General features: G+C 36.8%; 2 protein-coding genes, 1 long non-coding RNA gene and 3 pseudogenes across 7 annotated transcripts; 4 read left to right on the forward strand and 2 right to left on the reverse strand.

Annotated features, from left to right (window-relative positions):
* The first annotated feature begins 7,211 nt into the window (after positions 1 to 7,211).
* Positions 7,212 to 9,779, forward strand: LOC120180193. 5 transcript variants are annotated; one of them, XM_039185574.1, is made up of 5 exons: positions 7,212 to 7,446; positions 7,612 to 7,703; positions 7,793 to 8,473; positions 8,516 to 9,342; positions 9,480 to 9,779. In XM_039185574.1, the coding sequence occupies exons 1-4, from the start codon at positions 7,287 to 7,289 to the stop codon at positions 8,738 to 8,740; spliced, it is 1,158 nt and encodes a 385-aa protein (XP_039041505.1). In that variant the 5' UTR covers positions 7,212 to 7,286; the 3' UTR covers positions 8,741 to 9,342; positions 9,480 to 9,779. The 5 variants fall into 5 exon arrangements, with proteins under 5 accessions (XP_039041505.1, XP_039041501.1, XP_039041502.1 ...); XM_039185570.1 differs by having other exon boundaries at positions 7,793 to 9,342; XM_039185571.1 differs by having other exon boundaries at positions 7,618 to 7,703; positions 7,793 to 9,342.
* Positions 9,780 to 11,667: 1,888 nt separating this feature from the next.
* On the forward strand, positions 11,668 to 12,140 carry LOC120180196. Its single transcript, XR_005521670.1, has 2 exons — positions 11,668 to 11,801; positions 11,894 to 12,140. It is a non-coding gene; the product is annotated as an uncharacterized LOC120180196 (long non-coding RNA).
* Positions 12,141 to 14,115: 1,975 nt separating this feature from the next.
* Positions 14,116 to 23,775, forward strand: LOC120180194 (triosephosphate isomerase, cytosolic-like). The gene is made up of 9 exons (XM_039185575.1): positions 14,116 to 14,280; positions 14,855 to 14,930; positions 15,035 to 15,158; positions 15,254 to 15,338; positions 15,471 to 15,603; positions 22,653 to 22,748; positions 22,933 to 23,010; positions 23,318 to 23,399; positions 23,506 to 23,775. Exons 1-8 carry the CDS (start codon positions 14,242 to 14,244, stop codon positions 23,395 to 23,397), a joined length of 711 nt encoding a protein of 236 aa, XP_039041506.1. The 5' UTR covers positions 14,116 to 14,241; the 3' UTR covers positions 23,398 to 23,399; positions 23,506 to 23,775.
* A 7,892-nt stretch (positions 23,776 to 31,667) lies between these two features.
* LOC120180265 lies at positions 31,668 to 33,762 on the forward strand (annotated as a pseudogene).
* Positions 33,763 to 41,752: 7,990 nt separating this feature from the next.
* On the reverse strand, positions 41,753 to 43,400 carry LOC120180131 (annotated as a pseudogene).
* A 4,170-nt stretch (positions 43,401 to 47,570) lies between these two features.
* On the reverse strand, positions 47,571 to 56,103 carry LOC120180170 (annotated as a pseudogene).
* Positions 56,104 to 59,839: the final 3,736 nt, after the last annotated feature.

Below are 59,839 nucleotides of genomic sequence, written 5' to 3' on the forward strand. Positions count from 1 at the left end.
TATATAATTATATACAATTATAAAAATCGAATCCTCGTACTTATCACTTCTTAATTGCACATTGATCGATCATGTTATATTTGATAAATTGTTAATTTAAATTCTAAATAATAAGTTATTAGTTGATTTAGTAAGACGAGTAATAAAATTACGTTATAAGTTATATAAAAGTATCAACATTAATTTTTTAACGCAATCTGTTTTATTTATCATGTTAATGAACATGACGAAAAATTTAGTCTCAAATAATATTTAAGGTTTGCATTATGAAATTTTGATTAAAACAAATTGAATTAAAAGAGTTAATCTCGCATTGAATCTTTATAATATTAAAAATTTAAATGAATGGTCAATAAATTAAATATAGATAATTATATTAAAATATGAAAATTCAAATCAGTCCTACGTTTCTTTAAGCTTGGCCTTGGAAAATTTGGACGCGACTGCAATTTCCTTGGGATCTTACGACTTCCAGAAGGCGGCCCGTGACACACTCTCTCCCGCAAAGTCAAAATTTGAAACCTTTGATTGAACCAGTCCAATCCAGGGTTCTCAGAACTTGGACTAAAAAGACAACGTCAACTTTACAGCGAACAGCTTTAGAAATAGTCTACATCAGTATTCCCAGATCAGGAATTTATATATACATCTTCCAAGGTAATGTAATCAAAATAACTATTCTTTTAACATTATAATAAATATTATTTTTTCTACTTTTCATATGTTTAGATGATATATTTTATTATTTTATCCGAATAATTTTTTTGACAAACTCGAGAATGTATAAGTTGAAACCTTGATTTTTCTTCTTCTCTTAAGCCAATTCTAGAGGTTCTACAATCAACGATTCCACGGTGCATTTAATTGTCTAGCAGTTGATTAAGCAGCATATCTGGATGCATTAATTTTTTTCCCTAACATGACTTCTCGTCGAACATTATCTAAAACTTTCATATTTAAGCAACATTTGCACTTGATGATAGGAGAAATCTTAAAGAGGCTAAGAGCTTCTCTGACGCAGGATAAGAGTTTTTCTGGGTGCACGTTAGCAGGGCTAACGGAATTTGGTTTCTCCGTCATGTCCCGACGTTCTTCCCTTCTGTCTTCAGCGTTCTACCTCCGCCCTGTCTGTTCTCGATCCCTCTCTATATTTGAAGCAATTTCTCTATGGATTGGAGGCAGCTATTTGGGTGCACAGCAGGCCACGATCTGGAATTTCACCCTCCTAGGGTTAGCGAAGGAATCATAACGGTCCAACCTCCACAAGAGGTGCTTGATGCTGGAATTAATGAGTGGAATCTTTCGCTTGTGGGACAATTCCTGGGTGTTGCACCGAGCTTTTCCTCAATGCAAAGGTTGGTTGATGGATTATGGAGGAAATCTCTTGCGGGAGCTCGAGTCCAGGTAAGCACTGCTGGAAATAATTTATATGTTTTTTCTTTCCCTTCTGAAAGTGCTAGGAACTAGGTCCTAGAAAACGGCCCCTGGCATGTCTTGAACATGCCTTTAATTCTACGAAAATGGGAACCAAATCTTCAAAAATTAAGCTTTGATCTTTCATTCTTGCCAATCTGGGTTCATCTTTTTAACGTTCCTTCAGAGCTTTACTCTCTCTTAGGCCTTAGCTACATAGCAAGTGCTATTGGTACCCCGCTCTCTATGGATTCTGTAACAGCATCAAAAACTCATCTCTAGCATGCTAAGATATGTATTGAAGTAGGAGCCAAAGATACTATTCCCAAATATGTAGAAGTTGAACTTAAAAAGGGGAAAAAGGTCTCAATTTTGGTGGAAGTGCCTTGGATGCCAGCACGATGTAACTATTGCAAAACCTTTGGCCACAATGAAAAGAGTTGTACTCAGTCTAATAACTCAGTAAATGCCAAACCTCAAGTCCGGAGGTAGAAGAAATCTTTACCTACTGTTCTAGAAATCGATCCATCAATAGGAGGCATAGAGCTACTACAAGAGAAAGATGACATCCTTTCAAAGAAAGTTAATGAAATAAATGTTGTTGTTGAAGTGAGTGAGAACAAAAAAAATGAATCCAAAGAAGATCAAATGCACCTTTCTGTCACTACTGATGAAGAGTCAAGAATTAATGTTGAAAATCAAATAAATGAAACTGCTGATCCTAATGTGGCTCATCTTTACCATTCTGTTATGGAGCATTCCAGTTCAACCTCTAATGAGACACATCTTAAGAACCAAGGTGAACTTTCATCTATCCTTAAAAAGGGGCGTGGAAGACTTGCAAATTAGAAGCAAAAAGTGGATATAGCCGGCTCAACTAACCGATTCCAAATTCTAAATGATGTTGATGATCTTACTGCTGCTCCAGTGGAAAATTACAGAAAACCTCGGGCATCTTCACTAGATGTGGCTGCCATAGTCAAGGAACTTAAGGTGAAGAAGAAAGACATACTTGATAAACCTAAGAGTGCAGAGGTTGCTGGCGGGAGGGGGTAAAACTATTACTCCATCACAATGATTCTTGCCTTTTGGAATGTTAGAGGACTCAACTGTCCTCTTAAACAAGACAGAGCTATTAGGAGAGCTATTCAGAATAATTTGGATTTTTTTGTTTGTTGGAAACTAGAGTGAAAGTAGAAAAGTCTGCTACTATTATCAGTAATAAATTTTCTGGCTGGAATGTAATCTCTAACTATGATCATGCCTTAAATGGAAGAATATGGATCATTTGGAGAAAAGAACTCAACTTCTCGGTTATTCATTCTTCTAATCAGTGTTTAACAATTCAAGGACAGTTTCTAAATGCTCCTTTTATCATCACTGTTGTCTATGGAAGCAATGATGGTATTGCTAGAAGGCTTCTCTGGCAACAGTTACGTGATCTGGAAGTTATTGTTGGCCATGTCCCATGGATTATTGGAGGAGACTTCAATATAATCCTTTACTCTCATGAAAGTTCAGATTGCGACCTTATTGGCTCTTTATCCACCTCAGACATGAGAGACTTTCAAGAATTACTTTTTGATCTTGACCTTACTGATCACCCATTTTTTGGCCCTTCCTTCACTTGGAGCAACAAGCAACATAATTCTTATCTTGCTAGGAAACTCGATAGAGCTTTAGTTAATTCTAATTGGGTGACCACCTACAAGGATTCCCATGTTGAATTTCAAGCACTTGGTATCTCTGACCATTGCCTTGCTCAAGTTTGGCTAAAAGAAAGCTCAAGTCAATTGGCCAAAGCCTTTCAAATTCTTCAACTATTGGACCAATCACCCTAGTTTCATGGAGGTGGTGCAACAGTCTTGGCAGAGACCCGCTATTGGAAACCCAATTAAGATTCTTTTCACTAAGTTAAAGAGACTGAAAATCTACCTCAAGAAACTAAACCAGACAGGGTTTAGTGACCTTCCTGCAAGGGTTAAACAAGTGAAATATGTCCTTGAGCAGCAACTAAAAACTCTTAAAGGAGAAGATGACATTGCCAAAGAACTGCTCCTCCAAAATGAGTTAAAAATTCTGGAAGAAGCTGAAACATTGTTTTTCTAACAAAAAAAAAAAAGTTCAATGGTTGAAGGAGGGGGATAAATGCACCAGATTTTTCCACTCAGCCATTGCGCACAAAAATAAAAAAGACACTATTCGTATCCTCATTGATGAGAATGGCAATAGACTGAAATCATTTGAGGAAATGTCTGCTGAGGTGATTCAATTCTTCACCAACTTGATTGACACTGAAGATCCTGCAATCACTAGTGCAAGATGTTACTAAAGAGGAGATAAAAGAGGCTTTCTTCAATCAAGGAAATGAAAAATCTCCAGGCCCAGATGGATTCTCACATTTCTTTTTTTAAAAAAATGGGTTGTTATTGAGAGGGATGATGTTGCTTCTATATCTCAATTTTTTCAAGAATCTTTCCTGCTCCCTACCTTCAACACAACTATAATTGCAATGGTTCCAAAGCTTCCTAACCCTAGTAAGGTAAAGGACTTTAGACCAATTTCATGTTATTCTGTGGTCTACAAAGCTATCTCCAAGATTTTGGTTAAAAGAATGACTTCTTTTATGCCTGACCTGGGTACACTTAATCAGTCTGCTTTTGTTAAAGGGAGAAGTATTACTGATAACACCTTACTGGCTCAAGAACTTGTTAGAGGTTATAGTAGGAAAAACCTCTCCCCTAGATGTTCTCTGAAAATAGACCTGCATAAAGCTTTTGACTCTCTCAATTGGAACTTTATTTTTGTCATATTGAAGTCCATTGGCCTTCCAAGGTCCTTTGTCTCTTGGATTGAAATTTGTTTTTCTACTGCAAGCTACTCAGTTTCTTTTAATGGGAGTTTGACTGATTTATTTAAGGGAGCCAAAGGATTAAGGCAAGCAGACCCCCTTTCTCCTTTACTGTTTATCCTCTCAATGAATGTCCTTTCTCATCTCCTTAATTTGCCAGCTTCAAGAGGATTATTCGGCTACCACCCTAAATGTAAAAAAATAGGTTTGACACACCTATCCTTTGCTGACGACCTTATTATCTTTTGCAAAGGGAATGTTGAGTCTATTATTGGGGTCACTTGTGTTTTAGAAAAAATTTATGAGATGTCAGGCCTTTAACTTAATGCTTCAAAAAGTGAATTATTTGTTGTTGGAATGTCCACTCCTGTAATTGAGGAAATTAAACAAATTACAGGCTTTAAACTTGGGTTTCTGCCAGTTCGTTATTTAGGCATCCCTCTGCTCACTAGGAAAATTTATGAAAAAGATTGTATGATCCTTATTGATTCCATCAAATCAAGATTGCACAACTGGTCCACCAAAACTCTTAGCTATGTAGGAAGGTTGGAACTTATCAAGACTGTACTGTCAAGTATCACCAATTTCTGGTGCCGAAAACTTTTCCTTCCTAACTCTGTTTTAAAGAAGATTGAGCAACTATGCTCTCGGTTTTTCTAGAAGGGGACAGACAAAGCTGCAACTGGAGCAAGAGTGAGCTGGAAAAATATTTGCCACTTGAAATCTGAAGGTGGTATTGGGTTAAAGGACATGAAAACCTGGAATAAAGCTAGCATGATATTATTAATTAAAAAAATCCTTGCAGGAGAAGGATCTCTATAGGTTGCTTGGCTCAAAAATTATGTTTTTAAAGAGAATAATTTCTGGACTGTTGATATAAACTCCACTGCCAGTTGGAGTTTAAAGAAATTGATGAAGCTAAGATCAGAAGCTCATCAAGTTATGTCTTCAAGAGCTTTGAATGCTACTGCAATATGGGATTTTATTCGGGAGAAAAAGCCTAAAGTTCCTTGGCAGAAACTTTTATGGTTCCCCTTGCATATTCCCAAGCACATTGTGATAGCTTGCATGGTTTTCTTTGATAGGCTACCAACAAGGGAAAGGCTTCAAAAAATGGGACTGATCAACGAGAGCCTCTGTGTCCTCTGCAATTCAGAACTGGAAACAAGGGAACATCTGTTTCTTAAATGTTCTACGGTTGTCATCATTTGGAAATCTATTTTTTCTCTTTCTGGTTTGCATTTTGTTGCTTGTTCTTGGGAAACATTTAAAATGTGGACTTGCTCAACATGGAAAAGCAAATCCTTGTTAACAATGGTAATGAAGATTGTTCTCAATGCTGTCATCTACATAATCTGGGAAGAAAGAAACAAAAGGGTGTTCCAAGGTCGTTCCCGGTCTGATGAAGAAATCTTTAAGGCTATTAAGGATATTGTAAGTATACAACTTAGAGGTAGGAATATAAATAGAGTTGATAGTGTTAATATTTCTCTATGTAATCATTGGGGTATTGTTGATCACTAATTCTTTTTGTATGTAGATCATTTTTGTTATGAACCCTTTTGTATTTTGAAGCCGATTCTGCTATTTGGATAATAAAGCTGATTTATCCAACAAAAAAATATATTCTTACTGTCTGACCACGAATGTTGGCACAAGTGATTGAAATTCATGAATTTGAGTTTGTAAGGTCAAGTTCGAATCCCACTACTGTCAATCTTTATGGGTAATCTGTAAAATCCTATTTAAATCTCAATTGGATCTAAGGTATTTCTTGACCTAAACTTTTGTGTAAAAAATATATATAAACTTTCGCCGACTGACCGAACAAAACTTTTGTGTAAAAAATATATATATACTTTCTGTAATAATCATACGGTGATAATAACACCTTATTTTTTCTTGGCATCTTCGAAGATAAATTCATGGAATATCGACAAAAACATTCAAACTTCACAGCAGCATTACATGATACTACCATAATAGTTTATGAAAAACATCTCTTATATATATATATATATTAACAACTGGGGATTTATTAAAAAAACATTATGTTTTAAATTACGGATTAACCACAGCAGGGTAACATATAATCTCAGACCCTTTCTTCTTCCTACTAATAGTTGGTGAAATGTACTAGTTTTTGTTGGCTTGGTAACCTGCAGAAAATGAGAGTTTAACATCTTATCAATGATTTTTTGTTTTAATATTCAATCATATTGTTTGGTCAGGTGGACGTAACCTTTTCTTTTTGTTACGGGCAATGTGTATAATTGGACTTGTTTTTGCCTAACACTATAAATGTGGACCAGTCTTGGCGGGTAAAATGAAGCTTCGTTTTTCCAACTTTGGCGTCAAAACACCATTTCTTCCCCTTTTTGTCTTCTTAGAACTTGTACTACGACTAACGACCTTCTTCGTCTTATTCCTCCTTTTTGTTCCTTGGACAGATTAAAAAAACCCTATTTTCTGCTCTTTATGTAGAAAACCTTTCTTTTTTCTTTTTTGCGTATATTTGGGTTTTTTGTTTTTCGTTTTCTATCTTTGCTTTCAGTGCTTTGAGCTTTCTTATGCTTGAAGAAAATCTCGAGTTCTCTGTTATTTCAGGTAAGCTTTTTAAGTTTCTGATGTTCCTTTCTTCATCCCTTTCTCTCTCTGTTGTTTTGATGCATAATTAATTAATGTTTCAAAATCTATTGAAGGAAGCTGTTTTTTCATTGCTGTATAATTTTTTCTGATGTTTCAACATAAACTTTTCTGTATTTAAGCTCACCTTTAAATTCCTTTAATCAGTTTCACCCTTTCTTGTTGATCTTCTGTTCTAAAATTTGTTGTTAAAAAAATCCATTTTCCCACCCTCTCTGCTGATTAATTCAGGCAGATTAAACGCTCAAGGACATTTGTTTTCTCTTCTTCTGATTTATCAGATTTTGCAGGAAAGTGGACTTGTTGAAATCAAGCATTACTCCAGAGAATAATTCAGAGTTTTAAGGAATCAATTTGTGGTTGTCGTGTGTTCAACATGGGAAGGGAAGTTCATCAACCTTCTGATGATGTTGAATTCGAGAATTATCATCCAGGTTGCATGCGGGGCATATTTAATGTTCTTGACAACCATCATTGGTATAATGTCAAAAAGATGCTCCCACACAGAAAGTTCAACAGAGGAAGACGTTCCAGATGTAAGAAAACCTCACCTTGTCTCATCCCTTTATCAAATTCGGAAAATTTCCTACTACAAACTGCAATTAACAAGTATTTTGATGCATGTTAGAGAGTTTTGTGTTTGTCCAATTTGACAGAAAAAATGCTAGCTTTGTATGATTCAATCTTTTTTCCTTTCTAAATTGCAGGGTGTGCAAATCCGCGAACTTTATCCATGGAACGTGAACCTGTTGAATCCCAAAGATTATTAGATGCCGAGGCTGAACAAATCCAAGTAAGTTGACACAATATTCATTGGTTTTCGCTTATAAATATTGGATACGGCGATGAAAAAAATACCAAATGACTGACCTAATTTAACAGGTTCAGCAGCAAACAAGGCAAACAGGATCGACCAACAAAAGGTCTGGCAACGCGCCCACAAAAGGGTTAACTAGTAAAGAGAAGGCTAAGGAAGAGAACGATAATAAAGATTGGATTTTGGTGCATTCTGCAAAATCACAGTTGCAGCAAACTGATTCAACCCATCACCTGGAACCTTCAGGTTTCGATCTAGGTTGGATGAATCCGATTATTCTTGTCCGCAAGCTAGGCAACACCTCGGATACGACCTCAACGAAGAGTAAAAAGCCGAATATCCGTGAAAGAAAGAATGCAGACCAACACTTTGAACATGAAGGGAATTCTGGAAAGCATGCTAATAATAATAGGGGAACTCGAAATCTGAAGGCAACGTCTATAAAGCTCAACAAACAAGTTCCATACAATCAGGTTGAGGCAGTGGATGTTTTGGAGATATTTAAGGCAAACAAAGATTTATTCCTAGATATTCTTCAGGATCCTGAGGTTGGTATTTCACAGCATTTTCCTGGAAAGCATACTTCCAAGGCGGTAAAATTAACAAAATCAGGGTCATTTTCGATGCCTGATTCACCTCGCAGTGATTATCTTAGGTCTAGTACGCTTGAGCACAAGCAGAAGGAAGTTTGGTCCTTCCGAAGGGGAGAAAAATTCATCGCAGGTGCTCAATTATCCAAGTCAAAGGCCTTGACGAGGACCGATGATCATTTTCGGAGCATCATAAAGGAAGAAGCAAGCTCTTCATTCCAGGCATCTGATTCCCAAAGGTGGAACCATTTAGTTATGAATCGTCTCAAGGATATTAAGCAGAGAATAAAGCAGTCCCTCAAGGACAGGAGAAAGAGTATTAACCATACAAGGGCCAATGAGTTCACCCTTCGGGTTTCTTCAAGTGATACATTGTCCACAAATGAGAGAGGCATTGGAAAGCTCGGAAAAGATGGCCAGTAGTTGTCCTCCGAACAATGCTGATGATCATGATATCGACAATGGTAGACTCAGAATGATGATAAGAACAAAGTCCATAAATGAGTTACTAGATAGATACACTCGGTTGTTTCATCATAGTGCAAGCACATAGGCCAATTTGAATCACTCAAGGAGCTTAAAGTTGAGCAATGAAGATAAAGTTCCATCAAGAGGGAATAATGCTCCCAAGTTTTTCAGGAGGATTTCATCCCTATCTGAACTTGAATCATTTTACTCCTTTCTATATGAAGTGTCTTATGACGCTCTTTCTTCGGATATCCCAATCAGGAGTATCCAAGATAATTATGCAGACAAGGAAACCGATGCTCATATAGAACCGAAACCAGCTAGTTTCCCTGAAGATATTGATGAAGTTGAACTAGTAGAAGCTGTTATAGAGGCTGAATTGCAGGAAAACACACGAGAAGGACTGTATAGTCGTGGCTTAACCAGTTTATCAGTGGATAAAAGCAGTGAACAAATTGCTAAACCATGTGAGTTTAATGAAGATGCAGTTGAGCTGACGCAACCAACTTCAGAATTAAGTGACATAACCAGCACAGCGAAGCTTCCATTGTCAGAAGGTAAATGTCTATAATATGAGCTTGCACATTAATGTAGTTAAGATTAAACCAATAAACAATTAACAAAGCTTTTTTTTTATCTGTTTTTGATTCATTGTTGAAGTGGCTGCTAATTCTTTTAGCTAAACTTTAATCAGGTTTAGGACCGAATCATTCAAACTTTCCCGAGGGTGAAGCAGAGTATTTTACGAAAGAAAGGCCCAGAACAAGCCAGGAAAGTGTTGACAATAAAACCATGGGAAACAGCAGTCGGTTCCTATTCTTTGAACCAGATAGGGAGGCTGATCCTTGGTACAATTATGTCAAAGATATTTTGGAGCTCTTAGGTTTCACACGAGATGAGGGGCGCCAAATATGGTTCTCACCGGACCAACCATTGGACCCATCAATGTTCAAGGAAATGGAAACTCTATTGCACCCTGAACTGGAATTCACCATTGATGAAGTTGGAAGCAACTGTGATCACCAACTAGTTTTCGATCTCGTCGATGAGGAGTTACTTTAGATGGGTGAAAAATCATCTGTATATTTCCCCAAGCCCTTCTCTTTCAACACTGGCATTAGCTTGAAGCTGAAGAGAAACAATGTTGTTGAAGAAGTGTGGAACAAAGTTAGCAAAAACATGGCCTCCCAACCAGAACATGATCGGTCATTGGATGATATTGTTGCTGGAGATTTGGACAAAAATGCCTGGATGAGCCTTCAAGCCGTATCAGAAGTCGTGGCACTTGAGCTAGAAGATTTAGTTTTTGATGAGCTTTTGGATGAAGTTCTTTGTTTTTTACTAGAGTAATTTAGGCCAAATATTACCGTTTCCCTCTCCCCCCCAACAATACATGAATGTTAATCGGTCATTAGATGTGGGTTTTTGATGAAATTCATGTTCATATACTAATAAACGATATTTCCTTGTAGGACATATAGTGCGTTCGAAATTGACTTGGTCAGACTTGTTTTGTATGTTGTACTCCATTAAAATATTTCAATGTGGTATATGTATTTATAAAATATTCAATATATATATTTTTTAATTTATTCTTATAATCTAATTTAACGAGATGTTAAAATATGTGATCATATGTCATGTAATACTTTAATAGAAATTTTTTAATATTCAAAGGACCTAAAGTTAATTAATTCAAAAACCTTTTTATAAAAAATATAATATAAATTAAAATCGATGAACACTCCTTTTTATGTATAAAAGAACTAAAGAAAAAGATACGACGATCAAACAACAACATTCGATTTGATATCTCAAATTTAATAAGCTTTTATTTTTAAGAATTTCCAGGGTCTTCTTGTTTGCAAACAACCAATAACCAATTCTAAATGTATGGTAACAATCAGAGACGATCGTATAATTTTATGTTAGATTTATAAAATTTTAAGAGGTAAAAAATTATTTTTAATAAAAAATATATAAAAATGCAGTGAATATTTAAAAATATATTGAAAATCATAAGAGTTTCTCATAGTAATGTATTAAAAAAGTACACAAATAAATCGAATATTTAAAGAATACATGTACTACATTGAAAATTTTGATAAAATATAGAAATTGTATTTTTTTTCAATAAGTGATGTTAAAATAAAGTTCGAATTCTGAACAAAAAATATTTATATCATTTAATTATTAAGATAATAAAAGATTTATAGAAATTATAATTTAAAAATAAGTTTTCAATTTTAGATATAAAGTATTTAATAGAAAAAAAATCGACATCGAACATTTTTTTTTAAAGTCTGATAATAAATTTCCCGGTTTTGGATTTCCGTAACAAGTTACTTGTATATCATATATGTCTATCTCGTTTGGTGGATTAAGCTATATCCATATTTTGCTGCTTCAAGTGTCGGTCTAGCCATCAAATCGATACATAGAGACTACAGAAAATTAGCGTGTTCTTCGGTTTGCCAAATTTGATTTAAAAAGAAGCTCATCCGTATTGTTCATTGCTTCTGATCACAAGACTAGGCAAACTAAATCATGGATTGGTTGTAAATCGCAATGCATTTCCAGCTTATATACATTTGCTCGGTATCAGAATCACAATAATCCTTATGGTATGGATCCTTTGAACTCTTATTTAGGTAGACATGGACTAGAAGTTAACCTGCATATTGAAAGGCTAAAAGTTGCATAAACACACGTATAATTTTTGTTGTTGTAGTTCTATCACTGAAACAAGGTGCATTGCTAAAACCTGATTAATGAATGTAGCAAAAATACTTTAGAGGGTTGTAGAAAACCATGGAAATGAGGAACATTCATTTCATTTATGGTGTTTTTTGGATTGAGATTAGTTTATTTTGTCTTAGTTCTTGTGCAGTATTATGTTGATCCATCCTCGGGCTGAAAGTTCAGATCGAAGAAAGAAGTGCTTTACTATCTAGAAACTGGAATGCCCCCACCTTAAAAGAAGAAAGGAACAGAGACTTCTAGCGGTGAAGATGTTGTAAGACCGGAATGAAAAGCTTTTTTGTTTTATGATGCCGAACATTTACCCAACTCTTCACTTAGTTCTTAACTCCCGCCTGTGTCATGCAGGGTAAAGGGAACACTGGAGGCAACAAACAGAAGAAACCTGATAAAAAGCCAAAGCCTTTGAACTCTGATTTCGATAACGTGCCGCAGAAAGTTGATTGGTTGTTGACGTTTGGCTCTGAACACTGCTGGACTCCCTTCTTGGGGAGGACCGAGTGGCTGACCCTACTAGACAAGATTGGGCCGCTGCGTTTGCATCCGTAATAGCCAGGAAAAACGGTCAAGCAATGTATTGAAGACATTCGACACCTGATTAATCAGATGGTTTCATACTGACCAGCAGCAGGCCTTTTCTGTTCCATCTCCAATTATTTTTGTTTCAGCTCAAATTGACATATGACATCATCTTTTGATAGGGAAAACAGGCAAGCTCGACAAGAGTTGACAGCGTTCTTGTTCTAGGTTATTTGTTTGTTACACACTAATGCATTCATTTTTTGTCATTTTCCCTCTGTTTATACGTAACCTACACGTTCTTTTCTGATTAGTTTTGTCGTTCGAAAACTAGAACGGATAGTTTTGTCAGTTTTTAGATAATGACAAGCCGAGCTTTGTTTGTTGGGTTTCTCGTGTATTTCATTTGCTATTTTGTTTCAGCAATGCATTCCTCATTACAACTAAACACGTGCATCTACTTTGCTTTCAGTAATGGTGTTTAGAAATCAGACCGAGGAAAACAATTTGATACTGTGAAGCTGTGAGCCGAAGTTGGTTCAAGTTTTTCTTTTAATGATTATTTGATTTTTCCCAACTAAGGTGCAAAAGTTGTTCTTTTTTTTTTGGTAGAAAAAATAAATAAATTTAACTTGTTTGAATCGAGTTTAAATCTTGAACAAATGGAATTGGTGTATCCTCATCATTAATCTCAGTTACCTATTGAAGTCATTCATTATTTCAATCAAACTTAGATCGATGATATAAGGATATTCTGTTTAGAAATTTATTAATCTATTAACAATACATACACATCCTATACCTTTAAAATTCACTTTTATTATTGAGACTATACGATGAGTTTTGCGAGGCAGGTGATTTAGGAAAGACTGCGGAATTTCCTAGGGGTGATGGACTAAATTTTTTCAAAAATTACCATTAGATTCCTTGCATTTTTAAAGAATTTCATTTGGTCACTCAAAATATTTTACAATTTTTATTTGTTTCTTTAAAATGTTAAACATTTTAGCATGAATATGTATTTATATTATATTAAATTAAAATAAGTATTTTAAGAATATAAAATTTATGTATTTCACTCAAGTGATTATAAAAATAAGTCACATATATATTAATTTAAATTAATTTTTATGAAATATGAATTCCTCTTATGAGTTGAAATATTAACAACTTATCTTAATTGATATACACATACAAATTAAGTTTCTTTTGGTATGAGATTTTTTTAATTATCGAAAATTTTATTTAATATTAACAATTTTATCTTATTTCTTAAATAGTGATTTTTTATTTTATTTTATAATTGATCACTCCAAAAGTAAAATGTCAAATTATTCTAGTAAATTTACTAAACTTCGGGACAATGAAAATGGCATTGCAGTACTTTCCCACTATATTAAAAGGGTAAACTACATGTTTAGTATATGAACTATTAACTTTATTTCATTTTAGTATATATATTTTTATTGTTTCAAAATCATACCTAACATTTATTTTTTGTTTCATTTTAATACCGGTTGTTTTAAACTTAACAAAATAGTTGTACGTGACATTTTCTTATGAGTAAATTATATTATTCATCTTAATTATTTTCTCACTCTTACTTTGGTTACTAAAGTTTAAAAAAATTTAATTTAACAACTTAACTTTCAAATTGCTCACATTTTAATTACTCTAGCTTACTTTATTAATATTTTTGAGACATTATATTATTTATTATTTTATTCATATATAATTAAAATGAAAAAAATAAATTTGAGAGTTAGAGTAATTAAATTAGGAATAATTTGAAAGTTGAGTAATTAAATTAAAAAAATAAACTTCAATGACCAAAATAGGAGTGAGAAGATAGATGAGTGACTGAATGGTGTAATTTACGATAAAAATGTGACACGTTGTAATATTTTGTTATTTTTTTTAATGACGTGGTACCAAATCAAATAAAAATAAATATTAAGTATGAATTTGAAACAAATAAAAGTTTAGATATTAAAAATACAAAACTAATAGTTTAGATACTAAATATTTAATTTACCCTATTAAAAACACGGGCGACACAACCCAGGGTTATTCGTCTAGTCTTGTTACAGTGAGCTTTTTGTAGACTGTAGTGTTTGGTTTCTCATTTCTCACATAATTCTCGTTTTCATCGCCAAAAAGAAAAACCCCAAGAAAAAATGGCTCGTAAATTCTTCGTCGACGGCAACTGGAAATGCGTATGTTTTTTCATCTGTTGTTTATATTAAAATCAAATGGTCTGATCTAGTGATGCGTTCTTCATTCAGTGATCTGTTTCTTTATGTGTTAATATTCGATCTTGAAAACGTTGTTAGATCTTATTTCATTTTGTACAAATACTAAGCTCTTAAGTTTTAAGATCTGATTTAGTAAAATCTGTTGTGATTACTGCATATTCATAAATAGATAACAATTCCCTAACACTCCGTATGGAAACATGGATTTAAGAATTTAGATTTGCATCTCATTTGCTATGTAAACGGTAAGAATGAAATGTCAAATGAAAAATAGTTAAGGTTCAATATAATAATAGTTGGAAAGTATAAAGCATTGATTTATCAAATTCAAAAATATAATAGGAATTTCAAATTCACTTCTAAATAGACGTCTAACAAATCCATGGATTTGAGAAATAATCATGAATGTTATATTTCTATGGACTTTGTTATTCAATTTACACTATCTATGAAATGCAAATTTAAAATTTGAAATCCTAGTTCCCAAATGCTATCTAAAGAAATTTAATGAGTTTGAGATTTGATTTTGTTGCAGAATGGGACAACTGAGGAGGTTAAAAAGATTGTTACAACATTGAATGAAGCTGAAGTTCCTTCTGAGGATGTCGTTGGTTAGTTTCTTTTTATTTATCCAAACTTTAAGTTGTGACAGAGGTTGTTATGAAAGATTTATTCATTTGAAAGATTTACCGAGTTTGAATTTATGCTGTGACAGAGGTTGTTGTGAGCCCTCCATTTGTGTTTCTTAACTTTGTGAAAAGTCTCTTGCGGTCTGATTTCCATGTTGCTGCTCAGAATTGTTGGGTTCGTAAAGGCGGTGCTTTTACTGGAGAAATTAGGTATGTTTTTTTCATCTTGTGTCTCTTTTTATAGCTCTCAATTTCAATATGTTATCATTTGCGTATTTGGCAGCTCACTTGTTCTGTTTGAACAGTGCTGAGATGCTTGTTAATTTGAGCATTCCATGGGTTATTATTGGTCACTCTGAAAGAAGGGCTCTTTTGAATGAGTCCAATGAGGTAACATAGTATAATATGGTTAGATTGCTGTAATCACAGACTAATTCCAAGGCCTGTTTTTGTTATTTCTTGAATCTATTTTATTGTTATTACTTTATGGCCATTTATTTATTTCAACGCTTTTCTCTGCAGTTTGTTGGAGACAAAGTAGTGTATGCACTTTCTCAAGGCTTGAAAGTGATTGCATGTATCGGAGAGACTCTTGAAGAGAGAGAATCTGGCTCTACCATGGCTGTTGTTGCTGCACAAACCAAAGCAATTGCTGGTATTCTCTTTTGAAATATAAAAAGCCAAAGCAGTTATTTGTTTGAGTTATTTCACCGTAACTCTAATAGCTACCCTAGTTAAAGTTTACAATTGTTTACTTGTAGTTTCTATTTTACCACGTTGGGTTAGTGTTTTGCATTGTCTTCTTTTTTTAATATATCTTTCTTAATGGTGATTTTTTTAATGGTTAAGAGTAAATTATAAAAAAAGATGAGAGAGAGTGTCAGAAAGAAAACTGGAGAGAGAGAGAGTATCTTAGGTTTTCAGTCCTCCAGCGAGGATTGGACGGTGTTTGTGGATAATCTGAGCAAAAGAGTCTCTTGGAAAACAGTGAAGGAAATTTTTCAACAACAGGGTCGTGTATTGCGAGTTTTCATCCCGAGTAGTTCTAGCAAACCGAACTATAGTAATCATACGTTTGCTTTCGTTCAGTTTGCAAAGGAGGAAGGATTGAAGAAGGCGGTGGAAAATGTCAATGGTATTTGGATTGATGGAAAGAAAATATATATTGGGGTAGCTAAGTATAAGAAGCAGAGACCTCGCCAAGTGGACAGTAGAAATTTCATAAGGGAAGAAGATACGTTGTATAAGGGAGGATATTGGAGAAGAAAAGTTGATAATGAGTCCTTTAATCGATTGAGAGATGAAAGATCATATAAGGATGCATTAGCCTCTAATGCTGGGCTGAGGGAAGATCAGGTGAGCAAAGAAAATAGGGTGGGGATTCCTAGGAAGAAATCGGGGCTGAGGAACTTGTAGGAGATGCACATTCCCTCGGATAAATCGGATTGGGTGAAAAGATCATTGACAGGGATCATTAAAACACACTTTGATTTGGAGCTAGTGATGAAGGGTCTGGTGAGTGATGGGATCAAAGTCAAGTTAGCCAAATGGGGTTACGCAAGAAACTCTTGCATTTTAACCTTTGCTTCAGTGGAGAAATTAAAGGAGGCGTGGTCGAGTAGATTGGAGATATTATCATTTTGGTTTGAATGGCTTGATATGCTTCTGAATGAGGAAGGCTTACCGATGTCATTTTGCTCGGTTGAATTAGTTGGAGTTCCGTTATTATGTTGGAATGTCCTGTTTCTGGAAAAACTTGTTTCAAGGTGGGGGAAGCTGATTTGCATTCAAGATTCGACGGTTAGAAGAGAGGATATGACGGTTGCAAGGGCATTGTTGAGGGTGACCAGTCTTTTTGATATACCGGAAACAGTTACACTTGGATCGTATGGGAGATCTTATTTGGTTAAAATTAATGTGGGCTCAGTTTATTTGAAACAGAATGGTTTTTCAGCAGTGAATTCAGCGGTGGACGGCGGTGGAGCGTACAGGGAAGTTGCAGCATCAGAGGAGGGAGATGATCGGTACTCAGGAGGGGTTGGTAGGTCAGACATATTAGCTGAGGATACTAGAGGTAGAGTTGACACGTGGTTGGAAGGGGATGTATGTAATGTTGCGGCTGGTGGTTGTGAGGATCAACATTTAATGGGGCAGGTAGATGAAGGTCAACCCAGTGGAGAAAGGGTGTCAGAACTACTAGAGGAAAATTTGAATTTAAGAGGGGAATATCTGGGCCTCGGGTTGAGGAATAATATATGTTATAGATGTGAAAAAGCACAGTCAAACGACTTTAGTGAGCCCACCCCAATTAATACAAGATTCTCTCCAACTGGGCCTGCTGTTAACTTAATAGAATTGGGCTATGGTAAACAGATAGATCCTCGGGTGGACATTCCAAGTGATCTTCAACAGACTGATTTGGAGAAATCAAACTTGCAGAATTTGGTTCTTGCTAAGCTTGACTCTATTTTAAAAAGGAATACTGGAGAATCAAATGTCAGAATTCAGTCACATTGTAGAGGGCTTTCTAAAATAATAATTCTGAAGGGATAGAGGAAGAAGTTGAACTGGACAAAGAAGTTAGAAGTATAGAGGAAACAGAGGTGGAAAAAGAACTCGTACCAGTCCAAAAGGTTGGAATTCAGGTGTTGGGAGCCAATCAGGAGTCTGTCACTAATGGTTTAAGGAGTTGGAGTCCTCTGGACCTCTTGTCTGGAAGTTTGTGTGGTAGGAACGTCCCAGTAGGAAGGTGGAAAAGAGGATCTGTATCTAGAGTATATAGAAGAACTAGGGTAAGAAAGGTGTGGCATAATCCGAGCAGAAAAGATGAGGGACTTCAAATAAGGGAGTTGGTTGTTCAAAATAGGAATATTCTAATCCCTAGTTTGAGCAGACAATCATATCTAAATTCCTTAGTGGAAGGGGCCAATTCCATTAATGAGGAATTTGGTGTTCCTCAGATTTCAGAAGTGGGTATTGCTCAACATTCTGGGAATGTAGAAGAGTTCTCTATTAGATATATACCTGGTTCTATGCCAGGGAGAGTGAGTAGAAGTAGGAGAAGGCTTTTGATCAGAGAAGCTTTGGATGTGGTTAGTTTCCCTACTGTTTATTCTTCAACATTCTCGTTGTTCTTGGAGGAGGCTTTGGCTACATGGGAAGTCAGCAAAATACTGGGGATATCTTTTAAAGAGGGGAAGAAGGCTTTTCTAGACAAAATTATAAATTTTGAGGATGGATTGGCCTAAAGTAGGGAACGGGGGAATTCAGGGGATTAGTGTTCTTCTGTTGACTAGCTTAAAGGTTTTGGTGTTGAATTTCTCGTTATGATAGATGTCAACATAATTTCATGGAATGCAAGGGGTTTTGGAAAAAAGGGAAAATCAAGAGCTGTAGCTAATTTGGTGAAGAGGAATAAGCCGAACTTTCTTCTAATTCAAGAAACAAAACTAGAAAGTGTTTCTTTGGCTTTAAGAAGAAGGATAGGGGGAGTTTTCTTAAAGGAGGTATTGTTGTTCCAGCAGTGGGATCTGCAGGTGGATTAATGATTATGTGGAATGAAAATGATTTTGTAGTCTCGAATAGCCTCTTAAATGGTAGATTCATAGCAGTCTTTGGGAAGTTCAGAAATTCAAGTGAAGAGTGTGTGATTATAAATGTTTATGGTCCATCAATTGAAGCAGAAAAGGAAGATTTTTTCAGGGAACTGTTGGAGTTTGTGTCTGCTCAAAATTTGTTAGTGTGTATCGGGGGAGATTTTAATGTGTATCTCGATCCGGATGAGAAGTTGGGCAAAAGTCCCAAAACTGGCATTCTATTGATTTATTTAGAAACATCTTACAGCAATCAAACTTAATTGATCTCCCTATGGTGGGAAGAAGGTATACTTGGTCTAATAATAGAGAAGACTACTTGGGAAAGACTCGACAGGTTCTTAATCTCTGGGAGGTTTCTGACTTGTTTTCCGAATGTAGTGCAAAGACTTTTGCCTAGATCCTTATCTGACCATAATCCAATTTCACTAGAGGATAAAGCTGTTAATTAGGGTCTTAAATCATTCAGATTTTTTTAATTATCTATTAGAGGAGGAAGGATTTGAGGAATTGGTTAAATCTTCCATGGTTGTTATGAGGGGGAGAAATAACAGAAGGGGAATCTTCAACATCTTACAAGGAACAAAAACATCAATCAGAAAATGGTCAAGCAGTAAATTTTTTGGGATTTCTGAGTCGATTTCTGATTTAGAAAGGTATATTAATGAACTGGATTGTAAAGCTCAAGGTGGAATTCTCTCGAAGCAGGAGTGGGATCAGTTAAGGCAGTGTAGAACTAATTTCTGGAGGCTGTATAGAATCGAAGAAAGCATTTGGTTTCAGAAGTCAAGGACTAGATGGATTAAAGACGGGGATAGAAACACAAGGTTTTTCCATATGTTTGCACTGAACAGAAGCAAAAGAAATGAAATTTTAAGCTTGAAGATAAATGGGAATGTGGTTTCAGATCCTCAACAGTTAAAGTTACATATTTCAGAATTTTTTAAGGCAGCCTACAACTCCAATTCAACAATGGAAGTGGAGGACTTACTTCTGGAATTTGCTAAGCTGTCAGGGGAACAGTCTAACAAACTTGAAGAGCAATTCTTAGAACAGGAAATTTGGCAAGCTATAGCTTCATCAGACAACTCTAAAGCTCCAGGACCGAATGGTTTCACAATGGGTTTCTTTAAAAAATGCTGGCCAAGTTAAAAGGAACACTTGTTGAAATTTTTTGAAGATTTCTATTTTGGAAGGAAATGAGAGCATGGTGTAAATCATGTTTTTATCACACTTATTCCGAAGAAGCTAAATCCGGACAGTGTAGAGGAGTTTAGACCAATCAGCCTTGTAGGCAGTTTATACAAAATCATCTCTAAAGTTTTATCGAAGAGACTGAGTTGTTGTGTTGGTGATATTATTAGTCAATCTCAGTTTGCTTTTATACCGGAGTGACAGTTGTTGGATTGTGCTTTTATAGCAAATGAAGGGATTGATTACTGGAGAAAACAAGGGTTACAAGGGTTGTCTTCAAAGTAGATTTTCGTAGAGCTTATGATTCTGTGGAATGACCAATTTTAATCAGAGTAATGTCAGAGATGGGTTTTAGCAAGAGATGGTTGTCGTGGATATCTCAGTGTATATCAACAACTTCAATCTCGGTTCTTGTAAATGGGTCTCCCTCGGAAGAGTTTCCTATGGCCAAAGGACTTAGGCAAGGGTATAGTTTATCTCCGTTATTGTTTAACATTGTAGGTGAGCTGCTTCATTTGATGATAACTAAAGCAGTAGATAGGGGTCTATTTCAAGGCTTTGTTATTGGGAAATCTGAAAACTCTGTTCGGTTGTCACATCTCCAATTTGTCGATGACTTGATCATTTTCTGTCAAGCTTCTCTCTCCCAGATTAAAAATGTCAAGAGAGTGTTGAGGATTTTTAGTATTATGACAGGGTTGCATCTAAATCTAGCTAAGAGCAAGTTGTTTGGTATTAATGTGGAAGAGGAAGTTTTAACAGAGTGGGCTGTTCAGTGGGTTCCTTTCTAACAGATTACTTGGGACTTCCTCTCGGTGCTAAGAAAAACTCAGAAGCTCTATGGGATTCAGTTTTCAAGAATTTTAGCTCCAAACTTGCCGGCTGGAAAGCTTCTTGTCTCTCTTTGGCTGGCAGGACAGTTTTATTGAAGTCGGTGCTAACTTCCTTACCAATATTCTTCTTATCTATTTTAGAATGCCTTGCATTATTGGTAAGAAGCTCAATTCATTAATGGCCAGATTTCTATGGGGGGTAATGAGGAAAAAAGGAGGATACACTGGGTTAATTGGAAATCAGTTTGCAAGCCTCTGAATTCTGGTGGTCTTGGTGTTCTTGATGTGAATCTTTCTAATCAGGCTCTTTTGGGAAAATGGGTGTGGAAGTTCGCCAATGAAAAGAATACTTTGTGGAAAAGTGTGTTATGTTGCAGACATAAGGTTAGTTGTAATTCCATGTCTATTAGCAAGGTGTTTACGCCCAAATCTTCTTGGATTTTGAGAGGTATTGCTAACAATTTCTTGAAGAACGACTCGGAGGGTGAATGTATCAGATCACACTCTAAGTTGAAAGTGGGGAATGGAAAGTCTATTTCATTTTGGACAGATACATGGGCTGACGAGTTTCCTTTAAAAAATCTTTTCCCAAGAATGTATGTGCTGTCTACAAACAGATGGGTAAGGTTGCTGAGTTTGGCTGTTTTGATTCGAATGGTTGGGTGTGGAACGTCGAAACCAGAAGGAATTTGTGTGACTGGGAATTGGAGCAGTGGCTGGAATTGATGACAAAACTGAATGACTTTAAACTGACAGAATCAGTAGAAGACTTTCTTTCTTGGTCTGCAAGTGGGGATGGAATGTTTTCAGTAAAATCTTGCAGAAATGCACTCGGGAAGGTGTCGGGGGGTTCTGATATGTGGTTAAAAGGGGTGTGGCAGGGATTATCTCCTCCTCGTGTTGAAGCTTTCCTGTGGTAGCTAGCTCATCAGAAAGTGGCAGTGAGAGAAGAATTGGTGAAAAGAGGAATGCAGTTAGGGGATGAAATTCTTTGTCTGTTTTGTAAGGGACAAGTGGAATCAGTGCAACATTTATTTATTTCGTGTGTTGTAGTTTGGGAACCATGGAATAAGATAGTAAGCTTTTGGGATATAGCTTTGGTACTTCCAAAGGACCCACCTTTGCTCAGTTCTTGGGGTGAACTGAGGGGGAAATCGTTGATTTGGAAATTTATTCCGGGAGTAGTATTTTGGTCGATTTGGAAAGCTAGGAATGCAATGGTGTTCGAAGGTGCTCCCCTTGATAGGATGTCTCTGTTTTTTATTGCTAGATTCAGGTTATCTAAATGGTTTCTAGCCAAGTACCCTAAGTTTCCTATTCAGGAGGATGTGTTGATTGGTGATCCATCTCTTGCAGACGATATTAAGGCTCTTAATCCTAAGAATGTTCAGGTGATTCGCTGGTTCCCACCCCCTGTTCATTTTTTGAAGATGGATGTTGATGGAGCTGTTAGACTTGATGGCACAAATGGAGGTATAGGAGGTATTTTGAGAGACTGGAACAACAACTCTCTTCTGACTTTTTCAGAAAATATAGGTCAAGGTCCCCCTCCGGTTGCTGAGTTAAAGGCTATTAAGAGAGGAATTGAAATCTATATGTCTTCTTGTTGGGTTACTGTTGGAAGGTTGATTGTGGAAACTGACTGTAAGTCGGCTGTGGAATGGATATTGACCCCAACTTTGGCCCTTGTTTTTATCTTACCTTTAGTTAAGGAGATTTCATCACTCATCTCGGATAGGGTGCACTCAGTTCGATGGATTCCAAGGGCGTGTAATGGGGAGGCTGATAGTTTAGCAAAGATGGGAATTGGTTGATTGTTAGGCATTATCAGTGGGTTTTATTGTTTGAGGTTTTAGGTTTTTGGTTGTTACTTGAGTGGTTAAGTTTGTTGTGTTTTTCAATTTGGAGTTTTTGTTAAACATTATGTAAGTTCGTATGAGTAATAAAATTTTTAAGGCACTCTTCCTCCCTCTGCAGATTAAGGAGCTGATTATCAGGCTCCGTTAATCAAGGAGGTTTTTAATGAGGCCTATTATTCCTATAAAAAAAATATATCTTTCTTAATCATTATTGGTCTTTTGAAGATAAAGTAACAAACTGGGACAATGTTGTTTTGGCTTATGAACCTGTTTGGGCCATTGGTACCGGGAAAGTTGCAACCCCTGCTCAGGCTCAGGATGTAAGTTTTGAGACTTTTATGCATATATAATGTTAGGAGTTTCACTTTTGCATTTCATGTGTTTTGATAGTTTTTTTCCTCTAATGAAAGTTGATTGGTATAATCTAAGCTTGTGTTCGCTCTAAGCATTGCTTTTAACTTGTTCCTCGAGAAATCATATCCTCTTCTATTTTACTTGGAAATTTTTGAATGCGAGTTGAGGAAATGGCTTCGTGAGAATGTTAGTGGCGACATTGCTGAATCGACTAGAATTATATATGGAGGTATTTTTACTTCTTCCTCTACTGCGATCTTGGTTGGTATGTAAAATGTAATGCAACTGTTTTGTTAATGTCTGCTACTCTGTTCTAAAAATCGAGTATCTGGATGCGTCCATCCTAACTGAACTAATGAGAATGAGCTACTCATTGGATTCTTATATCTCAATATGCCATTCTTGAAACTAATTTAGAACCTTGCTTTACCTCTCCATAAATTTTTCTGGTTTCAACTTTTGATACTTGGGTATAGTGTTGCTAAACAAGCAATAAACGAGAAATTGATTTTACATCAATTACAATATAAATGTAGGTTCCGTAAATGGAGCCAACTGCAAGGAATTAACTGATCAACCGATGTTGATGGTTTTTTGGTCGGTGGAGCTTCGCTGAAGGTTAGTGATTTGCTATATTTCCTTGTTGACTCTGGTGATTTGCCTTCAAATCTGCATATCTGCTGTGATTCTTAACTCACATTCTTTTTAATGTTTCCTCTAACAGCCTGAGTTTGTCGATATCATCAAGTCTGCAACGGAGAAAAAGAATTAGAAGCTCAGAGACAGGAATTAAAGGTATAACAGAAACAAACTTCTGGGAAACTTAATGTAGTTTTGATCTTTCCTAGAACCTAATGTCTATCAGAAATTTCTGAGTGTAATAAGCGAAATTTAACAATGTGATTTTTGTGGGGGGTTTTGAGGCATAAATCCTCATTTTGGACTTTCACTGAACTCATCTCCCATTTTCATAGTATTCTTGTCATCTTTATATTAGCATTTGAATTGCCTATTTTGATTTATGGATGCATATAAAATGTTGAAAAAAAGTTTGGTGCATTTATTGTCATGCACTAAGCGGTTTCGTTTTGATTTCAGAAACCATGAAAAATTCCGGACATAATTAATAGTGGTTGACTTGAGAATTCCATTTGACAAAATTTATAAAGCAGGGGAAAAAACGCAGTACATCTCTTAACGCAGTCAGTTGAAAGACTACTCATGGTTAAGGATCCAAGCCTCAAGCTCTTGTCTATGGCTGAAAAATACCCCCTATTAACCAAAATATAAGTGCAAAAAGTTTTAGTTTGTGGATAAATGAGCTAAATGGAACTGAATTTGATGCTATGTGGGATCATCTCCAAATTCGCTTGGCTTATTAGGTCAGACTGTGACTTTATTTTTTTAAATTGAATCTGTCTATTAAGCTATTATACTTAATAATGAATAAATTATCTTTATGTAGGGACAATTATTTTGGTTTCTTGAGTAGTTCAGACTGTCATTTATTTAAGTTTTAATTATCTTCAATCCATCAGTCGATAAAAGAGAATGTTGTTTTCTCTAAAAAAAATGGATTCGGATTCGAGCAGTTAACCGGCATCCACATAAATTTCGAGAAAACTAGTTTAAGAAAAGAAATAATGCAACCAAATCTTAAACTTAATGAAGGTTTGGAGTCCAACTTTAACATCCTTATCAAAAAATTATCCCCGAGTTTTACTTTTAATTTTATTAAAATAAATCAATTGTGCAATTATTTGCAAAATTCAGAAAAATGACGTAGAAGGTTGTCTTTTAACATATCGTCCTTCATCCAATTTAGGAAGATTCAAGCAAAATGGCAAAACAAAATCTTTCAATTTTGTCACATATAAAAGAAAAAGTGTCCAAAGCTCTGAACTTTCCATGCAAGTGAAGAATGTCGGAAGTTATCATCATTGTACCCTGCTCTGGAGTTTCCAGGTTAACCTATTCCATGGAGTACACAACTATTCGTTTATTTCAATTCTTATTTAATATGGTATTTTAATAACCTATTACAGGAATTAACCTATTCCATGGAGTACACAAGCTTGGTCCTTCACATGAAGAGAAGGGGAGATATGAAGATTAATAGCCAATAGATTCGATTAGGTGGCGTTTAGTTCGCTGGAATGTTTATGAGGGAATTAGAATCTGTCAGGAATTGGAATCCAATTCCATATTCTGTTTGGTTGGCAGAAAATTGAATTGGAATCCAATTCCATATTCTGTTTGGTTCGCAGACATGTCAGATGAATTTGATTTCAGTAATGTAAAATGACAGGATTACCTTAATTTTTTTTTAATTTTAGTTTGTTTTATAAATTACATGTAGCAATGTATTATAAAAAAATTTAAAAAAATAAATTTTAATTTTATTGATTGATTGATTATTCATTTTAATAAATTATAAAAATTATTCTAATAAACATTATAAGTTAAAATCATCCTAATTAGGGATGGTCATGGGTCGGGTTTTTGGTCCACCCGACCCGACCAAAATAAAGTTTCACCCGACCCGACCCGAATATATGAATTAGAAATCCGACCCGAAATAAAAAAAATTATTTTTATTTAATAAAAACAATGACTCAATTGAAAAAAATTATATATAGAGGGATACTATTGTAATTATTCCAAAATATATAAGGTAAAATTATATATTTTTGGGTAGAGTATTTTTTCACCCTAAACCCGAACTCGACCCGAATATCGCACTTAAAAAAGCCGACCCGACCCGACTAAAATAAAGTTTCACCCGACCCGACCCGAATATATAAATTAAAAATCGACCCGACCCGAAATAATAAAAAAAATATTTTTATTCAATATATGAATAAGTTACCAAAAGATTAATAAGGGTAGTATGATCAAATTTCAATTCCCTCCAACAAGGGAATTGAATTCCATCATAGAATGGATGTAATTCATTTTTCCTCATTTGATGGAAAGTTGAAGCCATGAGGGATTTCAATTCCCTTGAAAAACTTGAACCAAACATGGAAAAGTGATGAAATTGTATTTCAATTCCCCTAATTCGGGTATTTACATAGTAACCGGCCAATGTCCAATCAAAGTACTATTATCCATTAAAAAATGGGTTTTCATTTTTGAATAGTTTATGTTCATGGATTTTGAGTATTCAACACGATCAATACGTTGAAAGCTACAACGATAGCAGAAGCCATCCGGTGAGAGAAAGCTTAGGGGTAGAAGCTAAAGCCACTAACATAGAAAGAATCCAACGGCTGACAAATGATGGGATGCTGTGAAAGGCTCCTCTGTCTCTGGCTTGACTCTATATACAAATCTTTACTGATAGGTATATAGAAAGCATAAAAACTCTACGCTTAGAAAGGAGGGACCGGTCCGCCATTAATGCAATTCGTCCCACCTTCCTCAAAAAGACAAAAACTCACTTTTCTTTCGCGAACTATCATCATATTCATTGTTCACGTTCTACTTGGCCAGTTGCCATTAATGTCACCATCGTGGATTGTTGCTAATATATAGTTTATGCGCCTTAGAACTATTTTCGCTGGTTTTCTAAACAGCTAATTGAAATTCTATCATGGTTTACATTAATTTGGTTATCATTTTTGTTTGCTTTGAAATATTAGAAGATTGAGTTTTGAAAGGGCAGTAGGTGTTAGAATACTTAAGATGTTTGAGCTAACTGAATTAATCTGTTTGTAATTAGTTGGCCAGATGTTAATAGTCCGTTTGTTTGCTGAATTGGTTGTTAGTTTTCTCGCTTTCTCTAATCCTAGCTGTCGTCCATCATTCCTCTTAAACGGTTTCCACCATCTCTGATCACCGTCCAGCCACTATGCCGCCTTTCTCGCAGTAGGAATTCTACTTGTAAAATTGGATTGTCTCAATTAACTAATGCCTGCATTACATCTTTGAGCAGGATGGCTGAGTTCAAAGTATATCAGTGGCGATGGGAAAGATACGAGTGATTCAAGCAGGAAAGTCTTGTCATTTTCCGCACCTCTGACACCTAGGAGTGAGGGTGAGATCTTACAGTCCCCTAATTTGAAGAGTTTCAGTTTTGCTGATCTGAAAATGGCCACTAGGAATTTTCGTCGTGTGCTTGGAGAAGGTGGTTTTGGCTCGGTATTTAAGTGGTGGATTGATGAAAATTTTGTTGGGAAATAAAACGAGAACGAGTAATTTTCCTATAACGAGATTAGTAAGAATGCGAAATAAAAGCAGAAAAATAATACCCGAAAATTGATAACGGAGTTCAGCCAATTGTACTTACGTCTCCGGACTGCTGCAGATCTTTTATTAAGAGAAAAAATTTACATGTGTTTACAAAACACTCACTACTCACAAGAAAGCTCTCTAGTATTGGGAGAAAGAAAATGATTTGGGATGATTTTGAAGCTAAATAAGCTAGGGTATTTATAGTTGAAACTTATGGACTAATCTTTGAAAATACCCTAAAGTGCAATGACTAAAGTGAATTTACCCATTCCTATTTTCAACAAACATCTACCAAACTTTGAAAAACATTTTTAAAAGTTGGTTGCCAAACTTTGAAACTAACTTTTAACAATCTCCCACTTGAAGACTGATTTTAATCTGTCTTCACACCTCGATCAATGCAGCAATATTTATGGTCTTGTTATTCTAGCATGTCAACTGAAGCTTAACATAACTTCAGTTTGTCCGTAGTCACCGTCTTTGTCAACATGTCTGCCATATTTTGAACTCCACTAATCTTTTCAAGTTTCAAAATCCCATCTTCCAAAAGAGATCGGATAAAATGATATCTCAATTGTATGTGCTTCGTCCTGGAATGAAAAGACGGATTCTTTGCTAGATGGATAGCACTTTGACTGTCACAATACAAGACATTGTTTTCTTGTTTCTTGCCTAAATCTTCCAAGAAACTTTGGAGCCAAACCATGTCCTTGCTGGCTTTCCTAACAACGACATATTCCGCTTCAGTTGTGAAGAGAGCAACTATCTTCTGTAGTTGAGAAACCCAACTCACTGCAGTTCCTCCTAGAGTATAAACATACCCTGTAGTTCTCCTTCTGATGTCAATATTTCCGGCTAAGTCAGCATCTACATAGCCTGTCAGTATCGTATCTCTACCTTTGAAACAAATTGCTTTGTTTGTAGTACCCCGCAGATATCTGAGGATCCATTTGACTGCTTCCCAGTGTACTTTGTCCGGATTATTCATGTACCTGCTAACAGCTCCCACTGCTTGAGCAATATATGGTCTGGTACAAACCATGACATACATTAGAATTCCAATTGCTGAGGCATACGACACCTTCACCAGGTGTGCACGTTCTTCCTCCGTCTTTGGTGACTGTTCTTTGGAGAGTCTAAAATGAACACCTAAAGGTGTACTTACTGGTTTAGCATCTTGCATGTTGAACCTGGAGAGTACTTTGTTGATGTACTCAGCCTGTGATAACATCAAAGTCTCCGACTTTGTGTCTCTCTTGATCCTCATCCCAAGAATCTGCTTTGCAGCGCCCAGATCCTTCATAGCAAACTGCTTCGACAATTTTTGGTTCAAGTGTATAATCTCTTGCATGTTTGAGCCTGCAACGAGCATGTCATCAACGTACAACAATAAAATAATGAAGCTATTGTCGAACCTCTAGATGTAACAACAATGATCTGCTTAGCATCTGGTAAAACCACTGCTACCCATGAAGCTATCGAACTTCTTGAACCACTGTCTACCAGCTTGTTTTAAACCATACAAGCTCTTCTTTGATCCTGTAAATTCACTTGTTATGGAGCGCTCTCTTACCTGGTGGTAATTCAGCTAATTCTCATGTTTGATTTGACATAAGCGAGTCCATCTCATCTTTCATTAAAGACTCCCACTTGACTGAATCCTCCACCTGCATTGCTTCATCATAGCACTCTGGTTCACCATTGTCGGTCAGCAATAAGTAGTGCAAAGAAGGCGAATATCGTTGGGTTGGTTTAGGAATTCTGGAGGAGCATCTCAGTTCTGGTGTACGTGGTTCTTCTTGAACTGTTTCAGGATTGATATGAACATCATTTCCAGAAATCTCCTCGAACTCAGCAAATTCCTTTGTTTCAGCTTCGGTATTGGAGCTACTTGATTCTATGGTTGACATGTCTTTGTACATCACATTCTCATTGAAAATGACGTCTCTGCTTCTGATGATCTTCTGATTTTCATAGTCCCAAACCGGTAACCGAACTCATCACCGCCATAACCAACAAATGCACATTTGTTGGACTTGGCATCAAGTTTACTTCTTTCAGCAGAATCTATGTGTACATAAGAAATACAACCAAACACTCTTAAGTGTGAAAGATTTATTTCTTTCTTGCTCTAAACTTCCTCTGGTATTCTGCCATCCAAAGGAACTAAAGGCCCACGGTTGATCAGGTAAGCTGCAGTGTTGATAGCTTCAGCCCATATAAATTTGGGCAATCTGGCATGTATCCTCATGTTTCTGGCACGTTCATTCAGAGTTCTGTTCATGCGCTCTGCTACACCATTTTGCTGTGGTGTCATGGGAACTGTTGTCTCCATCTTGATCCCATTGCTTGCGCAAAATTTTCTGAATCTGTTGTTTCTGTACTCTCCTCCATTGTCAGACCTCAGCCGCTTGACTTTCAAACCAATCTCATTTTCCACCATGGCCTTCCATTTTCTGAAGGTATCAAAGATTTCTGATTTCTTCTTCAGAAAATAAACCCACACTTTCCTTGTAGAATCATCGATGAAGGTGACATAATATAGTGAGCCTACAAGAGATGGAACTGGAGATGGTCTCCATACATCAGTATGAACCAACTCTAACTTTTCTGCCTTGAGTGTCTTGCCAATTTTTGCAAAACTGACTTTCTTTTGTTTGACAAAGATGCAATCCTCGCATAGTCCGACATCTACATTCTTTAGATCCGACAACTTCTCTTTTGACAAAAGTGTTTTCATCCATTTCTCGCTCATATGGCCAAGCCTTTGGTGCCATAGGTTTGATTTTCTATCAGCATCTGCTACTGCAATGATATTCTCTAAGTTTGAGGTTACATAGAGAGTACCAGTCTTCTTACCACGAGCAATGACGAGTGCTCCTTTGGTAATCTTCCATTCACAGCCTGAAAATGTTGTACTATAACCTTCTCCATCAAGCTGTCCTACGGAAATCAAATTTCTTTTTAGGCCAGGAATATGTCTCACACCTTTCAGCGTCCAGGTGGTCTGGTTTGGCAACTTTAGTCGGATGTCTCCTCTTCCGACGATCTTCAAGGTTTCATCATCAGCTAGATGAACCTTCCCAAAATCACCACTGACATAGTTCTCCATGATTTCTTGGCATGGGGTGGAGTGGAAATATGCTACTGAATCCAAGATCCATGATTCAATCGGACTTTTGACGCTTAGAATCATGACATCACCTGTCTCCTCCGTCATGTTGGTAGATTCCTGTGCGCCGATATTTTTCTTCGGTGCTCGACAATCTCTTTTGAAGTGACCATTCTTGCCGCAATTATAATAGATAAAATCTTTATTTCTTGTTCTTTATTTTCCCCTTCTGGATTTCGATCTGCCACGATTTGAATTTCTTTTTGAAGTTCTCCCTCTACACTCCGTGTGCAAGGATGAGGAGCTTGATGCTTCACCCGATTCTCTCCGTCGAATTTCTTCACTCAATACCAGATCCTGAACATCGTTGAATTTTAATTTACTATTTCTCGACGAGCTGCTGACTGCTGTAACAGTAGCATTCCAACTGTCTGGTAGAGATGATAAGAGAATTAAAGCTCGAACTTCATCATCGAATTCAATTTCCACTGAACTCAACTGCGTTGTGATTGTGTTGAGTTCATTTAGGTGTTGAGCCACTGATGCCCCTTCTGTCATCCGCAAATTGAATAATCGCCTCATCAAGTGAACTTTGTTTGAGGCTAATGGCTTCTCATACATATTGGAGAGAGCCGCCATAAGATCTGTCGTGGTCTTTTCCTTTGCTATGTTGAAAGCAACATTGCGGGATAACGTCAGTCGGATAACTCCGAGAGCTTGTCTGTCGAGAAGAGCTCAGTCTTCAGTCTTCATGCCCTCTGGTTGCTTTCCTGAGAGAGGTTGATATAGATTTTTCTACTACAGAAAATCTTCAATCTGCATCTTCCAAAAGTCAAAGTCCGCACTATCGAAGTTTTCAATTTTCACCTTCCCTTCGTCTGCAACTATCGCTCCCACTCAAATCTGGCTTCGTCTGGGTCGTTTCTGACAATTCTTGCGAACCACCGTGTATTAGAACACATCCGTCAACAAATTCGTATCGCCGACAAAATTTTTACTATTCACGAAATTTACTATTCATGTGAATAGTAATGAATAGTAACCTCGTAAAAATTGACAAAATTTACAACCAAAAGATCTGATTACCGGTTATTGGGAAATAAAACGAGAACGAGTAATTTCCCTATAACCAGATTAATAAGAATGCGAAATAAAAACGGAAATATAATACCCAAAAATTGATAACGAAGTTCAGCCAATTGTACTTACGTCTCCGGACTGCTGCAGATCTTTTACTAAGAGAGAAAATTTACAGGTGTTTACAAAACACTCACTACTCACAAGAAAGCTCTCTAGTATTGGGAGAAAGAAAATGATTTGGGATGATTTTGAAGCTAAATAAACTAGGGTATTTATAGTTAAACTTAGGGACTAATCTTTGAAAATACCCTAAAGTGAAATGACTAAAGTGAATTTACTCATTCCTATTTTCAACAAACATCTACCAAACTTTGAAAAAAAAATTAAATAAATATTTACCGAACTTTGAAAAACATTTTTTAAAGTTGGTTGCCAAACTTTGAAACTAACTTTTAACAAATTCATTAACTGCTGCCAAGCCTGGAATTGGGACTGTCATTGCTGTGAAAAGGCTTAACCAGGAAGGATTCCAAGGTCATAGGGAGTGGTTGGTGAGTCCGCCTTTACATTACCTCATCCTTCTTTTGGTGTATGGTGGCAGCCAATATTGTGCAGTTTTAAACTGATGTTTCGAGATCGAGGTGCAGAGATTCACTGCCTTTTCTTTTTCGATCTTATAGGCAGAGGTAAATTATCTGGGACAGCTTCATCATCCTCATCTTGTGAATTGATTGGATATTGCTTAGAGGATGAACATCGTCTTTTGGCGTACAAATTCATGCCCCGGGGCAGCTTGGAGAATCATTTATTCAGAAGTAAGTTTTTTTTCTACTATTTTTCTCCTGTAATTGAGCAAATAATTTTTTTATCCTCAAATTGAAATTCTTTTTACCAGGATGTTCTTACTTCCAACCTCTTTCATGGAACCTTAGAATGAAAGCTGCTCTTGGTGCAGCAAAAGGGTTTGCCTTTCTTCACAATGCCAAAACGAAAGTGATATATCTAGACTTCAAGACTTCAAACATCTTGCTCGATTCAGTACGTGACTTGTTAAGCCAACGACATTGTTTCATATGATAATTTTCTGGATTAAAATATTATTGTAAATGCCCTTGTGAACCTTTTATTCTGATGTCATTGCAGAATTATAGTGCAAAGCTTTCTGATTTCGGGTTGGCCAAAGATGGACCAACAGGTGATAAGAGCCATGTCATTTAGTTTGCCTAACTGGTTTTAGTCAGCTTTGGTAGATCTAAGGAGTCGAGACTTTGACAGTGCTTATATATCTAGGCAACACAATAGTGTAACTTTCCACATTTTCTCAAACTGTAGGTCATTTGACAGCCAGGAGTGATGTGTATAGTTTCGGAGTCGTGCTGCTAGAGATGTTATCTGGTCGCAGAGCAGTTGACAAGAATCGACCGTCCGGAGAACATAATCTTGTGGAATGGCCCAGATCTTACCAGGCCAACAAACGTAAAATATTCCGTGTCCTAGATAACCGTCTTGAAGGCCAATATTCAATGGAAGCAGCCTTCAAGGCTGCTACCTTGCTTTGCGATGCCTGTCTGCAGAAGCCAAATTCAGACCGCGCATGAATGAGGTTGTAGCAGCATTAGAGCAGATCCAGGGATCGGGTGAATCTGGAAGTAATCAGAACGATGTTAGCAAGGCACCCCGTATTAGCAGGCTAAAGTACAGGGGATGCTAACAATGGAAGGAGTGTTGCTGCATACCGTCGGCCGTCTGCTTCCCTCTTTATGTCTGATAACGCACACCATGAAAGCGTTTCCTTTGAGTTTTATTTCAGGTGGTTCCATAACAATCTTCACAGCTCATCCATCTACTTTATTTGCATACCCTCGGCCGTCTGCTTCTGCTGGCTGTACAGTTATCGTTTAAACTAACTAAATCAAAGCCAATTGACAAAAATTGCAAGTTGAAACCCATAACGAGGGGAATGTGTGCAATGCTGTAAATCTTCCGAGATTTGTTACAATTGCGAGCCAAGTTTTGGGAAGATTCGAGTAACTGCTTTTGTATTACCATAATCAATTTTAGTGAGGCATATAATCATATTGTTTTTTTATTTTTGAAATGAATCTGTAAATCTTGCTTTACATGCAGGTTATTTGACTTACTCCATAGAATCAAAGTTTTAAAAATTTAATAATATATTATAATTGTTAACTAAATTTAGTTTGGTTGAAATTATCTCCAGTACATTATACAAGAAAAATACCATATTTAATCAGCGCACTACTTTTAGAAATGGGGCTTACACAGCAGGGTGTACCGGTTCTCTGATGTGATAATAGTGGTGCTGTTGCCATGAGTAGCAATCCAGTGTCCCATGAAAAGGCTAAGCATGTTGATCTGGATGTGCATTTTGTGAGGGAAAAAGTTGCTACTAAACAGGTGCTTGTCAATTATGTTCCAGCTAGTCATCAGGTTGCAGATGGGTTTACTAAACCATTGTCCAAATCTTCGTTTGAGCAGTTTCGATCCAAAGTGCAGATTTTCTCATTCGATCAAGGAGAAGGAAAAGAGTAGGGAGAATATTAGAGAATAAGAGCTGATGTAGCTGAAGTTGGTATGTTGTATGAGCTGGTGTAACTGAAGGTTGTATGTTGCCTGTAGCTGAAGTTGGTGTATAGGTCTCTGTTGAGATGTTGGGCTGGTATCTTGATTCATTATAATAATAGACCCCTCCTTTCTTTCCAAAAAAAAATAACGAGCTAGAAAATAATTGTTGACGAAAACGGGTAAAGAAAACGAAAGAACACGAGAATTTTACGAGGTTCGGCAATGTGCTTACGTCCTCGGTGCCTAGGCGGCGCTAGAAGTTTTATTCAATGATGTTTTAGGTCTAGGTTACATCTCTATTTATAATAGAAAACCCTGGTACATAATTACAAAATCAACCCTGTACCGTACCGCGGGGGGCTGCGCCCCCACACCCCCAACCCACATAATTCTTAACCCCACAACGAGACTTTTTATGAGCCATACATAACAAATCTCCACCTTGGCGAATATCCTGCCCCTTGGAAACTTCAATGTGGGTTGGGTTACCTTGCTTCTTTAACAACTCGAAACATTCAACAAGTCCAAGCAATGCTTGTACTTGTCTGTCGTAACTGGCTTGGTGAACATATCAGCGGCATTCTCTCATCAGTATGTACCTTCTGAAACAAAACCTCTCCAGATGCAACCAACTCTCTGATCTTGTGGAACCTTACATCAATATGTTTAGTTCTAGCACGATACACCTGATTCTTAGCCAAGTGAATAGCACTTTGATTATCACAAAGCAACTGAACTCCACCTTTTTGAACACCCAACTCCTTCACTAAACCAGTAAGCCATAAAGCTTCTTTGCAGCTTCAGCCGCTGCCATGTATTCAGCTTCAGTTGTAGATAGTGCCACGACAGATTGAACAGTAGACTTCCAGCAAATAGGCCCTCCACCAAGAGTAAACACATACCATGTCGTAGATCTTCTATTATCCAAGTCACCTGCATAATCTGAATCCACATATCCTACAACCAAAGGATTATCCCGCTGACTCCCAAAAACAATTCCATGTCCCACAGTACCCTTTAAGTACCGAAAGATCCACTTGACTGCATCCCAATGTTGCTTACCAGGTTTAGACATGTACTTACAAACTTGACTAACAGCATGAGCTAAATCAGGACGAGTACATACCATCGCATACATCAAGCAGCCAACAGCATTAGAATACGAAACCTTTGCCATATTTTCAGCTTCCTTATCTGTCTTAGGGCACTGTTCTGATGAGAGCTTAAAGTGATTCGCCAATGGAGTGCTAACTGGTTTCGCGCTGCTCATCGCAAACCTTTCTAGCATTTCTCAACATAACCCCGTTGAGATAGCCGCAGTTTCCTTGAGTCTCTGTCCCTGCAAATTTCCATTCCAAGAATTTTCTTTGCAGCACCTAAATCTTTCATATCAAATTCCTGACTCAATAAAGTTTTCAAACCGATAACATCATCCATGTTCTTCGCAGCAATCAACATATCATCAACATACAGTAATAGAAAAATAAAAGAACCATCATCAAGGCTCTTAACATAGACACAACAATCATACTCACATCGGTTGTAGCCAATCTTGATCATATAGGAGTCAAACCGTTTATACCACTGTCTCGGAGACTGTTTTAACCCGTACAAAGATTTCTTCAATCTGCAAACTAAATGCTCGTTTCCAGGTTGAGTGAAACCTTCAGGTTGCCGCATGTAGATCTGCTCCTCTAAATCACCATGCAAAAAAGCAGTTTTAACATCCATCTGCTCTAAATGCAAATCCCAACTAGCCACCAATGCAAGTACTGCTCGGATTGAAGTGTGCCTGACCACAGGAGAAAAGATTTCATCATAATCAACTCCTTTGTTGTGAAAAACCCTTCGCTACCAAACGAGCCTTGAACTTCTCCCCTCTTTTTCTGTTACTGCTGGTTTCTTCTTATACACCCATTTGCAACCAATCGGCTTCTTACCCTCAGGAAGGGGAACTAACTCCCATGTGCGATTGTGATTCAAAGACTCCATCTCCTCAACCATGGCTGCCATCCACTTGTCGTTTTCCTGACTAGTAACGGCATCATGAAAAGTAACTGGATCATCACTGCTAACAGTAAGTGCAAAAGATACCAAGTCTTCAAAACCCAATCTGTTTGGAGGCTTTATATTCGTCTGTCTCACCCTGTCTCTGGCGAGACTATAATCCTGCAAATCATCCGTAGTGGAACCACCAGAAGTCGGTTGAGAAGTTTCTGGTTTCTCAACTGGAAACTGCTCGAAATCTACCACTGTCGTGTCTTGCTTCTGCTGCAACATAGACTGTTCATCAAAAACGACATCTCTACTAATCACAACTTTCTTCGCAACTGGATCCCAGAACTTGAATCCTTTGACACCTTCTTGTAACCCAGAAAAATGCACTCCTTCGATTTTGCATCAAGTTTGGATCTCTCATCAGCAGGTACATGCACATAAGCAGGACAACCAAAAATCCGTAAGTTATCAAAACTAACATCATGACCAGTCCATACCTCTTCTGCAACTTTCCCAGCCAGCGATGCCCTTGGCGATCTGTTGATAAGGTAACACGCCATGTTAACAGCCTCAGCCCAGAAGTGTTTGGGAAGCCCCGCATTCAACCGCAAACATCTGGCTCTTTCATTCAACGACCTGTTCATTCGTTCCGCAACACCATTCTGTTGTGGTGTCTTGCGCACTGTAAAATGCCTCTGAATCCCATGCTCCTTACAGAATTGTAGGAACCGTGAATCTGTGTACTCCGTACCATTATCAGACCGCAAACACTTGATTTTTCGTCCTGTTTTGTTTTCTACCTCAGCTTTCCACAGCTTGAACTTCTCAAAAACTTCAGATTTCTGTTTCAAAAAATACACCCAAACTTTCCGTGAAAATCATCAATAAAAGTAACATAGTACCTAGATCCACCCAAAGACGATGTCGTGGAAGGCCCCCATACATCAGAATGCACATAATCAAGAATCCCTTGAGTTGTGTGCTTCGCAGTCTTGAAACGGACTTTAGTCTGTTTACCAAGAACACAATACTTGCAAAAATCGAGCTTACAGCTTTTGACACCATGCAACAAGTTTCTCTTGTGTAATTCTGCCATACCACGTTCACTAAGATGAGCAAGGCGCATATGCCACAATTTTGTCGTATCATCACAGGACTCAACAGAGTGAACTCCACCTGCAACGGTACTCCCTAACAATCTGTAGATATTCCCTGCAGTCATCTTGCCTTTCATCACAGTCAATGCTCCTTTAACAATCCGAATGGTTTCTCTATCCTCGTCAGCCTTAGGGATAAAACCATTCTTGTGCAAAGTGCCCAAGGAAATCAAATTCTTCTTCAAGTCTGGGATATGTCGAACACCACTCAACGTCCGAACGGAGCCATCGTGCATCTTAATTCTGACATCACCAATACCAACAATATTGCAACATCGATCATCACCCAAATAAACCGAACCAGAATTAACCGGTCTGTATGTCGAAAACCATTCCCTATTTGGCGTGATGTGATAAGAACATCCAGAATCAAGAATCCAAGCATCCGTCAATTGTGTCGTTGAAATAGAAAGCATATCACCCTCACTGCAATCAGAAGTATCATCCTCGACCACGTTCACAGACTTGGATGAGCCATCACGCTTCTCATCGGTATGCTTTTTCAACTTCGGACAGTCTCGCTTCATATGTCCCGCCTCCTTGCACTTGTAACATTGAATCGTCTTCTTATCCCTGGATTTGGATCTGGAATTCCGCTTCCCGGACCCTGTCTTCTCTGGCTTCCGTCCACGATCTCGATTACCCTTGACATATAAGCTATCGGCTTGAGAGCTTTCCCCTGCATTCTGCTTCCGCTGGTTGTGAGCCAACAAGGCTGCAGTAATCTCCTCAACGTTGATAGTCTCTTTCCCATATATAAGAGTAGTCACCATGTGTTCGTAAGAGGAAGGCAACGAACACAACAGAATCATCGCTCTGTCTTCATCCTCAATTTTCACATCAAGCCGAGCCAGATCAGAAACGATTTGATTGAAGACATTCACGTGTTGCGCCAAATCGTGATCGTCCTGCATCTTCAGCCCATACAGCCGCTGCTTCAGATACAGTTTTGTCGTTAAGGATTTGGACATAAACTGACTTTCCAACTTCCTCCAAATTTCGTCTGGAGACGATAGATGCATGACGTGATACATGACCTCGTCCGCCAAGCATAATCGTATGGTTCCTGCCGCTCGCTGCTGCAATTCTTCCCAATCTTCCTCATCCATCGACGCCGGCTTTGTAGGTCGCAAAGCCTTCAAGATCCCTTGCTGCGCCAATAGATCCTTCACCCTCGTTTGCCATAATCCAAAGTTACCCTGACCATCGAATTTCGCGACTTCGAATTTTGCTCCTGACATCTGATACCAATTGTTGACGAAAACGGGTAAAGAAAACGAAAGAACACGAGAATTTTACGAGGTTCGACAATGTGCTTACGTCCTCGGTGCCTAGGCGGCGCTAGAAGTTTTATTCAATGATGTTTTAGGTCTAGGTTACATCTCTATTTATAATAGAAAACCCTGGTACATAATTACAAAATCAACCCTGTACCGTACCGCGGGGGCTGCGCCCCCACACCCCCAACCCACATAATTCGTAACCCCACAACGAGACTTTTTATGAGCCATACATAACAATAATATTTGTTCGTTACTTGGAGTGCCTTTGGTTCCTAAGAGAGTATCAGAAAGGGACTGCTCTAAGCTATTTGATAACGTTAGAGCTAGGGTCAATGGTTGGGAAGCAAGAAGTCTTTCATATGCTGGTCGAGCTCAACTTATTCAAACTGTTCATTTTCATGTGCAAAACTATTGGTCTCGGCATTTTATCTTGCCAAAGGCTTGTTATGGTGAAAGTGAATCAAATTTGCATGCGTTTCTTTTGGAAGGGAAAATTTGATGTTTAAGGAGCTCGAATTAGTTGGGAGCAAATATGTAAACTAAAAGATGAAGGTGGAATTGGTCTGCAGGATTTGTGCAGTTGGAATAGAGCTTGTGTAATACAGCAACTTTGGTATTTGTTAGTACAAGCTGGCTTTCTTTGGATTGCTTGGTTAGAGACAAATAAGCTTAAAGGGATGTCAGTAATGCCATTACCTATATATGTTGACAGCAGTTGGTGTTGGAAGAGGATAGTGGGATTAAACTGAAGCAGCAAGTGTTTTTCAGGTGTCGGGATGACCTGCTAGAGTTGATCTTAATGACAGGAGAAACTTCATACTTTGTATAGCATGGTATATTAGATACACTGTATACAAATATTAGGTGAAAGTTAACAATAGGTGATTATAATGGTGTAGCAATTATCTGCCTTTATTAATGGAAACAAAGTTAATCCACAAAAAAACCATGCAAGGGTTGTATGAGTTTAAAGTAGCATAGCTGCATTGCTTCTTCAGTAATTGTGGATGATCCAAATGGATGTAGAACTTGCATAAAGTTGTCTCTCATTTTTAAGAGTAATGCGGGAGATTTAGTGTTTGGAATATAGTTACCTTTATATTTTCCCCCCATCTTTCATTTGGAGTACATAAACTTGATATTTTTAATCATGGTTGTAATCCCAGCAACATATATATTTGAAGTTTTGATAAGATGTGGAGAGACCGATTTCTTTGTTTCAGGGTTCGAAAGATCTCCACCAATACTTGTGCTTCTGTTGGTGTCAAAAGAATGGGAGAGCTGGACATCAAACCATTCCGGATTGCAGCCAAAAGAAAATACTCGGGTTTAGAAGCTAATCTGAAAGCAGCAGAGCTTGGTCTCGGTTGCAGGACTACATTCTAGATTCTAATTGGCATCCTTTTAAGATACTCACGGACAAGGATGGGAATTCCAAGGTATTTTACTTATATATATCAACCCAAACCTTCAGTTGGTAAACAATTCTAATAGTTCAATTTTTCATTTCTCATGTTCATTCAAGTTGTAACAGCTTAGAAATGGTCACGTTCCACAGCATTGAACCATAGGCTCTTTTGTGCCCTATTATTCAACTGATCAACTTCCTTTGTGCTTCATAGACCGATTTCTTCACTTGAAAAATGTGATATTTGCAGGGAATACTTGATGAGGAAGATGAGCGATTGAAAGCCATCTAGAGTGAGGACGGAGATGAAATATACAGTGCTGTTACAGCAGCCCTTGCAGAGATTAACGAGTACAACGCAAGTGGAAGGTACATAGTACCCGAACTATGGAACTTCAAAGAACGGAGGAGGGCAACCTAGAAAGAGGGAGTGGAGCAGTTGTTACGTGGAAACAACTTAAGCGTAAGAAACACTAAACAACTTGGGAATTTCTTCATCTACAGATTCTAAATTATAATGCTTGTAATTTTTCCGTAATTTCAGCATAGATGCAACTTTTATTAGAAACTTGATTTATTATGTTGAACAGTGTAGACGGATTGGGCTTAGTTATTGGGTAGTTGAGTTTTTTACAAATTTGTGCTTTTCACATTCCTTGTGTTGGGCTTTAAAATTAGTAGACTAGGCTTAATTTTCATATGTAATCTCCCTAGCGGATCCACACATATTAGAGTGGTCGGTGTTTATTATTATATGTGTTATTAATAATTTATATTTTATTATTTATTTTATTGATTGTGTTCACTCACATATACAAATTTTGTGTTATTAATATGTGTATTCACCCTAAAAAATATTTTTAAATCCGTCTCTGTATAATCTTGAAATAGATATAATTATAATGAAAAAATGCTTTCTGATTATAAATCTAAACAGCCGTTAGTTAAAAAAAGTCTTTATCTTTGATTCAAGAACCATGTTACACAAATAATTAGAGGAAGAATAATTAATGTGAAAACTTAAACCTAAACCAGGATCAAGGAATCCAAAGCCCCAGCCTTGTTAGTATTTGTAGGTTAAAAACACAAGAATCCAATGTATTTCCTCTCAAAAACCAACCCCATTAACATGATTCAAGTTTTGATACGACCAAATTCAGTAAATATATTCGACCCTGGACTGATGCGACCTCTATGGAATTATTGGCGATGTATCTTTACTTGAAAGATATATAATTTAATATTTCTTCAAACTTTCCCTTACATTCGAAAGAAATAAAGGATTTGTTTCTTTCTTCTTGTTTTAGTAAGTCCAAAATATATTTATATTCATTCCATCTCTTTTATTCATGGATGATTTTAATGGAACGAATAATTGGTTGAATTTGGATTTCTATTCATCGGATAACTATAAGATTCCAATGAAATATCTACAACGGGACAGGACCTGTCTATCCTTGTTCTTTCCTTCTTTTCATAAAATTGATTGACCATTCCGCTATTTGCTTTCAGAAACTAACAGCAAATTTCACCCTCAATGTGGCAACAATAGGGTACCCCTTACCACTAACTGCTTTCTTAGTGTACAATACTATTTGCTTCAACTCTTTCAGGATAGGTATGGGAAGTTTCATTTTAGATAAGACCCTACCGTATCATCGTACTCATACTGAATCACTGTATGTAATTTATTTACTTTCAAATACGAATATTTAAATATACAATTATATTAATTTACTTGATTAATAATTATAAATTATCAATAATTTGAACATTATATAACAAAATTCAAATAAAAATCAACATGGAGAACAACCAAATACATATATTTCAACCCAACTACATAAAAAGTTACTACAAAATACTTGGCATTCGGCAAGCATACATTTATATAATGATATTACATAGCCTAGTTAAACCAATTTAACCGCGGGCTACATATTGTGCAGCCACGTCAGTCTTTTTCCCTTACATATTTGCCCTTTCTCTCTTTACAACTAAAACAGGGCTCATAATGGTTACAAGTCGGAACCACAAAAGGGTAAAGTTGAAAATGGACTATAACTGGAAAGTTTCTAATATATATTTCTTTCTTTTTAAACTGCAAAACATTTTAACTTCTGGGGTTAATAACTTATTTTTGTTTTGCAAATTGATCCTTCCTCCAAATCATAAAAAGAAGAAATGAATCAAACTTTGAAATTCTTGCCGGTGAATGTTTGACCAAACTGCCAATGCGCGGGAACGATGTTCCAGGAGGTGGAAGTGCGCCTGTCACTGCCGGTGACTCTGAACGAGAGTGACTGACCAACTAAAACGGCGTTTGATTGCCAGTTCTGACCCCAGTTTCGGCTCATGCTCATCCAACCGTCCTTGATCCTTTTACGCTAACCTTCACGATATCTCCTGCACCCGCAACGTTGGAGATCAAAACCAAGTGAAGTAACGGAAACCGTTAATCGTGAACCTGATTCCTCCCCTCTTCCGGCATGGCACCCTACGTAATTTATTAAATAATAAAAAGAAAAGACACTGTTAGCATAAAACGCGGAGCAATATTATATAGGTGTCGAACAGACATCCCAACAACGGAAAATTATATGTGCCACAGTTTTAATATGATTAATGAAATAGGTTATTGATTTTATTTTTTTTAATATTTTTAATAAAAAAACTATTAGAAACATTATTATTCTACTTAATACATTAACATTTTAGATAAAATGCCTAATAATAACAAATCGATAGAAAAATAATTTTTAGATAAAGTTTAATCAAACCGATAAAACGTCCAATAATAAAAATTAGTAGAAATAATAATATTTTCGATTACTTTTACCAATTTTATTAAAAAAAATAATAAAACCGATAATATTCCATTTATAATTAACTGTATAATAAGATTGTCGCATGTGAGACTATTCCGTCAATAAAAAGACCGTAATCCATTTATTTATTAATTTTATGATTGGAAAAAGAGGCTAAGACTCTCAGGACTTTGGGAACTTTGTGTCTTCTCTGATTTCATGGTCAAAAAATTAGTATCAATGATTTTAAGCATTTATTTATTAATTTATGTAATTTTTTAATTGCATTAAATATAATTTTTTTCAACTTATTTAATCTATTTGTACTGTCTAGCCTTAATAGCAAGCATCAAGGGCAAAAGAAAGAGAGAATATACCGGCGGTAAGAAACGGGGACAATTCCGGCACGGTACTGGGCAATCTTAAGGAACATGGGCATGGCCAGGTCAAAATGAGGGCGGGGAGGGTTGCACCAGCCGCCATGTCGTTAGGGAGAGCGTAATTTGGTGGGCAGAAGTTGGTTGCTGTGATGAAGATGGAAGGGCTTCCTGAATGGCACCAATTTGGATCACTTGAACATTTATCTCAAAGCAAGCACCGCAGCTTAACCCATTGTTGAACAATGCTGTGCTAAGCGCTGCCGTGTTAACCCCGTACCCTTGGCTGTACAAGTTTCCATACCCACAAGCTCCTCCTGCAAAATCATTATTCAGCCATAAATGCAAGTTCCCTTTTTTTAAAGACAGAAACTTTTGAATCATGATCTGAAAAGGGGAAAGAAATGAGGTTGAAGAAAGAAGATACCCATGGTGCCAGAGGCATCAGGCCGCCATAGAAGGTAGCATGGGCATTTGCCACGCACCACTGGAGTAAACACCTGGAATTCTTGCTTCAGCCATCCACATTGAGGATATCAAACCACAATAATGCATACTACACTCACACTATTCATTTCGTTCCCTTCAAGTTTAACTCTTTTTTCTCCAATAAGATAAAAGGAGAATTGAGAGAGTTACGGGAAACGAAGGCAGGGAGCGGTATTTAAATGCATGGGTCTACGCCTTTAAGGGGGGAGGGTAAGATCGATAAGCCAAGTATTTGGTAAAATTGATTCAACGTTAATTTAGTTTACACTTATTTATTATAATATCAAAAACAGTCTTTAGATAGAATATATTTAAATATAATTCATTTTAATTTAAAGATAAGGGACTATAGATAATTTAAGTATGGTAATTTGTAACTTTAGAAAATACTTTTTAGGTGAATTAGTGATTTAAAAAAACGTTTTGATAGTGCCGTGATATTGATAAATAAAAAGGTAAAAGTAAAATCGTTTTATTTAATGATAATATCCAAAAATTCCAAAAGGAAGAGGTGTGATCAACGGCTGTGATTTGAGAATAAAACACGACAAAAGGATTTGGATGGCATGAGTTGGATCCACTCAGATTAAATGTAAGGCAACCGGAAGACACTCGAGAAGGAAAGCATCCAACGTGTGGACTGGACCCGCTTAGTCCCGCGATCATCGCCTTTATTGTACGAAATCTCGAGCCTCTCCAACCCACACTTGATTCCTGCTCCCCATGCCGTGCTTTCCGTGTTTTTTTTTTAATTTAAATTAATTAACTCTTATTATTTTCTTTCAATCAACGCGCTTGTTAGCTAAGATATAAACATATAATGTCCATTTCATGCAACTTATTCTTCAAAATATTTTTAAAGAAATAAAAAATATAACTATAAATAGAATTACAAATCAATATATCTCTTAATTAAGATTTGAATTAAATATTATAAATATAACTATAAATACTCAAGCATGATAAAAAATCAAACCATAATAAATTTAAAGAAGGTCAACGCACGATATATATTCAAAATGATGTTTAGAAGTTAGATTTGGAGTAAAAGAAAAAATGTTAGGCTTAATTTTATTTTTGAAACATAAATGTTAGGCTTAATTTTATTTTTGAAACGTAAATGTTAGGCTTAATTTCAATTGATCAAATCAAAAGAGTTTAATGTAATGATATTTTTGGGCTGGTTTGATAAATTGTTTGTTCATGCTCTATTAAGTTAGTTCTAATCTAAAATTTATTTTAATTATATTAATATAATAAATATATAGCTTCAGAAATCAATATTTATATTTTGTATAAGTAAATATAAATAAAAAATATTTTAATTAAATAATGATTAAGAATATCTGAATTTAAAATACTCGATCCAAAATCTGACGACTTGACTTTTTTGTTTACCGAATAGCAAATGGATAAGCTCAAACATGGCATGTATGCTTACTGAACAAATTAGGTAGATTGAAGTACGGCCGAATTTCAACAATATTTTGTTCAATTTACAATTTTAATTAGGTATGTTTTCTCCATATTCACACTTAATCCGTCAACCACTTATTAATTAAAAAAAACATTTCGGTTGAAGGATAATCCATTTTGTAAGTTAGAATTTTTAATTATAAGTATTATATTTTAATTTTAGGTAAAATATATAATTAGGTTATTTTAATTTGTATAGATTCAACTTGTAATTTTTTTTAATAAATTTAACTATTATTATAAGTTAAAATAATAACTGTGGTGAGAATAATAAAAGGGGCAGAAGGGTCAGACGTTGGCACTTCATATTGAGTGGGAAATGAACAAAGTTTTGGCATTACTATATAAAAATTGACCTGTAAAAATAAAGACGAGTTAGTTCACATAAGCTGGAGGAAGAAATTTACTTTAATGTCATATGGGCCCAACCTATTAACTAACACCATGAATTTTTAGGTCGGATTCCGGGATACATATTATACAGGGGACATGCCACTTTACCTGATTTTGATTTCAAATTTCCACATTCATAACTTTGATCTTTTTCGTCTTAACTATGGTTTTTATATTGCTTTGGCTGCTGTAAATTGGGTTCTGGCTTAATTAGTGGCTTTGCCATTTGACCAATTGGAATGTATTTGCATTAGATGCAATGCATGGATTTATAATTAAACATTCGAAGTACAGGGGGTAAGGTTATACGGAAGCATTCGCAGTCATTTGTTGTGTGGATACAGTTTGGATTAGAGATTAGGAAGATTCTTGTTTATGTTGGAAAATAATATTAGAACACATGGAGTATTTATTTGAAAAGGGCATTGGAAGAAGGGGATAGAATATACAATATTTCATGCATTTTTTCACGTATAGACGTAGGATGAAGGAACAAGGAAAGGAAAGGGCGTGCAGCCGTTTGGTGTTTGGTTTGCCTCCACACTGGTGACTATCGTTGTCTACGCTCCTTTCACTCCATCGTACCCTTTCATGCATCATCTCTTTTCTCTAATTTTCACCTTTCATTTATGATAATGTTCAAATAACAATATGAACAGATTCCACAATCTAAAATATGTAAAGGAAAAACTATTATGTAATTTCTCTGGTTATAATGATGTCGCACGGTTGCTTCACCTGACTAACATGGAAAATGTTCAAATAACAATATGAATAGATTTCACAATCTAAAATATGTAAATGAAAAACTATTATGTAATTTCTCTGGTTATAATGATGTCGTACGGTTGCTTCACCTGCTAACATGGAAAATAATATAATGCACTGTAGTTTGAGGTTATTAAGAAAACGATTTGGCCTTTGACCTTTGAACCCCATAGATTACACAGAAAAAGCTAAGAAAAACACAAATGTCAATCATACCATTACTTGGTTATTTTCTTATATAGCCAATTTGATTATTAAATCTTTAACTCATTTATTACGTTTTCGACACTTAAACATCTTGTCGTTGATCTGGGTTTGTGTCCCTAAACAACTAATAATGCCATAAATACTCTTTCGAAACACACTATTGCTTAAAGAATTAGAATGGAGTCGATAATTAGTGTTTCCAAAATCAAGCAATCTATCTTAGTGAAACTCTGCATGCCTTGAGGGGATAGTTTTCAGCTTTGCGCAATCTCCTCCATGGGAATATAATAATAAAAATAATAAAGCTTTCTAAATGTTTCTCAAGCAAGAGAAAATGGTCACAAGTTACAACCATGAGCCATGTATGTGTACGTTGGACTCTCCTTTTTCTCTACAAGGCAATGGTTGATTTTTTTTGGTTGCAATTTTAGTTTTTGTCTTGTCTAATACGAGCAACTACCTTAACTACTAACTTAACTACCTCTCCATCAACGTGGGGCTGATCTGGTTAGACTTTAGATATAGTCGGTCTAATAAAAAAATTCAAAAGGTTTAATGAGAGTTTAAAATATTTTGAGGAGGTAAATTAAAATATCTAATTTTTTAAGAAAAAAATTATCTAAATCTTCAGGGTGTTAAGACCCCTCATGCTCCTATTATCATTCGCCTCTTAATAGTAATTCATGACAATGTCAAAACGTATTAAATAAAGAAATAATTACTTCACATAAACTATATATGAAAGAAAGGAAAATTAAGAACAAAGATGAGAAGTAAGGAGGCTCCAGTTTTAAGTTAATCTTATAAATAGTGATATCTTATGATACAAAATTCAAATATAACCAATCATTTTATTTTGATTGTAATCCCTTCAATAATAAACAGTAATAAAATAATGTTCAGAACTACCACGATTTTCTATATCTTTGATTGACATGGAAAGTGGGGAGGCCACGTATACATTTTCTTTGCCAAAAGCCAGCCTACCTACATCAACTGTAAACATAATATATTACTTCCGCAATGGCTACAAGGTATTTACCCAGTTAAGTGGAGGTTTTTTTTTTATTATTATTATTTACACAAGCTAAACGTGCAGAAATGGTGAACGAGACTATTGATTTGTGTTCTATAGACTAAATTAAAGCAACAAAAACTCGAGTTTAATACGAATAACATTCATTTTTACCATTAAGACTATTTAATGGTTGGATGCTATGTTAAATTTTCTTTACCTCAATCATAGCTGTTGCATTGCCTACCATTTCATCTCCATAAACCATAAGGTTTCCACAAAGGTTTTTAGTCCTAACGTATCGATTATGATGTATTGACGAGTCTTGAAGAAAAATGAACATACTTTTCATCGGAAATATATTCCTCTAATATATTAAAAATGAACCTGTAATGTATTCCAGATCAACGGCTGGGATAAATTTTTAAACACTTTTCTACAAATAAATCTTCTCCTATACATGCTTGTGCATCCATCATCGACTACAGAGCTGAGAACATAGCAGTTGAATCTGGGAAGTGCTTTCACCCGATAAAGTGTAGCTGCCGCTTTTCCCATTGCTTATACATGTTAAGTTCAGTTGATTACCGTATTCGATTGACTGCAATAAATCAGCAAATAGATCTATAACCTGTGTTTTTCAACTGGTGATAACAGTACACAAACTATGAACATTGAACCACGGAAGATATTAGTTCTGTATTTTACAGCCACATGCAGAATTTATCATGAACAAGAAAATATTAGCTAATCTTAGTAACGTATGACAAGCAAGTACCTCAAAGAAAAGACGAGGTTAAATTAGGAGCAATGAGCTGCGTGATGCCTCAAAATTCGTCGTTTTAAAATCCATTGAGCTATCAATGCATGTTACTATAAAGAAATTAATAGCGAGTACCTAAAGGGCACTACTGATGTTTCGGAAACTATGAAACTACGAAATATTGAGATATTGATGTAATCCGGAGGAGAAAGGACAGTACTAAGAAACTAAATGGATAAGACATGTGTTAACATGAGAGCAGCAAAACTCACCTGACAATAAACTTGTTGTGATCTGCAGCTCCACAATGTGGTCGGGACGCAACTCAGATAATGACACCAAGAACAGTGATCATTCACATTAACCCCTTGAAGGAGCAGGATCATGCCAACTGTGAATCTGAAAAGAAAATAAAAATGATCATGAAACTTTTGTTACAAAGTTGAATTCAGGGAAAGGATTCCACGTACTTACCCAGCAATCAATCATCAGAGACGAGCCAGAGGACAAACTGGTACGGCTTGTGTTTAGGTTTACTAGAAGCTACAATGTATCCTGGAGGAACATGTTCTTGCTAACGTATCCAAACTGGGGACGGATTAGAAAAACAAATCCGAGGAGAAAACCGGAAAGAAATCCCCCGATATGAGCAAAGTTATCCACGTGTGGAGGACTCCAATTGCTAGATTTATTACATAATGAAAATAAGAGTCAACAGCGCTGCAAGCTGCATATAGAAAACCGAAACTGTAAGTTAATAGTCCCTTCGGTGTAACGGATTCAGAAGAATGAAAGTGGGAACCTTATTTGCATAGATTGTCCATTTGTGATGAGTTCCGAAACCATGCTACCTAGTAACCAAAAAGTGCACCCGAGGCACCAACGGATATGCTGGTTCGAATGAAAAGATGACATCAAACTCCCCCAAAACCAGCAAAAAGATAAAGCCCCGATTCTCACTGCAGAAAAATACCAAATAGAAATTAGGATTAAATACCTTTCAACTAGTAAAAGAACTATCCGGTAGGTAAATTGGAAGCATTTCCGAAAGCAAGTTCTGAGCTTCCCCATCCTTCTATACCAATTATCTAGAACAACGTTGATTTCGGAAAAAAGGAAAGGACAATTGCAAAGAGGGTATCACATATTCCTTCCAAAGGTCAAAAGCATTGAGAAAGGGTTATCTCTCAACTCTCGAACACGTTTTTAGCTACTGAGCTTAAATCAAGGACCCCCAAACTGCGATCAATAGAGCTTGGCTGAGCATCTCAAAGTCCAAATCATGTGAAACACATATTAACCACTAGCCGGGGATATGACCTTTAGCAACAAAGTGCAGAAAGTTCTTTCAACCCACTCAACAGTTTTAAACACTGTTACAATCTTAAAAATGACGACATTCTGACATATGTGAATATAAGGAAAATGATTGGAATAGACCAGTTTAGTGCGAGATCTAGGAAAGCAGATAGTCATCGAAACCTATCGAAGACGCATCTCGATTATGCAAATTACAAGATTATTAGCATCGTTGAATTGAATTAATAACAGCTACATCACGGTTCAGAAATGTCATCACACGAAGAAGTTTAAGTTTGGGAATAAGATGCATACCGAAACCAAATTCCTGCTCGAGCCGAATTCCAATAAAAACAAGACTCAACATATTGGCAATTATGTGGAAAACGCCAGCATGCAACCATATACAAGAAATCATACGCCATTCCTGATGTTCATGAACAATTTTGTTACGCCCAGGGCACTGTTATGGTTTGGGATAGATAGACGGAAATTGAGAAATAGGTAATAGGAATAGAAGAAATTTTAGAGATTTCAGAGAAGAATTGCTTGTTCATTCATAGCATAAGGAAAATACATCATCCAGAGTTTTATTTAGTTACAATCAGAATCTTAAGGATGCCAGCTGGCTGTCCTTTGTAACTGAATCTAACAAATTCATTCCTTCTTCATTTGTTTGGCAGATAGGACTATTGGGCTCAGCTATTTTATTTCTCTTGGGCCGCTCCAGCTTCTTCATATCCAATCTACTCCTGTTGATCTGCTCCAGAGGTAAATTATCTTTATTTCCTTCACGTGCCAGAATCCCTAATCCCTCATTCTCAATCCCTAACCCTCGTCTCATTTCCCCCAATTCTCTCTTACCCTCTTCGTGTTCTCGCCTTTATCCTCCCACCATGACAATACCCACCCCGAGAGGATCCTTGTCCCCAAGGATCAAAAGTGAAACTGACCACGGAGCACCGAATAATCTTCCCAGGTGTCATGTGAAGCGTCCAGGTTAGTCCATCGAACGAGTAACTGAGTAACTGGCCTTTGTTTCGATTGATATTCTTCTGCCCAAAACTTGACTTGGTTCTATGCGAAACTGACCTTCTTCATCCACCACAGGAGGCTCTGTCGAAGATGATTCTGCTGGCCCATATGCCTCTTCAACATACTGACATGAAAGACTGGGTGCAAACGAGAGTTCTCTGGTAATTCTAATTTATACGCGACTTCTCCGATTCTTTCAATAATTTTGTGCCCATAAAACTTAGCTGCTAACTTTAAATTTTTTCTCAGGGCAAGGATGTTTGACGCTAAGGTTGCAACTTCAGGTAAACTTATCCCCAACTGCAAAATTTCTCTCTGTACGTTTTTATCTATCTGTTGCTTCATTCTATTAGCAGCCTGTTCTAGTTGATGTTTCACCAATTGCCTGATTTCTTCCCTGCTTTTCATAAACACCCACAGATGCACTGTAGCCTCTGGTTGCCAAACCATGGTAGGAGGTTTATAACCATATAGAGCCTGAAAAGGTGTTAGGCTTAAGGTTGTGGTAGGTAGTATTATACCACCACTCAGCATGAGCCAACACTTAGCTCACTGTTTAGGTTGTAAAAATAGAGTCCTCTTAGATATTGCTCTAGACATTGATTAACCCTCTCTGTCTGACCATCTGTTTCAGGATGGTAAGCATACTGAATAGAGTTGTAGTACCCAACTGTTCATTAACTCTCTCCAAAGAGACTAGTAAATGTTTTATCCCTATCTGAAATAGCCATCTTAGGTTGACCATGGAGCTTGTAGACATCGTCTAGATATAGTTTAGCAACCTCAGCTGCAGTGTAGGATGAGACAATGCCATAAAATGGCTATATTTGGTAAACTTGTCAACTATCACCAATATACATTTTTCTTAAAGAAGTAGGTAGCCCTCAATAAATTCATAGTAATCACCTCCCAAGCTTGATGAGGAATAGGAAGGGGCTGTAGCAGTCCTGGTTTAGATATATGCTCCACCTTAATTTGCTGACAACTGTGCAGCATCTGATATAGTGACTACCATAGCTTTAAGCTTAGGCCAATAAAATAGGACTTAATCCTCTGATAAGTAGCTTGAGTCCCAGAATGACCTCTATGAGGGGAATCATGTAAACTGAAGAATTGGATTCTAAGAGATCCATTAGACCAATGTAAACTCTGCCTTTAAATCTAAGTATCCCTTTTGAAAATTTCCAATTAGGATCAGCATTAGGACACAGTCAAGATATTAATCCAATCAGCAGCTAATTTATCCTCCTTATAGCTGTTTTCAACATCTTGTACCCAGCTAGGAATAAGCAAAGTAGTTCCCATAGCAATACATTAACTAGCATCTTCACATTGCCTGGACAAGGCATCTGCTACAGTATTGGACTTACATTTTATGTACTGTATAGAGTAGTCCATCCCAACAACTTAGTCAACCCTTTCTTTTGGATTGTGGTGGTCAGTTTCTGCTCCAGTAGATACTTCAATGCTCATGATCAGTTTTAATAATAAAAGGCTTACTTTTCAAGTAATGCCTCCACTTAGAAACTGCTAATAAAATAGCAAGATATTCCTTTTCATAAAGAGAGGGCAGCATGTCTAGACTTAGGGCCTTACTTAGATAAGCAATAGGTATGCCCTCTTGAGATACACAGCACCAATTCCTCCTGAACTAGCATCTGTTTCCAAACAGAAACTTTTGCTGAAATCAGGTAAGGCTAAAACAGAGCACACACATAGCCTGTTTAACAACTCAAAAGCATTGAAAGCTGCAGTGGTCCACTGAAAATTATCCTTAGTAAGTAGTTGAGTCAAAGGCTTACTTATGGCACCATAATCTTTAATAAACCTCCTGTAATAACCAGTCAATCCCAAAAATCCATGCAAGACTTTAAAGATCTAGGAAGAGGCCAATTCTTCATAGCTTCTATCTTACTAGGGTCTGTAGCTACTCCATCTGCTGAAATAATGTGCCCCAAGTATTCCACCTGAGTCTGTCCAAAGAAACATTTGGACAGCTTTGCAAATAACTGGTTAACTTGCAAAACCTCCAAAACTAGTTGTAAGTGAGTAATATGTTCTGCCATAGAAATACTATAAACTAGGATATCATCAAAGAACCAAAACAAACTTTCTAAGAAAGCTTTAAATAAATCTTCATTAATGCTTGAAATCTGGCAGAGCATTAGTAAGACCGAAGGGCATTACATTGAATTCATAATGCCCTTGATGAGTCCTAAATGATGTTTTGTAGATATCCCCCTCCTTAATTCTGATTTGCCAATAACCTGACCTTAAGTCAATCTTGGAAAAAAACTGCCCCATAGAGCTCATCCAATAGATCCTCCACCACAGGAATAGGAAACTTATCCTTTACTATGAGATTGTTTAATTGCCTATAATCCACACAAAACCGCCAAGTACCATCATTCTTTTTGATTAAAAGACATGGAGAAGCAAAGGGACTCTTGCTTGGCTGGATAATAGAGGAAGACAACATAGCAGCAATTTGTTGTTCCACTTCTGTTTTCTGGTTATGGGGGAAATCTGTATGGTCTCAAATTGATAGGACTAGACCCAGGTTTGAGAGGAATAGCATGATCATGAGCTCTTCTAGGTGGTAACCCTTTAGTTCAGTAAAATAGTGTTATACCTCTTTAAAAGAGGTTGAAGAGCTGTAGGAATGGGTTTAGGAGTCTCTATAATACTCAATAAGACCACGTGTCCTAATATAGCTTCATCTGAGGCTGTCATTTCAGTAAGGTAGCACCTGAAATCTGCTGCAAAAACAGTGAAGGTTACTGCCCTTGTATAACAATATTCTCACCCTGATGTTGAAAGCTCATTGTCATCTGATTGAAGTCCATAAAATTGGACTAAAGACCTTCATCCAATCAACCCCTAACACCATATCACTTCCCCCTAATTTAAGGAGTCTAAAGTCAGTATGAAAGAGTGTCCTTGCATCTGCCACTCACATTATTGCATCTTGCTGAACTATATAGTTGTTGACCATTACTACTGTAATAGCCAAAGGGTATGGAGTTAGGACTGAATGCCAGCATCAGCCCATTGTGGTGTCAAAAACTGTGCGTACTGCCACTGTCAATGAGTTGTTCAAAGTTCTGCCTTGAATTGTCCCTTGAATCCGCAATGTGTTATGACTAATGCACCCAGTAATTGCATTCATAGAAATTTCCAAGCTTTCCTCCTCTTGCATTATCTGCTGGTCTGAGTCAGTAAGGACAGATTCTGTAGGAATAGGATTTCCTCTTCAATCATCTATTGAAGTTTCTTGTTTACACTGATGACCTGGCTGAAAATTTTCTCCACATTTAAAATAAGGTTATTATGCCTTCTATAATCAATGAGACTTTGTTTAGGATTGGAATTTGGTGTGGAATTAGTAGGCAGTGGTACTGAAGTTGTCTTGGAAGTAATAATGGGGTTTGGGTAGGGTGGGACTTTAAAGGAATGTCTCAACTTTCTATTTCAAACTCCACAGATAACTCATAGAGCTTAGCTTGTTTACATGCCTCAGATAAATGTTTAGGATCTAAAGCTTTTACTCTATGTTTGATGTCTTCTAAGTCCACTTATAAAAAGTGACACAAAAACTCCTCTCCCAAGTAGGATTCTGTAACAGCATGTGTGGTTGCAACTCCTCAAACCTTCTGATAATCTTCAACAGATCCTTTCTGAGTAAGCTTAGTGAATTCCTCCACAATGTCAGAAAAAGACCTATCACTAAATCTATGACATAAAGCTTCAAACTCATGCCATGTTACATGATGCTTCTGCATAATATAGCCATCAAACCATATTTCAGCTTTTCCTGTTAAATACATAGTAGCAACTTCCACCTCTGATCTACAGGAACATGCATAAGGAAAAATACTTCAAACACTTCTGCAACCATCCCTAGGATTTATCCCTTCAAAAATGGTAACTCAATTTTGGGTCTATGCCACATAGTCCCCTACACCGTTAAAAGAACTCCCTGGTCCCTGTTTTCAGCTTCCATTCCTATAATAGGTCTATTTACTGTTTTCACCCACTTGATTCTCAGGCCAGAACCATTCTTAAGGGCTAAACAAGCATCAGGCTTGTCTTTCAATATTCTCGGTTCATCAGTTTTATAAGTGAATCTTGATTTATCCTTTACTACAGTCACCAAAACAGGATTTTTTCTCCCATTTTTAGAGTTATCAGGAGTGTTTACATGATCACCTTCAGACTGCTCTTGTTCCATCTCTGCCAGTTAAAATCTTCAAGAGTTTTTCCACATATCCTTGGTTGGTAGCCATTCTAGTTTCCATTGCAGTAATTCTGTTCTCTTGGGCCTCCCACCATTTAGGTGGATTAGCATCATCGTTACCCTTTTTCACCAATGTTGTCAATTCTTCCATCTGTTTATGTAACCCAGCTAAATCTGCCTCCATACTCTGATTTTTCTTTGTCATGCTCGTGATTTACTTGCCAGAACCGAAGCTCTCGATACCAATTGTTATGGTTTGGGATAGATAGACGGAAATTTGAGAAATAGGTAATAGGAATAGAGAGAAATTTTAGAGATTTCAGAGAAGAATTGCTTATTCATTCATAGCATAAGGAAAATACATCATCCAACTCGTTTATTTAGTTACAATCAGAATCTTAAGGATGCCAGCTGGCTGTCCTTTTTAACTGAATCTAACAAATTCATTCCTTCTTCATTTGTTTGGCAGATATGGACTATTGGGCTCAGCTATTTTAATTCTCTTGGGCCGCTCCAGCTTCTTCATATCCAATCTACTCCTGATGATCTGCTCCAGAGGTAAATTATCTTTATTTCCTTCACGTGCCAGAATCCCCAATCCCTCATTCTCAATCCCTAACCCTCGTCTTATTTCCCCCAATTCTCTCTTACCCTCTTCGTGTTCTCGCCTTTCTCCTCCCACCATGACAGGCACCCATTATCTAATCTGAACAAGGAAAACAGAAAGGAAAGAAAAAGCATAATAGGACAAGTCAACAATGAACTTGTATTAGCAACCATAAAATTACCATAGAATATATTTTCCTAGCTGTAGTAGCCTACATATAGATACTCAAATGCTTCAAAGAGATCATCCTAAAGGTTTTTATCTATTAGACCACATCTAAAGCAGAAAATTGTAAAAACTAATCATAAATTCTTTCTAAAAGTAAATTATAATATATCATGACTGACCATAGATTTCATATATTAATCTAAATAAATCCAGCTCCTACCTATCTTAGAATTGGCAGACAGATTAAGGCACTTCCAAGAATCCAAATTATTTACTTATTATTGCTTTAAATTCCCCCAAATCATTCTCTGGAGGCTAAATCAATGCTCATTTCAGCACAATAAATGTAAAAGAATTTACAGAGATTTCCTATCAAGCTTATATTTTTGTTTTGAGAGAGACTCAAGTAGAAGCAGAAAGGCCAAGGAGAGGTTTCTCTTTCATCGGCTGAAACGATAACCTTCCCAAGAACCCAGCCACACAAGAAGCAGAATTCTTGGGGCAATTGTTAATAAACATGGTGACCAGAAAAACGACTACGTTAGCCAAAACAAAGGCCGGAATAAGCCAAGGCACCCAACTTTTAAACGGCATGAAATTCACCAACTCTCTTCCTTGCTGTCCGCGCCGGAGGCTTTCACTCTGCCCCTCCTCCTCCTCCCCTTCCAATTGCGGCCTCCCCCGCCCATCATGCGACGGCGATGACACGGATGACTGTGATGCTGCTGCGGGATGCACCACATTGTCTACTTTCTTTGGATTCGTCACCTTGATTTCTATACTAGAATCCATCACCATCAAGAACAAGCCCCGAGAAGAAAAGAAAACTTTTTTTACTTGAAAACAAAAAATGCATCCGGGAGATTTTGTTTTACACTATTTTGGGATACTTGTGTTTGGTTTTTAGTTAAAGGATGAACCGAAGACAAAAACAAAGCAAAAGCAAACATAACAGGACTTCCCAATGTGTAGATACATTAATGTTGTTTTATTTATTTCTTTTGGAATTTGAATGAATCGCCTCTCTTTCTTCCCCCTTAGTATTCTGACACTACACGGACTCTATCTCTTCCCTTCCGATTTCAATATAATTTAATACACGAATTTAATTCTAAAATTTAATTTAATTCTAAAATTTAATTAAAATTTTAAATTTAGTTTTAAATTTTAATTTGATATTTAATTTTTGATTTAATTAAATATTTAAATTTATATTTTTAAAAATTGATATACAAATTTTATTGTTTAAATATTGTAGACACTAATTTTCTGTTAAAATCTCAACCGACCTCCCCAATAAATCTGGCCATACCACTCGCATCCTGAATCGTCCAGCAAGCAAAACAAACAACTAACAAACATGCATTTGAGTAGGAATTAAACTCTCTAAAAATAGTTTTTCCTAAAGCTATAAATACATATGTAAACGAACGAAAATACGGGGGGGGAACATTCTTGAATTCTGGGCATGGAATTCCTCTCCTCCGCTCTCAATTCTCGCCATTTCAAGAGTATGGGGGGAATAGCTTTACATAACACATTCTCAAATCTCCACCCAACTGGCAGCCTTTCCTTTCATTTCTTCTCAGAGACAACTTCAAAAATTTCCCAAAAACTAAAAGTTGAATTCTTTTCGTCTTTCTTCTCTCACCATGATCTCCCTGCACAGAAGCTGTTTTCTGAACAACACCGGTATTTCTGGGTCGTGAAATAGCAGCGTTTTGTTTGGGAACAACCACCCATTGAAAGAAATAAAAAATGATCCCGATTCCACTGTTGCTGGCGAAGACCCTGAGCTCTCCTACGACTCACACCACCACTCTTTCAATTTCCATTTTAACTTCAAAATCAATTTGATTTTGGTTTGAGTTTTTTAAATTCGTTTTTTTTCCATTTGTGTATAGAGATGATCGATGGTGGGGGCCGAGGTGAGCGAATCCGAGAGCTCTTGTGGGTTTTTCCTGTCATCGTATTGACCGAGGTGCTGTGTACCTGTGACAACGAGCTGCTTCCTCGTCGCGATGCCAGCAACATAACCGAGGCTTTGAAATTCAAACTCGTCGCCATCGCATCGATCTTGATGGTCGGTGCTCTCGGCGTTTCGCTCCCGATTCTCGCCAAGAAGATCACGACGTTTCGACCGGAAAACAACGTCTTCTTCCTAATCAAAGCACTCGTTGCCGGTGTAATTCTCGCCACCGCCTTTGTCCATATACTCCACGACGGATACGAGTCCTTGTCCAGCCCTTGCTTCAGCGAAAAGCCTTGGAGTGTTTTCCATTTCTCCGGCTTTCTCACCATGGTTTCGGCCATAGCCACGATGATGATCGACACGTTCGCGACGAGTTGCTACAATAAGTCGCATTTCAACAAGGCTTTGCCGGTGAATGGGGACGAAAAGAAGAGGGAGATTACCGAGCCATCAAAAACCCATTCGAAAAATACAAAAAGAAGAAAGGACCACAAGCTTTACCTTCAAAAACGGCCATCGTTCGTCTATCGGGGAAAGGAAACTCTATCCTTGATTGAAGCTGGTCGATGTTCTACTGGTACTTGCAATTTTCAGTCATATTACATGGACTGTCAAGAGCAGCTCACATTGCAAACATTTCAGAATGCCATCTTCTACCTCAATTCATTTGCTGACAAAGGTGGGGCCAAGCTTTTTGTCCCAGCCGGCCGGTGGTTGACAGGAAGCTTCGATCTCATCAGTCATCTAACTTTGTGGTTAGACAAGGATGCAGTGATTCTTGGATCCAATAGTTCTGATGACTGGCCAGTTGTTGATCCTCTGCCTTCCTATGGCCGAGGTGAGAACGGAACTATTGATGGACAAGGCAGTGTTTGGTGGAACTGGTTTAGACGTGAAACTCTGAACTATACTCGCCCTGATCTGATCGAATTGATGAACTCAACGGGGATTGTAATCTCGAACTTGACTTTCTTGAACTCTCCATTTTGGACCATCCACCCAGTATACTGCAGCCATGTCATAGTCCAGAATGTCACAATCCTGGCTCCTCTGGATTCACCAAACACTGATGGGATAGATCCAGGTGAGTATAATATACTAACATTGGCATCTGGTTTGTAATTTCAATTATAAGCATTCTTACTTACATGTTTGAATATTCAGATTCTTCCGATGATGTTTGCATCGAAGACTGTTACATTAGCACCGGAGACGATCTAATTGCTTTCTTATATTTTAATCTTTAATTGAAATGTTTTTTTTTACTTTAAATTTCATCCTTAAGATATTTTAATTTTATTTTCACGCTATTAATTTTTAGTTACTTTTTTTTTCACTTATTGATTAATTAATTTATTTATTTTTATTATTTTTTATTCGATGATCCTTTTATTTTACCATCTAACATATTTTTGAACTTTTTTAGTAGTAATTTTAAATCGAAGGTAAGTATTTCGAATCGGGTAATTTGAATTTAAATTTTTATTTTTTTTCGTAATTAAAGACAACTGATAAATTAATTGGTACCGCAAGGGCGGTTCAAGGGTGCTAATCCTTCCTTGACCGTAACCGACTCCCGAACCCGACATATTTCTGGTAAGACGCAGACCAGGTAAGAACTAGGGTATCCGATCAACCCATTTGTTTTAAATAAATGATCGGTGGCGACTCCAATCTATATTTTTCAAGTCGAAGCCCAATTCCAGAAGTCCAACCGAAAGACGGTTGCGACAGCTTGGCGACTCCGCTGGGGACAGGTAAGTGAGTCAGGCCGAAATTAATTTTCGGCTGTCTTTTTATGCGAAAATGGTAAATTTAAATTTAAATGTATTTATTCGATTCCAGTTATTTACCTTTGATTATTTGTTAAAGTAAATAGTTGTACTAACGTTTGTTCAATGATTTCAGATTTTTTAAATTTTTCATCTTTGGCTCTATACCCGAGCTCCAAACCCTTTTAAGTGGGGGTGAAAGCGACGCATTCGTGTGAATTTATTCACCGCATATGCCTAGCAAGTAGCCTTCGGGATTCATATATCTTATGTCTTCGTGTGAATTTATTCACCGTGCGGGCATAAGGGAATGTTTCCTCTCGAGTTTAACTTAGTCCACATAAGCTTGTAATGGGCTTAGGACTAAGGGTCTGGCAAGCCCAAGGGGGCACCAGCAAGGAGAACTCGAGTACCTTTTTAGAACCTAAACCAGGAGAGTACATGAAATTAGAGCTCACCCCAAAACCTCATTCCAAACCCTATGCTGTTTTTATTTCTTACCTTATTTTCTGTTCAAAGCATGCGAACTAGACAAATATGCGGCTAGGATTTGTTTGAAATTAGCATGCGGGATAAAAATCATGTCTGTGTAGGAATATTAAGCATGTTCGGGTAGATTATCATATGGGGTAAGACTTTTCATTTTCATCATTTTTTTATTATTATCATCATTATCTCACTAACTTTTTTTTTCCCTCCTTTCTTTGGCATTTTTTTTATTATCATTCGCATCATTTAAAACGAGGTGTTGATCCACCAAAAATGTGTTTGTTAAACATAAATAATCTGCATTAATGGACAAAGGAGTTATAA

The sequence above is a fragment of the Hibiscus syriacus genome, unplaced genomic scaffold (genome assembly GCF_006381635.1).
Source record: "Hibiscus syriacus cultivar Baekdansim isolate YM2019G1 unplaced genomic scaffold, ASM638163v2 tig00112491_pilon, whole genome shotgun sequence".
NCBI classification, from domain to species: Eukaryota; Viridiplantae; Streptophyta; class Magnoliopsida; order Malvales; family Malvaceae; genus Hibiscus; species Hibiscus syriacus.

Bases quoted from the DNA above. Each gene is read 5' to 3' on its own strand.
- LOC120180193 (XM_039185570.1), top strand. From the start codon at position 7,287: ATGGGAAGGGAAGTTCATCAACCTTCTGATGATGTTGAATTCGAGAAT. The intron at 7,447-7,611 runs GTAAGAAAACCT...TTCCTTTCTAAA, and splicing joins CAGAGGAAGACGTTCCAGAT to TTGCAGGGTGTGCAAATCCG. The intron at 7,704-7,792 runs GTAAGTTGACAC...CTAATTTAACAG, and splicing joins CCGAGGCTGAACAAATCCAA to GTTCAGCAGCAAACAAGGCA.
- LOC120180194 (XM_039185575.1), top strand. From the start codon at position 14,242: ATGGCTCGTAAATTCTTCGTCGACGGCAACTGGAAATGC. The intron at 15,604-22,652 runs GTATTCTCTTTT...GGTCTTTTGAAG, and splicing joins ACAAACCAAAGCAATTGCTG to ATAAAGTAACAAACTGGGAC. The intron at 23,011-23,317 runs GTATTTTTACTT...ATATAAATGTAG, and splicing joins GACTAGAATTATATATGGAG to GTTCCGTAAATGGAGCCAAC.